The sequence below is a fragment of the Pecten maximus genome, chromosome 8 (assembly GCF_902652985.1).
Source record: "Pecten maximus chromosome 8, xPecMax1.1, whole genome shotgun sequence".
In the NCBI taxonomy this organism is placed as follows: Eukaryota; Metazoa; Mollusca; class Bivalvia; order Pectinida; family Pectinidae; genus Pecten; species Pecten maximus.
Window position 1 is genome coordinate 4823588 of NC_047022.1, and position 72089 is coordinate 4895676.

The following is a 72089-nucleotide window of genomic DNA, read 5'->3' on the forward strand; positions in this document are numbered from 1 at the left end:
CTTACAGTAAAAACCTCTATCATAATCCTCTTACAGTAACAACCTCTATCATACATCCTCTTACAGTAAAAACCTCTATCATACAGCCTCTGAGAGTAACAACCTCTATCATACATCCTCTTACATAAACAACCTCTATCATACATCCTCTTACAGTAACAACCTGTATTGTATATCCTCCTAGAGTAACAACCTCGTTCATACAGCCTCCTAAAGTAACTACCTCTATCATACCTCCTCCTACAGTAACAACCTCTATCATACATCCTCTTACAGTAAAAACTTCTATCATACATCCTATTACGTAAACAACCTCTATCATACTTCCTCCTACATTAACAACCTCTATCATACCTCCTCCTACAGTAACAGCCTCTATCATACAGCCTCTGACAGTAACAACCTCTATCATACATCCTCTTACATAAACAACCTCTATCATACAGCCTCTTACAGTAACAACCTCTATTGTATATCCTCCTAGAGTAACAACCTCTATCATACATCCTTTTACAGTAACAACCTCTATCATACATCCTCTTACATAAACAACCTCTATCATACAACCTCTTACAGTAACAACCTCTATTATATATCCTCCTACACTAACAATATACCTCTATCATACCGCATCCTACAATAACAAGCTATGTTATACATCCATCTACCCCCATAAAATACTGACCTACCCCATAAAATACTGACCTCCCCCATAAAATACTGACCTATCCCATAAAATACTGACCTACCCCCACAAAATACTGACCTACTCCCATAAAATACTGACCTACTCCCATAAAATACTGACCTTCAATTAAAATACTGACCTACCCCCACAAAAATACTGACCTACTCCATAAAATACTGACCTACCCCCACAAAATACTGACCTACTCCCATAAAATACTGACCTACTCCCATTAAATACTGACCTACCCCCATACAATACTGACCTTCTCCCATAAAATACTGACCTACCCCCACAAAATACTGACCTACTCCCATAAAATACTGACCTACTCCCATAAAATACTAACCTACTCCCATACAATACTGACCTTCTCCCATAAAAATACTGATATACCCAAATAAGATAATGACCTACCCCTATACAATACTGACCTACTCCCATAGATTACTGACCTACCCCCATAATATTCAAATCATCATTGTTTAAGTAATATCTACTGCCATAAAATACTGACCTATCCCCTTAAATACTGACCTACCCTCAATAATATACATATCATCAGCTCTTAAGTAATATCAACTGCCATAAAATACTGATTTACAACCATAAAATACTGATTTACAACCATAAAATACGTACTTACCTCTATAAAATACTGACCTACCCCCATAAAATACTTACCTCTATAAAATACTGACCTACCCCCATAAATTACATAGTTACCAATACCATTTTTAACACATATATCAACTCCCAGAATGTTTACAATCACCCTTTGTTTGGCTTACTAAGGATGTATCCATGAAATGCATATCATTGTTTGTAAAATACTTATTTATTCTTTATTTATATATTTGTATTCATTCATAAATGATGATCATGTAATTTACATTATCTTTGTTACCATGTTACACTGTGATGCCCCAAATAAAATCTTTCATTTCGCACCAAGAACTTTTAATTGCCCTGAAAGCAGGTGAAAATACTTGTCAACCTTGATGTATTACACAATATGAATATCATTAGTAATAATTTATATTAAAAAAACACGGATTCATCTAAATTGCTGTATAGTTATAAAACTTGTTTCACTGAAATAAATTGTACATAAAATGATATTTTAGTGTTGTTGTTTTTTTTTCTTTTTTTTTTCTTTGTTTTTTTTGGTGGGGGAGGGGTATATCTTTTGTAAATGGGAATTGTATAAATGTTAGCGGTATATATTAAATCTCTAGAAACTATATAATCATTATGGGTGCATTTATGTAGGTCAATGCATTGGAAAACAAATTTACCAACTTAGCAGCATGATGCTAATTTTTTAGTTTTTCAATATCAAATTAATTTTTACAGCTCACCAATTAAATCAATGAAATAATCAATGATTAATGGAATTCTATAATTTTACAACCGGTAAAAACGTATTTCACTTCCAAACCTCCTTCCAAAATTTACTTGTTTAAAAGTATAAAAATATGAAGGGGAAGTTTGCAATGTAAATATATATATATGATTAAACAGATCATAAATCACTCATCTACCCTCATAAAAATGCAGTAAATTCAAAACATAAGATATTAATGTTTATAAAAGTAAAATGTTAGTGTATAATCTTAATTTATTTCACTTCTACAATATTTGATAATTACAAGCTTTATAAGGCTTCAAATTATTTCTCTTCTCTACACCTATACTTGTGTGCTGGTCACCTGTCTGTGTCACCTGCTCATACATGCATTGTTATAACTCATGACATCCTGTTTATTACAGTTGAGTGTAAGCTATTTATTTCTCTGGATGCGCTTTCGCGCCTCTCCAAACAAAATCGATCGATTACTCATTGAATTCTGATAGAAATTGGAAACGTAAAATCATCTTAAGTATTTCACAATTTATCTAAAATCAGAGGGAAAAAAATCCATTTTTTTATGATGTGTTTTTAGGTCCATTGGTTTAGAAGAAAAGAGTTATGTCATCAGCCAACTGTGACTTTCTACCTTGCACAGTGTATAGATTGATACCTACAATGTTTTGCCTTTGGTCTAATCCTAGATGCCATTGTCTACACAGTGATAACTAGTACCGCTGACAGTGGGTACCGTTGTCTAATCAATCGTGTTACTTTAAGCGGTTTATATACCAACCATGACTAGATACTGAACAGCTGGTTACATTGTACAGTGCAGATACTCATTTCATGAAATATTCCTCAAATCAAAAATGCTACGAAGTTGCAAATAAAATAAAATAAAATCGTATCGAAGGTTTTAGTGAAAAACTGGTCCATGAACATCATTTGTTTTCATTAAATGATCGACAGCTTAAATAATCTTGGTGCTTTAGTGTTTGTTTCTTTTTTCCATTATCCGTTTTGGTTAATATTCATTATCAAAGGAAGGATATATTTGATTTCTGAGCTGAACAATAGGCTGCTCTGTTATAATCAGTACTAAGAAGCCGTCACTTACCGAAATCATATTAATATGTTTTTCGTACAATAAAGACAGTATTTCTTTTCTTTGAGAATTTGATGATTTATTAATCAACTTCATTTAATGGTTGTATTATAGGAAACTTTGGATTATGTATAACTCATTTGTCAAGCCATCTGATCCTGGTGATTTATTGAAGTTCATCATATTGATTGCTTTTAGACATTATTCAGCTGTTGACAGCCCTATCACAATCATTTCTTTTGTTTCTGGTTTCTTTAACATTTGCTATTTTGGATGTATATAATTGTTCACTCTTTTCACCTGACCCTTTCAGACTGATTTGATAAAATATCAAAATGATTGTCATAAAGTCACAAGCTTCCAAACGGCAGTCGTCCGATATACAAGGATAACATAAATAAATTGAAAAAGACCGGTTTATTGGTCATTGAAAACATGTAATCCTATTTTCATTCATTTCTGTTTTTCAGAACGCGCCCCTCTTCAGAACAACAAAACATGCAATCAGTAAATCACTTCAAATGGCTAGAGTCGACCCCTCATTACTTGAAAACGCGGACACGGGATATTTGGAAAAAATATCTTTGGTCAAGAAAAGCGAAACACAGTTAATATCCTGAAAATAGAATTGTCAAACCTGAACCGTATAGGTTGGAGACATCTACCACCAGTCATATATCAAGATCTAGACCAGAAATATTTGCTAGTAGCTCAAAAGGTGAAACATTAAGAATTCTCGGAACTCAGCCTGTGATCTTTGCCTTGACAAACGAAGCACGTGAAGCGGGAATGGTGTCATAATTGGAAATTTAGGGCAATATACGTGATACAGAAATTACCAGAGCTCATGTATCCAGGCAGCGAGCCCATTGGTTAGACACTTATGAATGCAATACATTTTTGTTCATTACATATGCGTCCCGATGTCACGTAGAGGAGACAATTCGTGCACTGTCCGTGCATACATTTGAACTGATTAGTTCTGGGGTTAGATTTAAGGATTGAATCTTGATTTGGTCGATTTCATGGGGTCATGAATTGAGTTGCTCTTGAGACAAATTGAAGCAGTTCATGTTGAACTTGTCTCAAGAGCAACTCAATTCATGACCCCATGAAATCGACCAAATCAAGATTCAATCCTTATATTTCAATTGTTGTTTTTTTTCGAATAAAAAAAGTCGGTCTAGATATTAATGTCTCGAAGCTTGTGCAAGTCCAAATGGGGAAAAGCCCGAGGAGAGTCGGATTGTGCATGTCGAGTCGGTCGAGTAAAATAGTTCGCCATTTTAGGATTAAAAAACAGCATTATTTTGTCAAAATAGAAGTATCTAGCACAAATGGTCTTTCATAAAATACAAGAATACATTATGAATTTGATAATTTTAATAATTATTCCATGTTTATAATAACAATGTAGAAAAGTTAATTCGTTCCGCGGAAGGATTTTGTCTAGGTATTCATACGCACTTATCAGTGTTAATCTGGTCAAATTTATGGGCAAATGAAATAGATTAAGTTTGGTAGTTTCATTGAGTCCAGCTTGAGTGGAAATTGAAATATATGGTGTTGAAGAAGATATATATATATATATATGTTATTTCCCGGATGTCAAGTTGAGATAGGACAATATTTACATAATGAAAATCAAATTCTCCTGCACGATATATATCATTACATAGTTTATTCAATATGCTGGCTAAATAATACAACACATTCTCTGGTTCACATAAAACCACCCTGCTATGTTTCAGACGGTGTGTGTGAAGAAAGTAAAAACAAGTACTTTTTTTTTCATGCAAACTGTAACAATGATCGGTATGCGCTAAAGTTGATTCGATTAGGGCTGGGTTAAGGTTTGGGTAGGTAGAGGTGGGTTGGGTGGGATATGGCTTGTTGAGGTCTGTTAGGGTTTGGTAGGATGGGTAGGTTGGGGTTGGGTTTGGATACAGTGGGTTTGGTTTGGTTTATTTTAATTAACGTCCTATTGAAAGCCAATGCGATTTGAGGATGTGCCAGGTTTAAGGGGTGGAGGAAACCGGATTACTCTGAGGATGACCACCAGCCTAAGGTTAGTATACCTTGCAAACGGCACCGCGTAGGTTTCGAACTCGTGACCCAGAGGTGGAGGGCTATAGTGACAAAGGGTCGGGACTCCTCAATCACTCGGCCTATAAATGGGTGGTACTGGAGGTGGTAGAGGGGTAGAGGTCGTATAGAGGGTGGTGTTATATTCTTGCATTTTTTTGTCAAACTAGCTACTAGCTATATTATACTTTAGGAGGTGTCGATTATTAACAAAATCATCAACGTGAAATAAAAAAGCACTTTTATTTTGATAGCTATACATAAATCAACAAGTAGCATAGTATAGGGAAATCGATTCCTTTGTTTTCAAAAGTCATTGTCTTACAGGTTTTAATTAAGCTTTGAACTGTTTTTGTATGGTATTTATGATCTATTTGAATGCCAGAGCTTTACAAGCAAACAACATTATGTGCATAAGCACATTATGATTTATTTGCTTGCAAAGCTCTGGCATTCAAATAGATCATAAATACCATACAAAAACAGTTCAACGCTTACATTTACATTCATTTTAATTTTTTAATTTTTTAAATGCTATATTTTATATCTAAAATCCATAACTCCCGCGATACTGACAGTCAGCAGATTTTTTGTCAGTCGTTGGAACTGCCGGAACATGGTCGCATTCTTTTTGGCAAACAAAATAGTTCATGGATAATAATAAAAAAAAAACACTCAATTTTGTTAATGATTTTATTATCAACGTAATGCGCAAATGGACAAATTTATCATAACAATCAATGTAGACAAAATAATTAGTCGTTAAACTTAATTATCCTGGATATTGTAGTTCCGGTTTATGTTGTATTAATACGCTGATAAGTGTAGCGCGTGATGGATGGCATTTAAACGTACATCAATACCAGAGCTCTCAAACAGATTATATAGTGACAATGCCAGACAAGTGTAAATATATAAAGATGAAATCCTCCACGAATATTGTCAACTATACAGCAACTGATCATAACATTTTCGCGGTATGTTATCCATTTAATCTCTTCCTGTGAGTATTATATGCAGCATAATATTAGTACGATTTGCATAATTTATCGTTTAAAAAACACTTTCTCCAAACCCATCATCGGCGCTTCGATCACCATGGAAACGATATAAGCGATGCAATATGATGACACGAGGTTCCCAAGATACATGTAGATCTGCAAGAAGAAATGAATGAATAAATCATGCAAATCAAACAAAAATCATTGTCTTCCTGTTTGTTTTCTAGCGAGTGATAATTTATCAATATATCACATTATACAGTCGTATCTATGATGTTAACTTTGTGAATGAAACGAACGATATTAGTCAGACGGTGAAAGAAGGAATTACGGGTCAAAAAGTATAGTATTATTAAATATTTTTGTATTTTCGGAATGTACGGATAGTGCTCAACTTCAGCAGTCTGTCATATGGAGATCATGACGTATTATGACGTCCATAAACCTTAAATTAGTATAAACATGTGTAGCGGAACTGGACTGGGTCGATCATTGGCGACCAAGTAGCTCAGTCCGTCTTGAGTGCGGAGGGTCCCGGGTTCGAACCCCGGTCTGGCTGCTACATTTTCTGCCACTCCTGTTTACACATGTATCTACACATATACAACTTCAGGAATATGTAATATACATACTCGTATACTTACCATAAAGCGGGAATTATTAGCTCATACATTTTATATAGTACAATAATTACAGATTACAGATAATGAACTGCAATATTTGTATGTATACTTAATAAGTATATGAAGACCAATGTTGTAAAAGAGAACAGCATTCTTACCACCGCGATATCGCCATAGAAAAATTCTGTGGGAAGGTTGAAGCCGTATGCTGTAATGACGACTGGATGGACAAGGTAGGCACAGTAGGTCAGGCGTCCGAGTGGGGCCCAGACTTTCCATGACAGGATAATATTTACTGGACCTGTTAAACAAGAAATCCCACTAACACATATTGATGCAAATTCAGGTATTAGAATATTATCTTAGTTTTAGGTCCGAAGTATTTAATCTTTATATAAATCTCTTTAATCGGAAAGATACAGCTACAAAAAATAAAAACAAACAAACAACAACAAAAAACGAAAAAAAAAGAAAAAGAAAGCAAAAACAAAAACAAACAATAAAAAAACACAAATAAAACAAAACAAAAACAAACAAACAAAAGAAGAAGTCGGGCAGATGGTGTCATGCCTTTACAATAAGTACGTTCGATCAGAGAATCGAGCCACGGTCGCTTTGGTCAAAAGTGTTATATCTAAGAGCCACCAGACCACCCTAACACTAGAGAAGTAACACATGCTGAATATTATATACAATGTATAAAGTGTAAAAACGGCCAACAAAATGATAAGTGCACAATTCCTCACTACCAAAAGAGCAGCATTTTAGTGTATAAGAACCTACGTCAGTTACAGAAGATTTTTAATATGACTATTTTACTCACCGCCATATCCGGTTGCACATGCGTATATGACCCACGCTATGGCAATAGACCATGATAGCCTGGAACAGCTGATATAAAACGCACTGACTGCTAGGTTGGCACCAGTTTGGTCGTGATAATAGTGATATAGGCCATACACTGGAAGCACCCCCATGACAATGGCTAAAGACCAACCAATCAAAACGCTTATCTAAAAATAACCAAAAATAAGTAAGGATAGGCGATGATCTTCATTATATGGATTGAATACCGCGCGCCACGGGATATGTAGCTAGCTACTGGTATTCATAGCCGCAATGAAAATTAAAAAATCTATTCAACTCATATCTTTACATAACCTTGATTCAAAAAAATGATATCGAGAAAACGTGAAATTTTATTAAAAAGAAAAATTCGTCATGCATACGACGAAACGTCAAATTATTAGAACAGCCGGGAGATCCCGCCTATGCATCACGCCATTGTTTTAATGCCGTTCCGCATTTTCCGGTCTTTTTTTGTTTAATTTTGTATAATATTTATTTATTATTTAATTCTTGAATTATGGTATAATTAATTAAAATGTATATGCTCTCTCAATATTTTTAACACTTATCTCGTACCAACGTTATCGATCCAAGGGAAGCTACTCTTCCTGTCTTACTGTCGATGGCGTATTAATATGACCGGATTAATCAGGTGATTTGCACGAGAGACAATGTTTTCATACGGTTTTCATAGTGTATTCATGGTCATATGTTTGTTGTTTTCACTTGGTATGTTCATATCAGCAAACCACATTAGGAATGTAAATATATTAAAATAGCATACAGAAAAAAATAAATGTAAGAAAGAGTTATTAATTCAGCTTAGTCCTTAGGTTGGATTTGCATTCACCGGCAATATAGCATCTAATTGACTCTTCTTAACAGGGAACAACTAACCCATTGAAAAATAGACTTTTGAAACACCCCCTGTAATAGAAAGTTGAACTACGGATAAAATGTCTGGCAGCCACTGATTGGTCAGTATATGATGAAGTAACAAAATAGATATGTAGCCTGATAGGTAACTATCCATACGAAATGCTGAAATAAATTTCGTAGGTCCGATTGAATTTTCCCCAAAGGTTCAGGTAATAATAATTGACAGGTAAACATTTCAGATTTTTGAAATTTTTTACAGCGAAATTCACCTATTTTCAAATGGCTACCCTGGAAAAAAATTGAACTGAAGGACCCAACTTTTTTTTTTTTTGGATTACGTATTATTTGAAACCCTAAACTTTTGTTATTAACCATAATTGCCATATTGAATTCAAGAGTTTAAATGATATACACCAAAACATTAACACTAAAGTCTATGGAAAATCAATTGGTTGGCTTGTCCCTATAACATTAATACCATATCCAAGGATTTCAGAAATTGAAATTATACCAGGTTTTTTACGACAAAAAAAAAAAAAAAAAAAAAAAAACTACTGGAAGGGAAAGAAATCCGTAAACACTTACCTTGTTGAGTCTGGCCTTGCAATCATTGGTATACAATAGGTACCCCAGCAATATCCCAACCATATAAGGAGCGATCCTTGTGTAAGGTCTGTTGTACGTTGGATTCGTAGCGTAGATATCATTAGTGTGTTTAGTTACCCCCTGACTGAAGTACAAAAAATATAAATATATCAACATTCGTAAATGTCTGGAAAGCACAGTAAAATCTGGTTGTTGCGACCACCAACAGAGGAATTCAATACCGGTGTCTTGTGTGGTTGGTTTAACAAGGTTTTTATTAGTTTATGTTGATGTATTAACGAACAGCAGACCATGAAATGAGGCAATTCTCCAAAAGTGTAGAGTGAGATATGTTTCCAGATTATATTGAATAGGGCATGTTAATTATTAAACTGAAACGTAACGTTATATGTACGAAACAGTTTATATAATCATGTCTATGCTGTATCAAAGTAATTAAAGAGGGTCTGGCATTAGATTCCATGAAAGTTACGAAACTAGACAAAATTCGAAAAAATAATGACGAGGTTTATAAATCTCATACACATTGAAAACGAATGCAAATTTTGGTTTATTATATTACAAAGAATGGGTAAACAACATTTTACCAGACTGATATCAAATCTAAAGTAATGATATTCTCACTACTTTCCACTGTTTTGTTGACGCCACAGATGAAAGCATTACTTTTTTTCTCCAAATTTATTTATAACAAATTTTATCAAATTTATTTATGAACTGATACCATGGTTCATTATTGTGTTCAATGAAGTACAAACGGCCTAATGTTCACGCTGGTAACGTCAGAGTATTGCAATTTCAATGTTAATTCGTTAAAAAGCAATTCATTTTTTATCTGAATGAATATATCTGTCATTGGAAAAGGAAATTTAACTTATATTTTAATTGAAATTTTCGGTGTACTATGCGCGCATTAATATATAATACCGTTTCAATTGTTAGGTTTATATTTCGTGTAAAAAATCTTACTTTGGAAGGTAAATCCCGTATTCAACTGCCGTCATTAAACGAATAAAGACGCATGCTATGATCATCGCTACGCATGCGCCTACACCGGCTTTCCGGTAACTGAAATAAATAAAAAGACAAACTAATTAATCTGCATGTTCAAAGTAAACTGAACAAAAATCATCACTCCAATGTTATAGGAAGTTTCAATAACATGTATTTTGACATTAGTTAAACTTCAATCTCAAGAATGTCATTATCAATCATTTTGTAAATTAAAACATTTTGTAGATAACCAGTGTATCTCAATATAATCATATAATGAAATATATGTTAATGGACAGTATAACTGATTCAATAATCCAGGATATCTGGTAATAGACCAAACTACGAGCAAGGAAAGATGAATTTGAAATATTTGGAAAACAGAATAGTTTGTCTTATCGATTTTAGGATATGATCTAAAAGCCCATTTCGTTGATATTTATTTACTGCCACTAATTAATTCAGAATAAATTATTTATCAAGTAATGTCAAAATGGCTCTTAATGTTAAGATCTTATAATCTTATAAATTCCCTGAAATAAATATGAATTTTACATCAAATTCAACGATTCTTTTCGTATCTTTTTGATATATTTTCTTATTTATCAAAATGAACAACAGATTTATTGACGCGCAAGAGCATGTTCATTTTCAACCAATAAAACTGCTTCTTTAACTTTTTCGGTAAGTTCTTGAAATATTTACTTACCGCAAAAGTAGGATAATGAAAATCGGACTGATGATGTAAAACTGCATATCGTTAGATAGATACCAAGTCCAGGGCATACACTAAAACAACAAATCAGTAGATTTAATTTTAATACTACTATCTATTAATCATATTGTAAATTTAATTATTGATCATTTGTAGCCTAGTGGTGGTATACTGGGCTGTTGACCGAATGGTCGTTAGTTCGAACCCTATACGGGAACTGTGCCGTATACTTGAACAAGGTATTTTGCTCTATTTTGTTCTAGTTGACTCAGCTGTAAATGATATTGTGATGCGAGGAATGTAAGCTGTTCGCGACGGAATGGCAGCTCCGGCTTTGCTCCCCAGGAAATTGGGAAAGACGTTACACTTTAATCTCGAATATCTTACGTTGTATGGCACTGCCACTATGTAACCCTACCAATTCAGTTGCGAGTTCACCAGCTTATGAACTGCCAACTTCAAATTTCAAAAAAAAAAAAAAAAAAAAAAATCGCGCGACAAATAAAAAATCACAGATGGTAAATATAAGCATTGAACGGCTTTCAGTTGGCATTCATATTGACTATGAAAAAATAGGGGAATAGCTGAACTTAAACCTCAGATTTAGCAAAGAGATAGTTAAGTTTAACGTATCTTAATGTAAATATAACAATTAAACACTTGTCTGATTGTATTTATTGTCAATATCAATGCAATCTGGGTGACATATACATATCCATGACGCCCGAACGGGCGTAATTCTATTTATCTGTCACCCAGATTGCATTGATTTTGCCAATAAATACAATCTACCAAGCGTTTAATTTTTAAATAAATGTTGGGGTTTTTTTTTTGTTTTTTTTTTTTGTACTTTTTACATTCAAGTCCTTGTCGAGATGTAAAATGCACGCATACCTTTAGAAAATAAAATGTACTACTCTATGAAATTGTCACTATCAAAACATACAATGACATAAAAGACATGTAATGACAATAACTGTCAAAGTCAGGTTTGTTTCCAGATCGGTTTATAAGGCGAGATTAAATAACCACAAGTTGTAACCGTACTTATCGACCACAGGGACTTGGCAACATTTTCATACCATGGTCCGTATAATATATTTACATGTATGTGTATGGACCGTGGTTTGGAATTTGTTCCAAGCCCTTGTGATACCAGCCTTTTTGTTCCTAATAGTTTTATCATCTGCTCAATGGTAAATGTATTACATATATATTTATATATAAGATGAACACGTATATACCAGGTGATGCGATGTAAACCAGCCAGATCATATGCATCAAATTTTTCACAGTCGTGAAATTGCCAAGATTCTTTCATCGTAGACCCGTGACTTATATTATTTGGTTTGTTTTTGTTTAACGTCCTATTAACAACTAGGATCATTTAAGGACGTGCCAGGTTTTTGAAGGTGGAGGAAAGCCGGAGTACCCGGAGAAAAACCACCGGCCTACGGTCAGTACCTGGCAACTGCCCAACGTAGGTTTCGAACTCACAGCCCAGAGGTGGAGGGCTAGTGATAAAGTGTCGGGACACCTTAACCCCTCGGCCACCGCGGCCCGACTCCTAATATAATTGATAGACTGTGAATATGTCAATTTTAAGCACGACCTCTATCAAGTTTTATTTGTTTGTATGTTAAACTGTTTGGAAAGTTTCATACTGAATCTTCAGGGTATGAACTAAGACATATGTGCTATATTCTAACTATATTATACAAATGTATATGTTGGTATGGACTAAGACATACAAATATTCTGTATGTTGGTATGGACTTAGACATACATATATTCTGTATGTTGGTATGGACTAAGACATACAAATATTCTGTATGTTTGTATGGACTAAGACATACATATATTCTGTATGTTTGTATGGACTAAGACATACATATATTCTGTATGTTTGTATGGACTTAGACATACATATATTCTGTATGTTTGTATGGACTAAGACATACATATATTATGTATGTTTGTATGGACTTAAACATACATATTTTCTGTATATTTGTATGAACTTAGAGATACATATATTCCGTATGTTGGTATGGACTAAGACATACATATATTATGCATGTTTGTATGGACTAAGACATACATATATTCTGTATGTTGGTATGGACTAAGACATACATATATTATGTATGTTTGTATGGACTAAGACATACATATATTCTGTATGTTTGTATGGAATAAGACATACATATATTCTGTATGTTGGTATGGACTAAGACATACATATATTCAGTATGTTGGTATGGACTAAGACATACATATATTCAGTATGTTGGTATGGACTAAGACATACATATATTCTGTATGTTTGTATGGAATAAGACATACATATATTCTGTATGTTTGTATGGAATAAGACATACATATATTCTGTATGTTTGTATGGAATAAGACATACATATATTCTGTATGTTGGTATGGAATAAGACATACATATATTCTGTATGTTGGTATGGAATAAGACATACATACTTCATTATGTGTGAACTTAGGGGCCGTGGTGGCCGACTGATTAAAGTGTCCTGACACTTTATCACTAGCCTTCCACCTCTGGGTTAATTTTTGCGAGTTCGAAACCTACGTGGGGCAGTTGCCTGGTACTGACCGTAGGTCGGTGGTTTTTCTCCGGGTACTCCGGTGTTCCTCCACCTCCAAAACCTGGCACGTCCTTAAATGATCCTGGCTGTTAATAGGACGTTAAACAAAAACAAACTAAAAACTGTATGAACTACATGTATATAGCATACTTACTATTTTTTGTAGATTTCCACTACTGGGATAAAAGTTGCTTATGTACAGCAGACTTGCCCACCACGAGGACGAACAAGGGTCAGGTTGATAGTCCATCATGATGTTGTAGACAATAGCATAAGGTCCGTTTACAATGTGTTTGGTCAGTGTAGCATACAACATCAGGCAAAAGGCAAACGCTGGAGTCAGTCTAGAAGTACAAAGTTCAATCAAGTACATGTACAGTTATGATCGAGCTCCATATATCAGGCCTACTCATTATCCAGCAAAAAGAAGCGGTTCATTATCAGAACATGTACATGTATATTTTTCTGGATTCTTCTTCTGATTCTTTCTGTAAACTTTATAGGTATTGTACAAGAAAATCTACCAAATTTAAAAAAAAAATGTATTGCTGCTGCTTGTATCTATTATAGCTAATCTTGATTTTTCGGCATAGAATTTTCTTTTGGCGCCGGATATGACGCGAAAGGTGGCGTTACTGGTCAAGATGAAGAATGTGATTGGTCAATGTAGCGGTAAATGCAAAATGCAGATATGCAGTTAAAGACGAAACAAAATTAAGATTGAATGCAAGCTGAATAAGTGGATGTATCTATTCAAATGACACATTATTAAAAAAAATACAGTCCTGATTCAAATGCAGTATTATTATCACCAAAAATGATTCAAACTTATATAATTTTGTTATCCTTGCTGAAACGCATTTATTGATTAGTTCGTTAATTTATTTCACCAGCAGTTTTACATTATAACCACAAGTATTAAAACTATGCCGTTTATCTTTTTTAAAGATATTTCTTGTTTCTTCTATCTGCGGTCTCATGACAAGTCTGTTTACCCTTCAGCAGTCCTACAGAACTCTTGGTATGTACCATTTGTAACATCCTACTCGAAAATTCCGTCCTTGCTATTTTACAACAAAAGCCTTGATAGGAATATTTTATATAAACCCCATAATGCTGTGGCCTTATAACCATGTATACTTATTTCAACTCCGACAAACGACCAGGAAGGGAACACACATTAAGTTATCTAATAAAACTTATAGAATATATATGACTGTAACAGAGCGCAGGATTAATTAAATGTAAATCACTGCCTCCGCTAGGGATCGAACCCGGGACCTCTGGCTTACTAGTCTTACGCTCACCCGATCGAGCTAAAAAGATCTCTCTAGCCGAGCGGTATATTGCGGCTAGTATTTACCAGGGTTACATAACATCTTGTACATTATAAAGTTTTAATTTTAGAGATATATAAAAACAACTGTAAACTCTGTATTATTACCTCCAAAATCTATGAAAGTAAAACATTCCCCATCGTGTCCGGCCATGGTTATTAGATATGTCTTTTAGGCACAGATAGGTCACTAGTACTCCACTGAAAAAAATAAACAATAAATAACTAAAAGATGCTGTAAAATTATATATTTTCGCGAAGCTAAAATTTCGTGGTTTAAATTACTGTTGCCGGGGAACTTGTCTTCGGGATTAAACCACGGTATCATCTACTATAAGAAAGTTTATACAAAAAATGGACATCCTTGTTGGTTGATTACAAAAGAAAGTAATGGAAGTTAGAAGCTATAAAAAGGTATGAAAATTGTAAAAAAAAAATTGAATTAATGAACGAAGCGTAATGGTGATTTAGGAGGCATAAACAACTGATGTTGTTGTTTTGCAATGTTGGTGGCCGGTTTATCTATTGTTTTTATTTATTGATATACATATCTATTTATCTTAAATACCTCATAAAGAAAAAAGTGTCAACAGAGAAAGTTCCGTTTACAACTGCCTGGAAGGAAAATCGTTGACCAATTTTCATAGCTTGAACAGGGTTTTCTGAAGAAAAAAAACAACATCACGCTTAATGCACCAGCACAAATTAGGATATTTTTATAAATCACAATATAGTTAATAAGTAATTTATTACAGAATGTTCGCCCAGAGAATGTAAACAAAATACTCGAAAAATGTAAATAAATTCAAGATATCTTTTTAATTAGACTTTCTTACAGTATTTAATCTTTCACTGTTTCCTTAAGAAAAAGTGAGTTCCTTCTCAGATTTAAAGTTCTTTTCATGTTTTATTTAACAAGAACAATAACACAAAAGTGTATCTTTGTTTCTATAATTTACTCAGGTTCTACTTTTGTTTAAAAACTGAATGTAAGAATAAAAATCAATGGTGATATGTCTAGTATATAATAGCTTGTATTTCACCAAATACACTTGTATAACATACGGCAATAATGGCAATTATCTTTATTTTCCTTTACCAAAAGTGAAAAAAATTGACAATTGCAAGATAAAGAAGAAAATTTGAATCATTTGAAAAAATGCCTAACTCTAGCATGCACAAACAGCATGTAATGTTAAGAAAGTCGTTTGAATCAATCATCGTTTTAGTTTAAAGATATTCTTTTGTATCATAAACATACAAACGGATCGGGCACAAGTTTTCCAACTTATATCAAGCCCTTTCCCAAAATCAGTATACAACACAAATATTTACACAATATGACATTAGAATTGACATAAAGTGATTCTATTTTTGAATATATGAGTAGAGATAGGGTGATAATAAGAGGGAAACGGAGGAAGGGAATTTGAAAGTCTCCTTCATTTACAATTTAATTTACATTTTTTGAAGAAGAATTAGAACATTTTTTAACAAGAAAGCTTTAAAATATTATTTTTAGACAGGTTGAGTGATCTTTCTCGACTCAGCTGACATTTGTTGACATTTGTTGACATTTGTTGACATATGTTGACATTTGTTGATATTTGTTGACATGTGTTGACATTTGTTGATATTTGTTGACATTTGTTGACATTTGTTGACATTTTTGACAATGTCTATTAATTTTCTATGATGTATACTTACGGACTGTTGAGTTCGTTAATGGTATTTCGAAGTTATGTCCGAGGATGACCCACCACATGCTCAGCACGCGCATGCCGTTGAGGGAAGACAGAGGGCTAGACGCCGTGGAAGTAGACATGAGCTTTTCTGTGTTTTTCACAAAGGAAAATGACGTCATGAATGACGGCATCCTCCTTTTCGGAACTGCAACACAAATTGTAAATTAAATGATTGATGACCCATTAATATTTCTGAACTGTAATTGAAACAAAAATTGTAAATGAAATGATGATCAATCGCAGGATTACTAGCGAATGAACGGCCAGCTAACATTTCTCTTCTTTAAGCGTATGTGTAATGGAAGAGAATAATCATATGTAAAGGGAGATAACCAAGCAAGTACAAGTAGTGTCAGTGTAAAATCATGGCTCTATCTATACGACATCTGTACCTCCGCCTTCCATTAAAAACTGTTTGGAAATTATTCCGTGAGTTTAATCATCAATATCAATAACAAATTAGCCATTTTTTTCTGAGAATAATGCTATATACATTGTATATTGACTATGTTGTTTGTGAAAATGTTTCACATACTCATTTTCCTGAATAAATGGTAGAACGCTGACAAGTAGAAAAGAGCATGATTCCTGTATTTTCAATAACATCGAATGCATCAAGATGACTTCCGTATCTAACAATAACACTAGTTATGTGACAATAATAGAACCACGGATCAACGGAGACCAACACTTTGCCATATTACAATGTGTATATATGTTAGACACAATGCTTTGTCCGTGCATTTGATATTCAAATGAACTGACAAAGCATTGTGTCTAACCATTATAATCTTATTGCAAAAGGCACAAGCTAGAGACCTTGTATGTTAGATCATTTGTCTAAGTGGAGACTAAAGATGACGTTTGGTTTGGATTGTTTTGTTTAACATCCTATTAACAGCCATGGTAATTTAAAGACGTGCCAGGTTTTGGAGGTGGAGGAAAGCCGGAGTACCCGGAGAAAAACCACCGTCAGTACCTGGCAACTGCCCCACATAGGTTTCGAACTCGCAACCCAGAGGTGGAGGGCTAGTGATAAAGTGTCGGGACACCTTAACCAGTCGGCCACCATGGCCCCTAAAGATGACGCAGAGGAGTATGTATTTAACACTATTTTAAAATAATAATGGCTGAAAGTTGTAGACCATGGAAAATTACGTAAGTTGAAATTGCACAAAATAGGAAAAACATATACCGAACAGTGTTTAGTTGATAAAAGACAAAAAACATGAATTCAAGGAACCTCCATTGTTGTAAGTAATTACCATTGTTAGCCGGATGAATCAAGGGTGCCTCCTCGAGGGATACGGATGTGCTGGACAGAAGTCCCGTCCGTTCATTAGTTTGAATGACTACTCCGTTGCTTTGCCTGTATCCGTCCTTCCGATGTCCGCTAACGTCCGTATACCTCTGGTAAATATCTGTTATTGTACCAGCACATACCAGCACCCCAAGTATACCGCTAACCACCCTGGCGTAGAATAAAGTCACGTGACGTAATATTAGTGTTATCAAGAATTTGTCATACAAACAAAAAGGACACTTGTTTTTAAATATCAAAAATATTAAATATGTTGGTCTACACAGGCAAAATGTCTTCATGTCAATTCAGGTCAAAATCAGGTCAATTTCAGGTCAAGATTTTCAGGTGAAATTGACATATGTTGTCAATTCATGTCAAGAAATTGACCTGAATTTGACCTGAATTTGACCTGAAATTGACCTAAAATTTCTTCATGTGAAATTGACCTCAATTTCAGGTCATTTTCAGGTCAAATTCAGGTCAATTTCAGTTCAATATTTGTTCAGGCCGAATTGACATGTAAACATTTTGCCTGTGATATAGGTTTCAATATTGTCTATGAAAACAAATGAACATTTCTAAAATTAAGGACAACTTCCACGAATGACTCTCCAGAAACAACAATAAATACGCGTTAACTACTTTCTTATTCCATCTTTTGATTATTTAGGTCTAGCTGTGAACTCCTTTTAACCTAAGTTTAAAAATATGGATGTTATGTATGTGGTTTTATGACCTATAAATACTGAAAAATTGTGGTGCGTAGAATTTTCATATGTCATAACCATATTTACATCCAAAGCATGATTTTTTTAAGTTATGGGAAGGAGTCGGGGAGAAAGGATCCTTGAAGAGTTAGGGAGAGAGAATAGTAAGGACGTCAGAGGAGGGGGACTACATAAAGACGTCAGAGGAGGGGGACTACTTAAGACACCAGAGGAGGGGGACTACTTAAGACGTCAGAGGAGGGGACTACTTAAGTAGTCCCCCCATCAGAGGAGGGGGACTACTTAAGACATCAGAGGGAGGGGGACTACTTAAAACATCAGAGGAGAGGGACTACTTAAGACATTACAGGATGGGGACTACTGAAGACACCAGAGGAGGGGGACTACTTGAGATATCTGGGGAGGGGGGAATACTTAAGACACCAGAGGAGGGGGACTACTTAAGACACCAGAGGAGGGGGGACTACTTAAGACACCAGAGGAGGGGGACTACTTAAGACACCAGAGGAGGGGGACTACTTAAGGCACCAGAGGAGGGGGACTACTTAAGACATTAAAGGAGGGGGACTACTTAAGACACCAGAGGAGGGGAACTACTTAAGACACCAGAGGAGGGGGACTACTTAAGACATCAGGGGAGGGGACTACTTAAGACATCAGGGGAGGGGGACTACTTAAGACACCAGAGGAGGGGGATTACTTAAGACACCAGAGGAGGGGGACTACTTAAGACATCAGGGGAGGGGGACTACTTAAGACACCAGAGGAGGGGGACTACTTAAGACACCAGAGGAGGGGGACTACTTAAGACATCAGAGGAGGGGGACTACTTAAGTCATCAGAGGAGGGGGACTACTAAAGACATCAGGAGAGGGGGATTACTTAAGACATCAGAGGAGTGGGACTACTTAAGACATCAGAGGAGGGGGACTACTTAAGAATTGAGAGGAGGAGGACTACATAAGACATCAGAGGAGGGGGGTTACTTAAGACATCAGGGGAAGGAGACTACTTAAGTCGTCGGAGAAGGGGGACCTCTTAAGACATCAGAGGAAGGGGATTACTTAAGACATTTGAAGAGGAGGATTACTTAAGACATCAGAGGGGGGGGGGGGTTCCTTAAGACATCAGGGGAGGGGATTACTTAAGACGTCAGAGGAGAGGGATTACTTAAGACATCAGGGGAGGGGGATTACTTAAGACATCAGGGGAGGGGGATTACTTAAGACATCAGAGGAGGGGGACTACTTAAGATGTCAGACGAGGGGGACTACTTAAGACATCAGGGGAGGGGGATTACTTAAGACATCAGAGGAGGGGGACTACTTAAGACATCAGAGGAGGGGGATTACTTAAGGCATCAGGGGAGGAGAATTACTTAAGACATCAGAGGAGGGGGACTACTTAAGATGTCAGACGAGGGGGATTACTTAAGACGTCAGAGGAGGGGGACTACTTAAGACATCAAGGGAGGGGGCAACTTAAGATGTCATAGGAGGGAAGCTACTTAAAGTGTCAGAGGAGGTGGGACTACTTAAGATGTCAGAGGAGGGGGACTACTTTAGATGTCAGAGGAGGGAGACTACTTAAGACATTAAAGGAGGGGGATTACTTAAGACATCAGAGGAGGGGGACTACTTAAGATGCTAGAAGAGGGGGACTGCTTAAGACATGAGAGGAGGGGGACTACTTATGATGTCAGAGCAGGGGGACTACTTAAGACATCAGAGGAAGGGGATCACTGAAGGCATCAAGGGAGGGGATTACTTAAGACGTCAGAGGAGGGGGATTACTTAAGACATCAGGGGAGGGGGACTACTTAAGATGTCAGAGGAGTGGGACTAATTAAGACATCAGAGGAAGGGGATTACTGAAGGCATCAGGGGAGGGATTACTTAAGACATCAGAGGAGGGGGGCTACTTAAGACATCAGAGGAGGGGGATTACTTCAGACATCAAAGGAGGGGGACTACTTAAGACATCAGGGGAGGGGGATTACTTAAGACATCAGGGGAGGGGGATTACTTATGTCATCAGGGGAGGGGGACTACTTACGACATCAGGGGAGGGGGATTACTTACGACATCAGGGGAGGGGGATTACTTATGTCATCAGGGGAGGGGGATTACTTAAGACATCAGAGGAGGGGGATTACTTATGTCATGAGGGGAGGGGGACTACTTAAGACATCAGGGGAGGGGGATTACTTAAGACATCACATGAGGGGGGTTACTTAAGATGTCAGAGGAGGGGGATTACTTAAGACATCAGGGGAGGGGGATTACTTAAGACATCAGAGGAGGGGGACTACTTAAGACATCAGGGGAGGGGGATTACTTAAGATATCAGAGGAGGGGGATTACTTAAGACATCAGAGGAGGGGGATTATTAAGACATCAGAGGAGGGGGACTTCTTAAGACATCAAAGGGGGGGGAATACTTAAGACATCAGAGGAGGGGGATTACTTAAGATGTCAGAGGAGGGGGGCTACTTAAGACATCAGAGGAGGAGGACAACTTAAGATGTCAGACGAGAGGGACTACTTAAGACATCAGAGGAGGGGGATTACTTAAGGCATCAGGGGAGGAGAATTACTTAAGACATCAGAGGAGGGGGACTACTTAAGACATCAAGGGAGGGGGCAACTTAAGATGTCAGAGGAGGGGAGCTACTTAAAGTGTCAGAGGAGGGGGGACTACTTAAGATGTCAGAGGAGGGGGACTACTTAAGATGTCAGAGGAGGGGGACTACTTAAGATGTCAGAGGAGGGGGACTACTTAAGACATTAAAGGAGGGGGATTACTTAAGACATCAGAGGAGGGGGACTACTTTAGATGTCAGAGGTGGGGGGCTACTTAAGATGTCAGAGGAGGGGACTACTTAATGTGTCAGAGGAGGGGGACTACTTAAGGTGTCAGAGGAGGGGACTACTTAAGATATCAGAGGAGGAGGACTACTTAAGACATCAGAGGAGGAGGACTACTTAAGAGGTCAGAGGAGGGGGATTACTTAAGACATCAAAGGAGGGGGACTACTTAAGACATCAGAGGAGGGGGATTACTTAAGATGTCAGATGAGGGGAACTAGGTAAAGTGTCAGAGGAGGGGGACTACTTAGGATGTCAGAGGAGGGGGGCTACTTAAGACATCAAAGGAAGGGGATCACTGAAGGCATCAGGGGAGGGGGATTACTTAAGACATCAGGGGAGGGGGACTACTTAAGATTTCAGAGGAGAGGGATTGCTTAAGACATTAAAGGAGGGGGACTACTTAAGACATCAGAGGGGGAGTACTTTAGATGTCAGAGGAGGGGGACTACTTAAGATGTCAGAAGAGGGGGACTACTTAAGACATCAGAGGAGGGGGACTACTTAAGACATCAGAGGAGGGGGACTACTTATGATGTCAGAGGAGGGGGACTACTTAAGACATCAGAGGAGGGGGATTACTTAAGATGTCAGATGAGGGGGATTACTTAAGACATCAGGGGAGGGGGACTACTTAAGACATCAGAGGAGGGGGACTACTTAAGATGTCTGAGGAGGGGGCTACTAAAGACATCAGAGGAGGAGGACTACTTAAGATGTCAGAGGAGGGGACTACTTAAGATTTCAGAGGAGAGGGATTGCTTAAGACATTAAAGGAGGGGGACTACTTAAGACATCAGAGGAGGGGGACTACTTTAGATGTCAGAGGAGGGGGACTACTTAAGATGTCAGAAGAGGGGGACTGCTTAAGACATGAGAGGAGGGGGACTACTTATGATGTCAGAGGAGGGGGACTACTTAAGACATCAGAGAAAGGTGATCACTGAAGGCATCAAGGGAGGGGATTACTTAAGACGTCAGAGGAGGGGGATTACTTAAGACATCAGGGGAGGGGGACTACTTAAGATGTCAGAGGAGTGGGACTACTTAAGACATCAGAGGAAGGGGATTACTGAAGGCATCAGAGGAGGGGATTACTTAAGACATCAGAGGAGGGGGGCTACTTAAGACATCAGAGGAGGGGGATTACTTAAGACATCAAAGGAGGGGGACTACTTAAGACATCAGGGGAGGGGGATTACTTAAGACATCAGGGGAGGGGGATTACTTATGTCATCAGGGGAGGGGGACTACTTACGACATCAGGGGAGGGGGATTACTTAAGACATCAGGGGAGGGGGATTACTTATGTCATCAGGTGAGGGAGATTACTTAAGACATCAGAGGAGGGGGATTACTTATGTCATCAGGGGAGGGGGACTACTTAAGACATCAGGGGAGGGGGATTCCTTAAGACATCATAGGAGGGGGGTTACTTAAGATGTCAGAGGAGGGGGATTACTTAAGACATCAGGGGAGGGGGATTACTTAAGACATCAGAGGAGGGGGACTACTTAGGACATCAGGGGAGAGGGACTACTTACGACATCAGGGGAGGGGGATTACTTAAGACATCAGGGGAGGGGGATTACTTATGTCATCAGGTGAGGGGGATTACTTAAGACATCAGAGGAGGGGGATTACTTATGTCATCAGGGGAGGGGGACTACTTAAGACATCAGGGGAGGGGGATTCCTTAAGACATCATAGGAGGGGGGTTACTTAAGATGTCAGAGGAGGGGGATTACTTAAGACATCAGGGGAGGGGGATTACTTAAGACATCAGAGGAGGGGGACTACTTAGGACATCAGGGGAGGGGGATTACTTAAGACATCAGAGGAGGGGGATTACTTATGTCATCAGGGGAGGGGGACTACTTAAGACATCAGGGGAGGGGGATTACTTAAGACATCAGAGGAGGGGGATTACTTAAGACATCAGAGGAGGGGGATTACTTAAGACATCAGAGGAGGGGGACTTCTTAAGACATCAAAGGAGGGGGAATACTTAAGACATCAGAGGAGGGGGACTACTTAAGATGTCAGAGGAGGGGGGCTACTTAAGACATCAGAGGAGGAGGACAACTTAAGATGTCAGAGGAGGGGACTACTTAAGATTTCAGAGGTGAGGGATTACTTAAGACATCAGAGGAGGGGGACTACTTCAGACATCAGAGGAGAGGGACTACTTAAGACATCAGAAAAGGGGACTACTTAAGATGTCAGAGGAGGGGAACTACGTAAGGTGTCAGAGGAGGGGGACTACTTAAGATGTTAGAGGAGGGGGGCTACTTAAGACATCAGAGGAGGGGGACTACTTAAGATGTCAGAGGAGGGGGACTACTTAAGATTCCAGAGGAGAGGGATTACTTAAGACATTAAAGGAGGGGGACTACTTAAGACATCCGAGAAGGGGGACTACTTTAGATGTCAGAGGAGGGGACTACTTAAGATTTCAAAGGAGAGGGATTACTTAAGACATCAGAGGAGGGGGACTACTTCAGACATCAGAGGAGAGGGACTACTTAAGCCATCAGAAAAGGGGACTACTTAAGATGTCAGAGGAGGGGAACTACGTAAGGTGTCAGAGGAGGGGGACTACTTAAGATGTTAGAGGAGGGGGGCTACTTAAGACATCAGAGGAGGGGACTACTTAAGATGTCAGAGGAGGGGGAATACTTAAGATTTCAGAGGAGAGGGATTACTTAAGACATTAAAGGAGGGGGACTACTTAAGACATCAGAGGAAGGGGACTACTTTAGATGTCAGAGGAGGGGGACTACTTAAGATGTAAGAAGAGGGGAATTTCTTAAGACATCAGAGGAGGGGGATTACTTAAGACATCAGAGGAGGAGGACTACTTAAGACATCAGAGGAGGGGACTACTTAAGAAGTCAGAGTAGGAGGACTACATAAGACATCAGAGGAGGGGGGCTACTTAAGACGTCAGAGGAGGGGGACTACATAAGACATCAGAGGAGGGGGACTACTTAAGACATCATAAAAGGGGGAATACATAAGACATCAGAGGAGGGGGGCTACTTAAGACGTCAGAGGAGGGGGACTATTTAAGACATCAGAGGAGGAGGACTACTTAGGCCTCAAAGGAGGGTGATTACTTAAGACATCAGAGGAGGGGGACTACTTAAGACATCAGGGGAGGGGGATTACTTAAGGCATCAGAGGAGGGGGATTACTTGAGACATCAGGGGAGGGGGACTACTTAAGGCATCAGGGGAGGGGGATTACTTAAGTCATCAGGGGAGGGGGACTACTTAAGACGTCAGAGGAGGTGGACTACATAAGACGTCAGAGGAGGGGGATTACTTAAGAAATCAGAGGAAGGGGACTACTTAAGACATCAGAGGAGGGGGATTACTTAAGACACCAGAGGAGGGGGACTACTTAAGAAACCAGGGGAGGGGGGCTACTTAAGACATCAGGGGAGGGGGACTACTTAAGACATCAGGGGAGGGGGGGGGGGCTACTTAAGACGTAAGAAGAGGAGACTACTTAATGAGTCGGGGAGGGGGATTGAATGTTATAAGAGGAATGTTGAAGAATTTGTGGAAGGGAACTTCAAATAAGGATCGAGCTATTGGAAAGAAACTACTTAAGAAGTGTAGGACCAGTGAGCATCTAAACCATTACAACATTCCATGCAGATGAATTTATATTATATTTACGCTCAACATCAGTCATCCGATGTTTGAATGATCGAATGTTATTTTTGCAACTTCCAATTGTTACCATGAATTACAATTTGCAGTGTATTTTTTTTCTATTATGCGATGCTTACAATGCTACGATAGCTCCCGTAGAATATTTTGCTTTCTCTGCACAGACAGCTTCGACAGGTTTGGGAGGACCTGACCCATCATCGATCACTGTAAAATTATAGAATCGCACATTGATAACTATAATCATAAATATATATACTTATTTTTACTCTTAATTAATACAAAAAGGGCAAAATTGGAGACCCTTGGTACAAGGAAAGGCAAAATATGACCAGGTGTTTCGGAAGTGAAAGAGTCACCTGCTTCATTAACAAATATATGTCAAATGTCACGTTCTTGAAAGGAGTACCAGGGTAGTGGCAATTGAACACGAAATTTCTAAACGAGCATCTTAAACTCACACATGAATATCTCCTAATGGTGCGATAGGATTGCGAATATAGCATCTGATAGGTTTGAAAAGTATCAATTAAGTTTTGAAAATATATTTTGAACTTAATTGAAGACAGTCACCATGGTAACGGCCTTACATATATTATAATTATACATATGTTGGGACGTAATTTTAAATATATTGCACATTTCATTATTTTACAAATTGATGGACTCGTCCCATGCAGTGAAGATCATTGAGTTCACAGTCAGAAACGACCTTACCTTGCAATAAAGTAAGTGGATCTCATTAAACCTACTTAAATGTACAAGTATCCGTATCTAAATAAGGGCCGAGAAGCCTTTGACAACATTTTATTTGTGGCGATATAATCATTAGATTATTAAGCCTTTATCATAAACTTAATAAAAGTCATTTGAATAGCTCTAATGTTCTTAACTTCAAAAAGATCTTCTTTTGTTTTGCAGAAAAAAAATCCACAGGAAATAAAATCGCTATATCAGTTTGACTTTCGGATATATACCGAGCTTAGAGTTACAACGAAATACTTATATATAACTTTGTCTGCGTTGTGTTATGTAACACAATGGACTTGATGACGTAATATTATTACGTAATTTATTTTGATAAATGATGTTAATTATAATTATTAATTAGGATTGCGGATATTATAGTTTCAGATATTTAATTATATGTATATTACAGGCTGGTCAAAGGTGGTCAGAATGGCGTGGCCGGCCACGATAATAGGTACACGTAGTGTTAGGTCAAGATGGCCATCTGCTTTAATTCATGTGTTGAAAAACGTGATACTTTCATAAGCAACCTTCTATAAAAAGGACCCTGACCACGACTGCAGAGAGAGCGGACTTGGACAGCAAACAGACCACACCACCGAGGTCGTATTTGGTACTTGTACATGGATGCGGGCGCCTGGTCATTCTTGGTCATACTATAATCTGTGACTAATTATACACCTCATTAAAGGAATCGAACTTGAACAATCTGTGTTGACTTTTGAAATCTCTGTGTGTGTTACAGTTACTTACAACTTCGAATAAGACCTCTCACGTCGCTGTCGCTGCAACTACTCGGTACACATGTACCAAGCATTATGGGTTTATAACCTAATGCCTGGAACAGAAATATACATGATGATGATGGTGATGTACTTGTCTTTTGTATAGAAGTTGGTGATACAATTGTCATAAATGATTGATCCCATTACTACTTGGCGTATATATTAAAACCAAAGACGTAATTAATACTTATGCCCATTATCACATATCCTTGCTGTAGAAGTTGGAAATGCAAATGAATTGGCTGACTATCAATAGAATGTACCCGGTGATATTTGAAACAAATTTTTTAAAATATCTCACCAACTAATGTGGATTATTTTATATCTATCAGTCTAAAAAAAAAAAAAAAAAACCCAAAAAACCCCAGTAAGTTTGTTTAACATCGTGTTAAATTCATATTGTGATTCTTATGTAAATAGGAGCCATCATCTATCTGTATACAATGAGTAAAACAACAAACATAAATAGGCGTGCAGTCATCCAAAATAAACTACATCTCTCCGAATCACTAAGATAATTAGAATGATTTTATATTACATCTCCTTTCGTTACAAAGCAAATTCGATATTATATATCTCAGTGTCACGAAGATATTTTACTGATTTGTATTACATTTATTAGTGTCACGAATATATTCGGTTGGTATTTCTAACATTTCGTAATACCACGAACATATTCGACCGATATATATATACAGTGAAACCTGTCTAATCCGACGGATTAGACAGGGTGTCGAAAAAGTCAGGCGACTACACTTTGTATCACGGAAATACGATACAGTGTCGGTTTGACAGGATGTCGGAAAAGTCAGGTGTCGGATTAGACAGGTTTCACTGTATATATATATATATAAGTAAAATAAAAAAAAAAAATCTCCGTTAGCGCTTTCGTCGCGTCATGGCGGCTCTTCACTCTTTTGAAGAGTCGCCATGACGCGACGAAAGCGCTAACGGAGAGTTGTTTTTTTTATTTTACTTTTATAATTCGTCCGTAAGGATAAAAACAATTTATTATCTATATATATATATATTTTACATTTTTAGTGTTACGAATGTATTCGAATGATTTTTATTACATTTCGTAGTATCATGAACATATTCGACCGATTTTTAATACATTCATTTTTGTGACTAAAGATATTCGACTGTGGTAATTTTGCATTTCCCAGTGTAACTTGGCTACGTCGATTGAAATGGAAAAAAAAAACTCTTGTCAGGAAATGACACTGACGCAACTAAACACAGACATTGTTAAAATGTGTATCCAAATGTATTACAAAATCTTCAAGCGGCTTAAACGATCCTGTTTGAATGTGTTTGCGCAATACGTTTAGTCATTTATCCTATGCAAATAATTTCTCCATGGTACACATTCTATCTGTAGTTTTCATGGTATGATTTTTCAAGTGATTCACAAAACCCTTCACAACAGCTCCCATTCAATAATACGATCGCTAATAATGTTAAGTATCATTTGAAGCAAAATATTTCGGATAATTACTGGATTTGATTTGATTTTTTTTTTAAATTTTGATAATAATTATAAGTTTGCTCTATTCATCTCCCGTTGAACTAACAGTATAACACGGTATAGAGGCTACACCAATGGTTTGGTTTGTTTTTGTTTAACGTCTTATTAACAGCCAGGGTCATTTAAGGACGTGCCAGGTTTTGGAGGTGGAGGAGAGCCGGAGTACCCGGAGAAAAAACCACCGGCCTACGGTCAGTACCTGGCAACTGCCCCAGGTAGGTTTCGAACTCGCAACCCAGAGATGGAGGGCTTGTGATAAAGTGTCGGGACACCTTAACCACTCGGCCACCGCGGCACTTCTACACCAATACCTTTCAATAATAAACAGTAGAACCTTTATATGAATTTCAGGACATTTGCTCACCTTAATGTTATTCAACGTTGATGCTAAACAATATTGTCCAGAAATGTGACGACCAGAGGGTAGTTCGGGCGATTCGACACCCTTACATTCGTCATAGCTTCCGAACCATAGCCAATGCCCCTGTAATATACCACTAGGGATCTTTGTGTCGGCGTCCAACACTAAAATCAACAAGCATAACAAACGTCAACAACGTAGTCTGTTTTGATAACACTAACTATTTAAAATTATATTTTAGAATATTACCCTTAAATTGTCAAAGAAGTTATAAAGAGTCCAACACTACATGAATAAAATACATTGTCCCTGTTTTGAAGCTAAATAACTATTCACAAATCAATATTTACATATAGTGTTACTGATATTGACAAATTACACATTTAATCAGTTTGGACATATTACATTATAATCCGTATTGACATATTACACATACAACCCGTATTGACATATTACACATATAATTTGTATTGACATATTACACATATAATCCATATTGACATATTACACATATAATCCGTTTGGACAGACACGCGCAATACTTACTACCGAGAGCGTAGGGTTGCCTTCCTAAGATATCCAGCATGACTTGCTTCGTGTCATTGAGACAAGAAAATGACACATCATATCGACTGTCTGTTAATTTTTCTGCAGAAAACACATTAGTTAACTTGCTATTATCTGACTGTCTCAAGTAACTTTCAGTTCCCCTACTTTTGATCTTCTGCGTCTCCTCGAAATTTCGAAGGAGGGTGCCGATCATACCATCGCGAAGAAAGGATCTACTTAGATTTAAAAAGTCTTCTTCTTTGTGTTCATTTGTCCTGATTGGAAATTCCTTCCCTGCGATGTAAAATTTATTTCTAAAGTCGGTTAATTCCCAGTCGATCTGTGTGCCCTCATTGTTAGTAACACAGCTGACAGGGTGTGAGAGGAGAGTCACCAAAGTTAAAACACAACTCAAATAATACGCCGACCTGGCCACTGCTGTCATCTTCGTTAGGTAGTAGGGACTCCAGAGCTCCTCGGATACCTCTTCATTAAATACTACTGCATGCAGCTGTCGGTTATACACATGAATCCAGTTTGGTATCACCCGTTCATACAGTGATAATTACAGGACTACCCGTATACCGAATGTTTCTCTCGGTATAGTCAGCTTAAAACCTGAAACGAAAAATGTAAATGAAATAGTGTAACAATTCATAATAACACCATTCGAAAAATCTGTTCTAAAATGGCGATAATTAGAAATAGTTCCTCTCGGGTATCCACACAATGTATGTATTCAAAAGCTGTGTACGTGGTGTAGGGTTTAAACGTAAGCTGACTATTGTCCACCATACAATGTTGAAAGGTCAGGGTCGAGTTTGTTATCGTGTGTCCCGTATAAAGTGTACACAGTAGTAGTACAAACATAGCGTGCTATTTACGTCAAACCTCAATATAGATCAAGTCACATGTGAATGAGTCACGGTATTATTTTGAATTTTAGAGGGAATTGTCGTTATTTCAGTTATTTAATGTTTCTATGATAGCGATATTGTTATATTACAATACACCGGTATCCTGTCCTGCAGGTAGGGCGTAAGAATTGTACCTGCATTGCATGATCGTAAGACGCGACGAAATTTGGGATATTATCTTTTCTCTTCTTTCTTAACAACTTTCTTCTTCCTAACGTCTCCCTTGACATTGCCTCACTTTCGGCCTTTAGTTGAGCGTTCGCCCCTGTGAGGAAGGTTTTAGGTTCTGTCCCCTGGCCGAGACATACCAGAGTCTTTAAAAATGGTAGTTGCTGCTCCTACTTAGCGCTCAGCATACACGGAGTAGGACGACTAGTTCACCCGTTGTCAGTATAATGTGACCGGGTGGGGTGTGATGCTGGGTGTCTTCGGCAGTATACTTCAGTGTGATAGCACTATAAATCGGCAAAGGTTCCGGCCTATCACAAGGAGACTTAACACGAACATACCGCAGCCTCCAAAAACACACATACGCCAAACAAAATAAACCAAACCAAACCAAACAACGGTATCTTATTGCAATCGGTTTACAATGTTAATGCAATTAAAACATTTATTTTGAAGTACATGTAGTCTACCTACGTTGTTACTATTCCGGTATTGTTTTATTGATTTAGAATGGTTCTTTCTTTCTTCTATGCGATACGTAGGGAGTTGTATGTTCTGGCCTGGGGACACAAGAAACTAAGTTCCGCGTAGAGTAGATCGCAGGACAGATTATAAACTCTGTCTGGAGATCTGTTGGAAGAACAAGAATGTTTAAACAAGAAATATCTTTAAAAAAGATACACGGCATAGTTTTAATGTCGGTGGTTATAATATAAAACTGCTGGTGAAATAAATGAACGAACTATATCATAGTCTAATGTGTTTCAGCACAGATAACAAAATTATATCAGTTTGAATCATTTTTGGTGATAATAGGACTGCATTTGAATCAGGAATATAATTTTATTAATGTGTCATTTGAAAAGATACATCCACTTATTCAGCTTGCATTCAATCTTAACTTTGTTTCGTTTTTAACTGTATATCTGCAATTTGCATTGACCAATCACATACTTTATTTTGACCAGTAACGCCACCTGTCGCGTCATATCCGGGCCAAAAGAATATACGGCTATGCCGAAAAAATAGAAAACATTCATAAAATCTCTTGATGATTTAGTGAGATTATACGGAACAACTTAATGTGTTTATACGGAATGATTTAATAAGTTTATAAAGAAGAATTAAATCGGTTCAAACGGAATAATTTAATAAGATTATACGGAACAATTTAATGAGTTCAAATGGAACAATTTAATGTGTTTATATGGAATAATTGAATGTGTATGTAATTAACAATTTAACGAAAATGGATAATCATGATCAGAATAACATGTATATAGATATATCATATGCGTGTTAACAATGATGTGTGTATGTTTACATTGATGTGTGTATGTTTACATTGATGTGTGTATGTTTACACTGATGTGTGTATGTTTACATTGTTGTGTGTATGTTTACATTGATGTGTATGTTTACATTGATGTGTGTATGTTTACATTGATGTGTGTATGTTTATATTGTTGTGTATGTTTACATTGTTGTGTGTATGTTTACATTGTTGTGTATGTTTACATTGATGTGTATGTTTACATTGATGTGTGTATGTTTATATTGATGTGTGTATGTTTACATTGATGTGTATGTTTACATTGATATGTGTATGTTTACATTGATGTGTGTATGTTTACATTGATGTGTATATGTTTACATTGATATGTGTATGTTTACATCGATGTGTATGTTTACATTGATGTGTATGTTTACATTGATGTGTATGTTTACATTGATGTGTATGTTTACATTGATGTGTATGTTTACATTGATGTGTGTATGTTTACATTGATGTGTGTATGTTACATTGATGTGTGTATGTTTACATTGATGTGTGTATGTTTACATTGATGTGTATGTTTACATTGATATGTGTATGTTTACATTGATGTGTATGTTTACATTGATGTGTATGTTTACATTGATGTGTGTATGTTTACATTGATGTGTGTATGTTTACATTGATGTGTGTATGTTTACATTTGATGTGTGTATGTTTACATTGATGTGTGTATGTTTACATTGATGTGTGTATGTTTACATTGATGTATGTATGTTTACATTGATGTGTATGTTTACATTGATATGTGTATGTTTACATTGATGTGTGTATGTTTACATTGATGTGTGTATGTTTACATTGATGTGTATATGTTTACATTGATGTGTGTATGTTTACATTGATGTGTGTATGTTTACATTGATGTGTATGTTTACATTGATGTGTGTATGTTTACATTGATGTGTGTATGTTTACATTGATGTGTGTATGTTTACATTGATGTGTGTATGTTTACATTGATGTGTATGTTTACATTGATGTGTATGTTTACATTGATGTTTGTATGTTTACATTGATGTGTGTATGTTTACATTGATGTGTGTATGTTTACATTGATGTGTGTATGTTTACATTGATGTGTGTATGTTTACATTGATGTGTGTATGTTTACATTGATGTGTGTATGTTTACATTGATGTGTGTATGTTTACATTGATGTGTGTATGTTTACATTGATGTGTGTATGTTTACATTGATGTGTATGTTTACATTGATGTGTGTATGTTTACATTGATGTGTATGTTTACATTGATGTGTGTATGTTTACATTGATGTGTGTATGTTTACATTGATGTGTGTATGTTTACATTGATGTGTATGTTTACATTGATGTGTGTATGTTTACATTGATATGTGTATGTTTACATTGATGTGTGTATGTTTACATTGATGTGTGTATGTTTACATTGATGTGTGTATGTTTACATTGATGTGTGTATGTTTACATTGATGTGTGTATGTTTACATTGATGTGTGTATGTTTACATTGATGTGTGTATGTTTACATTGATGTGTGTATGTTTACATTGATGTGTATGTTTACATTGATGTGTATGTTTACATTGATGTGTGTATGTTTACATTGTTGTGTATGTTTACATTGATGTGTGTATGTTTACATTGATGTGTATGTTTACATTGATGTGTGTATGTTTACATTGTTGTGTATGTTTACATTGATGTGTGTATGTTTACATTGATGTGTATGTTTACATTGATGTGTATGTTTACATTGATGTGTGTATGTTTACATTGATGTGTGTATGTTTACATTGATGTGTGTATGTTTACATTGATGTGTATGTTTACATTGTTGTGTATGTTTACATTGATGTGTGTATGTTTACATTGATGTGTATGTTTACATTGATGTGTGTATGTTTACATTGATGTGTGTATGTTTACATTGATGTGTATGTTTACATTGATGTGTGTATGTTTACATTGATGTGTATGTTTACATTGATGTGTATGTTTACATTTGATGTGTGTATGTTTACATTGATGTGTGTGTGTTACATTGATGTGTGTGTGTTTACATTGATGTGTATGTTTACATTGATGTGTGTATGTTTACATTGATGTGTATGTTTACATTGATGTGTGTATGTTTACATTGATGTGTGTATGTTTACATTGTTGTGTATGTTTACATTGATGTGTGTATGTTTACATTGATGTGTGTGTTTACATTGATGTGTGTATGTTTACATTGATGTGTGTATGTTTACATTGATGTGTGTATGTTTACATTGATGTGTGTATGTTTACATTGATGTGTATGTTTACATTGATGTGTATGTTTACACTGATGTGTATAGTTTACATTGATGTGTGTATGTTTACATTGATGTGTGTATGTTTACATTGATGTGTATGTTTACATTGATGTGTGTATGTTTACATTGATGTGTATGTTTACATTGATGTGTGTATGTTTACATTGATGTGTATGTTTACATTGATGTGTGTATGTTTACATTGTTGTGTATGTTTACATTGATGTATTTCTTTACATTGATGTGTGTATGTTTACATTGATGTGTATGTTTACATTGTGTGTATGTTTACATTGATGTGTATGTTTACATTGATGTGTGTATGTTTACATTGATGTGTATGTTTACATTGATGTGTATGTTTACATTGATGTGTATGTTTACATTGATGTGTGTATGTTTACATTGTTGTATGTATGTTTACATTGATATGTGTATGTTTACATTGATGTGTATGTTTACATTGATATGTATGTTTACATTGATGTGTATGTTTACATTGATGTGTATGTTTACATTGATGTATGTATGTTTACATTGATGTGTATATGTTTACATTGATGTGTATGTTTACATTGATGTGTGTATGTTTACATTGTTGTGTATGTTTACATTGATGTATTTCTTTACATTGATGTGTGTATGTTTACATTGATGTGTATGTTTACATTGATGTGTGTATGTTTACATTGATGTGTGTATGTTTACATTGATGTGTGTATGTTTACATTGATGTGTATGTTTACATTGATGTGTATGTTTACATTGATGTGTGTATGTTTACATTGATGTGTGTATGTTTACATTGATGTGTATGTTTACATTGATGTGTGTATGTTTACATTGATGTGTATGTTTACATTGATGTGTGTATGTTTACATTGATGTGTGTATGTTTACATTGATGTGTGTATGTTTACATTGATGTGTGTATGTTTACATTGATGTGTATGTTTACATTGATGTGTGTATGTTTACATTGATGTGTGTATGTTTACATTGATGTGTGTATGTTTACATTGTTGTGTATGTTTACATTGATGTGTGTATGTTTACATTGATGTGTGTATGTTTACATTGATGTGTATGTTTACATTGATGTGTGTATGTTTACATTGATGTGTGTATGTTTACATTGATGTGTGTATGTTTACATTGATGTGTGTATGTTTACATTGATGTGTGTATGTTTACATTGATGTGTGTATGTTTACATTGATGTGTGTATGTTACATTGATATGTGTATGTTTACATTGATGTGTGTATGTTTACATTGATGTGTATGTTTACATTGATGTGTGTATGTTTACATTGTTGTGTATGTTTACATTGATGTGTGTATGTTACATTGATGTGTATATGTTTACATTGATGTGTATGTTTACATTGATGTGTGTATGTTTACATTGATGTGTGTATGTTTACATTGTTGTGTATGTTTACATTGATGTGTGTATGTTTACAATGATGTGTATGTTTACATTGATGTGTGTATGTTTACATTGATGTGTATGTTTACATTGTGTGTATGTTTACATTGATGTGTGTATGTTTACATTGATGTGTATGTTTACATTGATGTGTGTATGTTTACATTGATGTGTGTATGTTACATTGATGTGTGTATGTTTACATTGATGTGTGTATGTTTACATTGATGTGTGTATGTTTACATTGATGTGTTGTATGTTTACATTGATGTGTGGTGTTATGTTTACACTTGCATGGTAATTTTCTTTACATTATGTTGTGTATGTTTACATTGATGCTGTGTATGTTTACATTGATGTGTGTATGGTTTACATTGATGTGTATGTTTACATTGATGTGTGTTGTTTACATTGATGTGTATGTTTACATTGAGTGTGTATGTTACATTGATTTGTTGTATGTGTACATTGATGTGTTTCTGTTTACATTGATGCTATGTATGGTTAGCATTGATATGTGTTATGTTTTACATTGATGTGTATGTTGACATTGATAGTGTATGTTTACATTGATGTGTGATCGTTACATTGATGTGTATGTTTACATTTGATGTAGTTATGATTTACATTTGATGTGGTATGTTTCCAATTGATGTGTGTATGTTTACATTGATGTATGTATGGTTTACATTGATACGTGTATGTTTACATTGAGGTATTTCTTTTACATTGATGTGTATGTTTACATTGATGTGTAGTTTTACATTGATGTGTATGTTTACATTGATGTATGTATGTTTACATTGATGTGATGTTAATGATTGTTGTTACATTGATGTGTATGTTTACATTGATGTGTTAATGTTTACAGATGTGTTGTTATGTGTTACATGATGTTGTTTTTACATTGATGTGTGTTGTTTACATTGATGTGTATGTTTACATTGATGTGTATGTTTACTTTGATGTGTGTTTATGTTTACATTGATGGTATGTTTAATTGTGTGTATGTTTACATTGATGGTGTATGTTTACATTGAGTATGGTGTTATGTTTACATGTTGTGTTGTTTACTTTGATGTGTAGTTTACATTGATGTGTTGTTATTTTGTTTTACATTGATGGTGTATGTTTACATTGATGTGTATTTTTAAATTTGGTTGTTTTACATTGATGTGTGTATGTTTACTTTGATGTGTATGTTTACATGATGGGGTTTTACATGATTGTGTATGTTTACATTGATGTGTAGTTTTACATTGATGTGTGTATGTTTACATTGATGTGGATGTTTACATTGATAGTGTGTATGTTTACATTTATGTGTATGTTTACATTGATGGGTGTATGTTTACATTGATGTGGTATATGTTTACAATTGATGTGTGTATGTTTATCATTGATGATGTGTATGTTGACATTGATGTGTATATGTGTACATTGATGTGTGTATGTTTACATTGATGTGTGTATGTGTACATTGATGTGTCTGTTTACCTTGATGTGTGTATGTTTTACATTGATGTGTATGTTTTACATTGTGTGTATGTTTACATTGATAGTGGGTATGTTTACATTGATGTGTGTATGTTTACATTGAATGGATGTACTGTTTACATTGATGTGTATGTTTACATTGATGTGTGTATGTTTACATTGATGTTGATATGTTTAGCATTGATGTGTATGTTTACATTGATGTGGTCGTATGTTTACAGTGATATGTTGTATGTTTACATTGATTGTTGTATGTTTACATTGATGTGTGTATGTTTACATTGATGTGTGTATGTTTACATTGATGTGTGTATGTTTACATTGATGTGTGTATGTTTACATTGATGTGTGTATGTTTACATTGATGTGTGTATGTTTACATTGATGTGTGTATGTTTACATTGATGTGTGTATGTTTACATTGATGTGTGTATGTTTACATTGATGTGTGTATGTTTACATTGATGTGTGTATGTTTACATTGATGTGTATGTTTACATTGATGTGTGTATGTTTACATTGATGTATGTATGTTACATTGATGTGTGTATGTTTACATTGATGTGTATGTTTACATTGATATGTGTATGTTTACATTGATGTGTGTATGTTACATTGATGTGTGTATGTTTACATTGATGTGTGTATGTTTACATTGATGTGTGTATGTTTACATTGATGTGTATGTTTACATTGATGTGTGTATGTTTACATTGATGTGTGTATGTTTACATTGATGTGTATGTTTACATTGATGTGTGTATGTTTACATTGATATGTGTATGTTTACATTGATGTGTATGTTTACATTGATGTGTGTATGTTTACATTGATGTTTGTATGTTTACATTGATGTGTATGTTTACATTAATGTGTATGTTTACATTGATGTGTGTATGTTTACATTGATGTGTGTATGTTTACATTGATGTGTGTATGTTTACATTGATGTGTGTATGTTTACATTGATGTGTGTATGTTTACATTGATGTGTGTATGTTTACATTGATGTGTGTATGTTTACATTGATGTGTGTATGTTTACATTAATGTGTATGTTTACATTGATGTGTGTATGTTTACATTGATGTGTGTATGTTTACATTGATGTGTATGTTTACATTGATGTGTGTATGTTTACATTGATGTCTGTATGTTTACATTGATGTGTGTATGTTTACATTAATGTGTGTATGTTTACATTGATGTGTGTATGTTTACATTAATGTGTGTATGTTTACATTGATGTGTATGTTTACATTGATGTGTGTATGTTTACATTGATGTGTGTATGTTTATATTAATGTGTGTATGTTTACATTGATGTGTGTATGTTTACATTAATGTGTGTATGTTTACATGGATGTGTATGTTTACATTGATGTGTTTATGTTTACATTGATGTGTGTATGTTTACATTGATGTGTGTATGTTTACAATGATGCGTATATGTTTACATTGATGTGTGTATGTTTACATTGATGTGTATATGTTTACATTGATGTGTATGTTTATATTGATGTGTGTATGTTTACATTAATGTGTATGTTTACATTGATGTGTGTGTTTACATTGATGTGTATGTTTACATTGATGTGTGTATGTTTACATTAATGTGTATGTTTATATTGATGTGTGTATGTTTACATTAATGTGTATGTTTACATTGATATGTATGTTTATATTGATGTGTATGTTTACATTGATGTGTATGTTTATATTGATGTGTATGTTTACATTGATGTGTGTATGCTTACATTGATGTGTATGTTTACATTGATGTGTTATGTTTACATTGATGTGTGTATGTTTACATTGATGTGTATATGTTACATGATATGTGTATGCTTTATATGATGTGTATGTTACATTGATGTGTGTATGTTTACATTGATGTGCTATGTTTACATTGATGTGTATGTTTACATTGATGTGTGTATGTTTACATTGATGTGTATATGTTTACATTGATGTGTATATGTTACATTGATGTTTGCATGTTTACATTGATGTGTATATGTTTACATTGATGTGTATGTTTACATTGATGTGTATGTTTACATTGATGTGTGTGTTTACATTGATGTATTTCTTTACATTGATGTGTTTATGTTTACAATGATGTGTATGTTTACATTGATGTGTATATGTTTACATTGATGTGGTATTGTTACATTGATGTGTATGTTTACATTGATGTGTATATGTTTACATTGATGTGTATATGTTTACATTGATGTGTATATGTTTACATTGATGTGTATATGTTTACATTGATGTGTATGTTTACACTGATGTGTGTATGTTTACATTGATGTGTGTATGTTTACATTGATGTGTATGTTTACATTGATGTGTGTATGTTTATATTGATGTGTATATGTTTACATTGATGTGTATGTTTACATTGATGTGTATGTTTACATTGATGTGTATGTTTACATTGATGTGTGTATGTTTACATTGATGTGTATATGTTTACATTGATGTGTATGTTTACATTGATGTGTATATGTTTACATTGATGTGTATGTTTACATTGATGTGTATATGTTTACATTGATGTATATGTTTACATTGATGTGTATGTTTACATTGATGTGTATGTTTACATTGATGTGTATGTTTACATTGATGTATGTATGTTTACATTGATGTGTATGTTTACATTGATGTGTATGTTTACATTGATGTGTATGTTTACATTGATGTGTATGTTTACAATGATGCGTACGTTTACATTGATGTGTGTATGTTTACATTGATGTGTATGTTTACATTGATGTGTATATGTTTACATTGATGTGTATGTTTACATTGATGTGTATATGTTTACATTGATGTGTGTGTTTACATTGATGTGTATGTTTACATTGATGTATGTATGTTTACATTGATGTGTATGTTTACATTGATGTGTATGTTTACATTGATGTGTATGTTTACATTGATGTGTATGTTTACAATGATGCGTACGTTTACATTGATGTGTGTATGTTTACATTGATGTGTGTATGTTTACATTGATGTGTGTATGTTTACATTGATGTGTGTATGTTTACATTGATGTGTGTATGTTTACATTGATGTGTGTATGTTTACATTGATGTGTGTATGTTTACATTAATGTGTATGTTTACATTGATGTGTGTATGTTTACATTGATGTGTGTATGTTTACATTGATGTGTATGTTTACATTGATGTGTGTATGTTTACATTGATGTCTGTATGTTTACATTGATGTGTGTATGTTTACATTAATGTGTGTATGTTTACATTGATGTGTGTATGTTTACATTAATGTGTGTATGTTTACATTGATGTGTATGTTTACATTGATGTGTGTATGTTTACATTGATGTGTGTATGTTTATATTAATGTGTGTATGTTTACATTGATGTGTGTATGTTTACATTAATGTGTGTATGTTTACATGGATGTGTATGTTTACATTGATGTGTTTATGTTTACATTGATGTGTGTATGTTTACATTGATGTGTGTATGTTTACAATGATGCGTATATGTTTACATTGATGTGTGTATGTTTACATTGATGTGTATATGTTTACATTGATGTGTATGTTTATATTGATGTGTGTATGTTTACATTAATGTGTATGTTTACATTGATGTGTGTGTTTACATTGATGTGTATGTTTACATTGATGTGTGTATGTTTACATTAATGTGTATGTTTATATTGATGTGTGTATGTTTACATTAATGTGTATGTTTACATTGATATGTATGTTTATATTGATGTGTATGTTTACATTGATGTGTATGTTTATATTGATGTGTATGTTTACATTGATGTGTGTATGCTTACATTGATGTGTATATGTTTACATTGATGTGTATATGTTTACATTGATGTGTGTATGCTTACATTGATGTGTATATGTTTACATTGATATGTGTATGTTTATATTGATGTGTATGTTTACATTGATGTGTGTATGTTTACATTGATGTGCATGTTTACATTGATGTGTATATGTTTACATTGATGTGTGTATGTTTACATTGATGTGTATATGTTTACATTGATGTGTATATGTTTACATTGATGTTTGCATGTTTACATTGATGTGTATATGTTTACATTGATGTGTATGTTTACATTGATGTGTATGTTTACATTGATGTGTGTGTTTACATTGATGTGTGTATGTTTACACTGATGTGTATGTTTACATTGATGTGTATATGTTTACATTGATGTGTGTATGTTTACATTGATGTGTATGTTTACATTGATGTGTATATGTTTACATTGATGTGTATATGTTTACATTGATGTGTATATGTTTACATTGATGTGTATGTTTACACTGATGTGTGTATGTTTACATTGATGTGTGTATGTTTACATTGATGTGTATGTTTACATTGATGTGTGTATGTTTATATTGATGTGTATATGTTTACATTGATGTGTATGTTTACATTGATGTGTATGTTTACATTGATGTGTATGTTTACATTGATGTGTGTATGTTTACATTGATGTGTATGTTTACATTGATGTGTATGTTTACATTGATGTGTATATGTTTACATTGATGTGTATGTTTACATTGATGTGTATATGTTTACATTGATGTATATGTTTACATTGATGTGTATGTTTACATTGATGTGTATGTTTACATTGATGTGTATGTTTACATTGATGTGTATGTTTACATTGATGTGTATATGTTTACATTGATGTGTATGTTTACATTGATGTGTATATGTTTACATTGATGTGTGTGTTTACATTGATGTGTATGTTTACATTGATGTATGTATGTTTACATTGATGTGTATGTTTACATTGATGTGTATGTTTACATTGATGTGTATGTTTACATTGATGTGTATGTTTACATTGATGTGTATATGTTTACATTGATGTGTATGTTTACATTGATGTGTATATGTTTACATTGATGTGTATATGTTTACATTGATGTGTGTGTTTACATTGATGTGTGATGTTTACAATGATGTGTATGTTTACATTGATGTGTATATGTTTACATTGATGTGTATGTTTACATTGATGTGTATGTTTACATTGATGTGTATGTTTACATTGATGTGTATATGTTTACATTGATGTGTATGTTTACATTGATGTGTATATGTTTACATTGATGTGTGTGTTTACATTGATGTGTGATGTTTACAATGATGTGTATGTTTACATTGATGTGTGTATGTTTACATTGATGTGTATGTTTACATTGATGTGTATGTTTACATTGATGTGTATGTTTACAATGATGCGTACGTTTACATTGATATGTGTATGTTTACATTGATGTGTATATGTTTACATTGATGTGTATATGTTTACATTGATGTGTGTATGTTTACATTGATGTGTGTATGTTTACATTGATGTGTGTATGTTTGCATTGATGTGTGTATGTTTACATTGATGTGTATATGTTTACATTGATGTGTGTATGTTTACATTGATGTGTGTATGTTTGCATTGATGTATGTATGTTTACATTGATGTGTATATGTTTACATTGATGTGTGTATGTTTGCATTGATGTGTGTATGTTTACATTGATGTTTGTATGTTTACATTGATGTGTGTATGTTTACATTGATGTTTGTATGTTTACATTGATGTGTGTATGTTTGCATTGATGTGTGTATGTTTACATTGATGTTTGTATGTTTACATTGATGTGTGTATGTTTACATTGATGTTTGTATGTTTACATTGATGTGTGTATGTTTACATTGGTGTGTGTATGTTTACATTGATGTGTATGTTTACATTGATGTTTGTATGTTTACATTGATGTATGTATGTTTACATTGATGTTTGTATGTTTACATTGATGTATGTATGTTTACATTGATGTATGTATGTTTACATTGATGTTTGTATGTTTACATTGATGTGTGTATGTTTACATTGATGTATGTATGTTTACATTGATGTGTGTATGTTTACATTGATGTTTGTATGTTTACATTGATGTTTGTATGTTTACATTGATGTGTGTATGTTTACATTGATATGTGTATGTTTACATTGATGTGTGTATGTTTACATTAATGTGTGTATGTTTACATTAATGTGTATGTTTACATTGATGTGTATGTTTACATTGATGTGTGTATGTTTACACATCTTGATAATGTGTTTGATTCAATTGGTGAATCACATGCACAATTCTTTTCTACTCTTGACTTAGCTTCAAGATTCTGGCAAATTTCAATGGACCCTGACACAGCACACAAATCTGCTTTTGTCAGTCCATCAGGCGTTTACCAATGGAAACGCATGCCGTTTGGTTTAGTAAATGCCCCAGCCAGCTTTCAGGCCCTCATGACAAAAATCCTTATAGGGACTTGAACTGGAAAATCTGTCTCGTCTATGTCGATGACATTCTTGTGTATTCCCGCACATTCGAAGATCACATACGACACTTGCAAGAAATGGTATCTATTCATACCTATTAAGTTTAGGAGATCTACCAGCTGATAAGAAAGCTGCTAACAGAATTCTGTATCTTTCCAACCAGTATGTTTTACTTGATGGTGTTCTATTTCACATGTACCAGTCCCGTGCCAAACGAGCACAGAATTACATCCGACAACCTGCAGTACCAAGATGTCTGCGAGAGGATGTTCTTTTGTCTTATCACGACTGCCAAGCAGGCGGAGCCCACCTAGGCCTTGACAGAACTTATCGAGCAATTCAGCTGAAATATTACTGGCCAAAAATGTATCAGAATGTAGCAGATTACATCAGGTCATGTGACATATGTCAACGAATCAAAAAGCCGACAAACCTTCGTCATGCCCAACTTACACGAATACCTGTCACTGATACTTTTCAGCGGCTCCATATGGATATTCTAGGTCCGGTTACGACATCAAACGAAGTCTACAAATACATTTTACTCATTGTAGACTCATTTAGCAAATAGCCCGGACCATTTCCATTAAAATCGCAGGAATCACACGAGATTGCAAATGTTCTCTATAAAGAGATATTTAGCAGATACGGAGCACCACAAGTGATTGTCAGTGATAGAGGTCAAAACTTTCGTAGCAAGTAAGTCACTGCGGTATGTGAAATCTTTCAGGTCACTCGTCATCTTACGAGTTCATATCACCCCCAAACAAATTCTACTTGTGACAGAATGAATAACACTTTAGCACAATGCTTAAGAGCTTATGTTGACAAGAACCAACAAAATTGGTCCGAGTTTCTAGCAGGTATACTTGTGTCTTTTCGTATGAGTCCCTCTACTCAGTCCTCGGATCACTCTCCATATAATATTCTCTATGGTAAAGAGATGAACCTGCCTTTCGATACTTCTCTCATTCCTAAGGATGGTTTGAACAAGGAGGCAAAGAGCCATGTCTTACAGTTACTTAATCACCTGAAGTATGTAAAGGCTATAGCCGACATATCAAACATCCTCCGCAAGCAAAGCAAAAAGAGCAACATGACAAGAAAGCTTCTGTCCCCCAGTTTAGAATGAATGATCTGGTAATGTTACATACAACAAGAGGACCCCAAGGGTTGTCACCAAAGCTTCACAACCCCTTGATGGCCCATTTCACATTGTCGACATGGGACCGAATCACACGTACAAACTACGCAGATGTGATAACCACAGGGAATTAAAATCTCTAATCAATGCTAATAGGCTGAAGCCGTATACAAGTTCTAATTTAAAACCAAAGTTTGATCAACCTGTTGCACCACATGTGGTTCCACCTGTAGCACAACATGTGGCTCCTAGGGTGCCACCTGCAGGGCCAACTGTAGCAGACGATATCTCGGACAAATAGTCGACAAGAGAAAGATGCTGATAAGGCAAGTCAGCAAGACAGCAATGATACTACAACTTACAATGTTGAAAGGTTACTTTGTTGCCGAACACGAAATGGACAAAAGGAGTATAAAGTAAAATGGCTCGGATACAGAGACCGGACATGGGAACCGTCGAAACCTCAAGAGTTAGTTAGGATGTTTCATATAAAGCGTACACAGTCAGGAAAAGCTAGAAAACGAGGCAAACAGTCAAAATTGACTTATTTCTCACAATAACAGTTCATTATAGGAGGATTTTCTTTAGACAACTATAGCGGTACCACATCTTTCTTTAATTTCTCTCTATGTCTATCGAACAGTGTGTTATGATTTTGTCAGATCTCTGTCAATTTAGTGCTTGAGGATAGTCGACGATTCTTTACCGACATATTAAACGATTAATCTTTATTTCCCCCTCTCTGTCTTCTGTAGGTGTCTTTGGTCTTCCTCAAATGTAGAATATGATTGTGATGGCCCTCCTGTGCGTACCTGTAGTGATTAGTACGACGTCAGTACAAAGGTTGAACTACGGTATTCTGTTTCAACCAGGACAGAAGCTGCATCTTGGCCAGGAATATTGGTCGTATACCTTAAAGATACAGCTACCAACAAATTTGAACCTCCCAGATATCGTCCTATGCAGGAGAAGAACATGGGAGTCTGCTAACTCTGTAGTCAGAACACTAAACAATCTCAGAACTCAGTGGATGGCAGATGTTAATGAGACGGTAAAAGAAATACATCGGTTGATTCCAAACCGACACTGGTTTTGGCATCTTTGTACATAATTATCCCAAGGTGACTAACTGCTTTTAACGTAAGCGTGTTATGTAATGTATAAGGGCCCGTCCACCCGGGTTCAGGGATTTGTTTGTTTGACTATTTAATTATCCATGCGATTGCGCATGTTCACCTGTCCGGAGACGCTGTTTTGGTCAACTGTCTTGGTCACTTTGATTCGGACCAATAAAGAAGACAGACCTCTAAAAGCAGTTGTCTCTACATTCTGTTTTACAGGTGAGCACAATATTTTCATATTTTGTAAGTTCAATTTGTTATAATTTGCTATGTTTCAAATGTTGAATTAATGTAAAAATTATTATTAATGATATCCAAAGCTATGATTTTTAATATTTCTAGTAAAAGTCTCTATTTTCCCCTTTGATTCTCAATCTTCTTCCAGTCCGTAAGAAGAGGTCATCCCCGCTTTACCCTCCGTGTCTGTCCACGATTTACCTTTAGCCACAGGTGCCTGAATCGTTTTATGAAATATTAACTTATAAGAGTACATATAAATGTGAGTATTTCATAAAACCAGTCAGGCACTTGTACATGTGCTAAATAGCACTGGAATGGGGCCTACAACGCGTCATAATCGACGTCATCAGTGGATCAAAACTTAAAATGTCAATATAATATTATCACCGACATACACTTTTATAGGCGCTTTCTAACCGGGATTCCAAAGCAATGGAACGGACACAAGCATATTATTATTTCCGGTAATACTTTCTTGATAATACCGCAATATATTTTTCAGGTCGGGAACTTTCAATTTACGCATATGCTTTCGATATCGGTGTCAAGAAGTTGCAATTCAACCCCAGTCTCAGCGTCAACAGTTTTGCCGTCGTTAATGTCAACACCGAACGCCTCGTTTTCGAATTGGAACTCTCCTGTACTCTCGTTTAGAACGGCGGTGGGAAACTAGCGTATTAATATTTCAAATAGTTTGTTTCCTGTAGATCTTGTCTAAATATTATGAAGACTTGTGTGTATTATTTGTTAAATCCTAAACTGGAAGCATGTTTGTTATTTAAATATGAATCTACTATCTTTGGATCATATTCCCAGTAGTTACTTATTATTGCAAACTTGGCCACTTTGTAATATTACTGGAATACAGCCAAATAACTTAGGCGGGTGACGCGAGTTGTTCCCATTTGTTGTTCAGCGCGTTTCCTGCGTTCAAGATACAAATGTAACTGACAATCTGGGAAAGGAAATCTCAAGTGTTTTCTAAATAGACATGCTGAAGGTTGGATATATGTTTTATAATTTATCAGGTAACTGTTGTTATAAATGTCAATATTGTAAACTTGATTAATACAGTTCTTTCCATTGTCGCTGAGAGCACAAGAGGCATCACTGGCTATAGTTTGCACTGTTAATCAAAGTGTATTGTTCAGGTTTATTATCTGCTTATATACTTTAAATTTTGTTAATCTACTGATGTTATATACGATATGAAATGTATCGAGCATTTAGATTTTGTCTCTGAGGGCAAACATCTCTGTGGATACTATATAACTAGATTATTAATTGATAATATCTAATTATGGATAATGAGACAGCTCCTCTGTTAAGAAAAATAAATTAAAGTTGTCTCCCCTGTCATAGAAAATAGATACTTCCAGATAGTTGAATGATTAATATTTATCAGAGATATCTCTGTAGAAAAGGCCTGATTTGGAAATATGGCTACTATTATTATTTGATAGATAACATACTGATTGATCTATAATTTAAATTACCACATATTGAAATAAACAGGTTAACTTACTATAGAATACTCCAATTTGTAAATTTTCCTTAGGCGAATTAATTATTTGCTTAACATTTGATTACAACTTTTACGAATAACTATCTTCACTCAACTATTTTATTCGGTTAACAAATTACCAATTTCTCCTCTGTAATTTCAGTTATTTTCTTATTCATCAATTTTTAGATTAATAGCGCAATACATTTGTTTTAAAACTTATTAATTACCAAATGTTTTATAATTCAAGTCTCTATTATTCTGTGATAACACTTAGTATGCTACATATATTATTGTTCCTATTAAATGTGTTAAAAGGAATTAAAACTTTATAAACCGGAAGTTATTTTTATAAACCGGACGTTACTTTCATAAACCGGAAGTTACTTTCATAAACCGGAAGTTGCTTTCATAAACCGGAAATAACTTTTTTTTAACCGGAAGTTTTCTTGTTTATTGTAATGAAACTTAATCAACTTCAGATAAGAACCTTTTAATGAAATATAGTAATAAGTGACAATATTCAGCAAGGTTAAATGTTTAAAATATTTCAAAACACAGAAACAGATTATACTTGTAAGTTAAGTAATCATTTTTAAAAGTGAAAATATCCTTCATTATCCCTCTTACTGTCAAACGAGTTCTACTATATATTTGAATGTTTTGCTAATTTTCCCCAAATTGTGAAAGTCAGTTGTGTGTAATCATTCTTATTTCGAATAGTTGTGTAGGTTATTATGTCTGTTGTTTCCCTTCGAATTTGTAAAAATCAATTGAAGCTCATTAGATGTTGGATCTTTATTCTAATTTTCTTATTTTCAATTTAAGACGTACCCTGTGTGCAAATACAAGTTTCATATTGCAAAAATATGTGTTTGTCTTCAACAAGGCGAAATGAATGTGGGAAGATACATGTATCCTGCCCGCGCTGGGGCTCGAATTTAAGCGACCTGTCTCATCCAAAGCGGACATCCTTCGCACCAGTCAGCCGTCATAAAGTGACATTACACTCTTAACAAATAATTGAAAGTTATACAAGCTACCATATAAAACAATGACTACTATTTATCAGACTAACGATTAATACAATGGCGTATGTAGCTGACAATGTGTGGACACTTTACATTAAAATTGAAATAAAAACGTCATTTCCCGCTGAGCTTTTTCGTTATGGTTTTCACAGCGCATAATTCCTTAAATGGTCCATTTTCAGAGAATGAATGGTCAAGAGCGTCAATCAAATTTATAAAGAAGAACACGCACATCAGGATAATTAGGCCAATGAAAATCCCAACTGCCATAAAAAAGCACTCCCGTTGACCGACCTGGAAAAAAAAAAGTTACCTCATTAAATATTTCTGATATTTCTTTCACAACCATCCACAGGCAAAATGTCTCCAGGTCAAATTCAGGTGAAATGCAGGTCAATTTCATATAAAAAAAAATTCAGGTAAATTCGACCTGAAATTGACCTGAAATTTCCTATTGTCAAACTGACCTCATTTTCAGGTAAATTTCAGGTCAAATTTACCTTAAGACATTACCTCATTTTCAGGTAAATGTCAGGTCAAATTTACCTGAAGACATTTTGTCTGTGTAGACTATGAGATATCCGTGTTTTGAACACTTGACTACCGCACATCTATAAGCTAACGACTGTGCTTCCTCGAAGAGAACAATCTGATACAATTTAAAGTGAGACAGTTCAGTTAATAGTGGGACAGTATGTTACTTAACACTAACTTGATGAGCATATAATCAATCAATAAATCAATAAATGAAAATGTATAGGTTTTAAATGCTGGTAGACATAATTTGAAATAAGTACAATATTGTAATACATTGATAGCAATGTTATTCTGTGTAGCATTACCTGACGCTGCTCCCAATCCGCTCCAAACCTCCGACGTCGATAATTCTCTACAAATCCATTCCATCCCTGTTAATCAATAAAAACAGATGTCAAGATCTTGTCAAGGAAATATGCCATTCACGAAAGAGATTTATGTTTCTTCATATTTAAGGTCCGCCCTCGTATTTTACCATGTCCTCCAAAGGAAATCACCCTGACATTAATCAACAAGAGTGCCGGGCGGCACTATATATTATACGTCCTCCAATGCCCTTCCAATTTACATTTATTGGTTTGGTTTAATTTGTGGTGAGTGCGCGTTAAGCTGTATATGCTGACTTTATAGCGCTACCCCACTGAACCAAACTTCCAAAGCCACCATACAGGACACCTCACACAGTTACATTATACCGACAACGCAAGAACCGTCGTCAAACTCTCTAAAATGCTGATCATGAGCGATAAGCAAGTGTAGAAACCACAATTTTAGAGAATGGTGTATTTTGGTCTGGGGACAGATCATCGAATTGGATCTGCGTAGAAAACGAAACCAGCACTCATTCAGCACACTTTTAGCAATAGTATACCACGAAGAGTTTCAAGTGCATTTAAACATACTGACATATAGACATACCGGACACGAAATATGTTTATAATGACGTTACAGGATTTTATATTCATTATTTTAGCACAAAGATTAGGTCATTTCCTTTAAAGCCACATACTCCCAAACAACCTTAAATTCTGGTTGTACACATGTATTAAAGGCAATCCAAGACGCTTATTCACGCTCTCAGATCATTGAAATGACTACTGGCCTGCACGCTTGACAGGGGGAGTCCTCGAGACATCATTTAATGTATAAAAATAACTCGCCGCATTTATGTTTACCGCGAGATTTGTCACGGAGCCGAGAACGAGGCTATAACAAGATGCACTAAACATAAACTACACACATGGCAATTGTTTACATATCGAGCATACGTGAACTTTGCCTAATAATGCTTTCATTTAAACATATTAACATAATATTCACGTAATAACTGCACAAAATAAACAAACAAATATATAGTTTCAATTTAAATAATTAATTTTAAAATGTAGCAATATGTATACGACAAAACATCGATAAAATGTTAGATCGGTGAAGTTGACAGTGTTCAAAAGCTAACCAGCAATACAATAGACAGTTTAACGTCCGGTAAAATCGGAATTTGAGTCTATTCCCTTTTCTATTCTCGCTCAATTCCATCGAATCATTTCCTTTCCGAAGGAAATACTTCGGTTTTGCCGATTCCACTCACTTTTGCGTGTTATTTTGGCAAAATCTGTCTGCGTTTTCTGATCAGGTCCATGCTTTCGGCGTTCCGCCATTTTGTATAGACTGTAAAACCCGCCATTGCATTGTGGGAAACTTTTTTTTTTCGGAATTCCCTGTTTAATTTCAAAAACACACAATGTCTTTCGATTTCTAATTAATGATAGTCTGTTAGGTATGAATCTCGTCCGAAAACTGTAAAAACTTCAAAATGTAAACATTTATATATGTTTCTTCGGGAGTATGTGGCTTTAAAGGTTGATCAACTGCAGTCGTAATTGTGCAATATGTCTCCATCCTTGATAATCAAAGGGTCACCTTCACTCTCAATATTACAGAGGTCACCTTCACCCTCAATATTACAGAGGTCACCTTCACCCTCAATATTACAGGGGTCACATTCTTCTTTGGTATTCCCGGGGTCACCTTCATGAAAGAGAATTCCAGGGTCACCTTCACCTTGTATATTAGAGGAATCATCTTCACCTTGGGTATTCCAGGGTCACCTTCACCTTGGGTATTCCAGGGTCACCTTCACCCTGGATATTCGAGGGATCATCTTCACCTTGGGTATTCCAGGGTCACCTTCACCTTGGGTATTCCAGGGTCACCTTCACCTTGGGTATCCCAGGGTCACCTTCACCTTGGATGTTCGAGGGATCATCTTCACCTTGGGTATTCCAGGGTCACCTTCACCTTGGGTATTCCAGGGTCACCTTCACCTTGGGTATTCCAGGGTCACCATCACCCTGGATATTCGAGGGATCATCTTCACCTTGGGTATTCCAGGGTCACCTTCACCTTGGGTATTCCAGGGTCACCTTCACCTTGGGTATTCCAGGGTCACCTTCACCTTGGGTATTCCAGGGTCACCTTCACCCTGGATATTCCAGGGTCACCTTCACCTTGGGTATTCCAGGGTCACCTTCACCTTGGGTATTCCAGGGTCACCTTCACCATGGGTATTCCAGGGTCACCTTCACCTTGGGTATTCCAGGGTCACCTTCACCTTGGGTATTCCAGGGTCACCTTCACCTTGGGTATTCCAGGGTCACCTTCACCCTGGATATTCGAGGGATCATCTTCACCTTGGGTATTCCAGGGTCACCTTCACCTTGGGTATTCCAGGGTCACCTTCACCTTGGGTATCCCAGGGTCACCTTCACCTTGGGTATTCCAGGGTCACCTTCACCTTGGATGTTCGAGGGATCATCTTCACCTTGGGTATTCCAGGGTCACCTTCACCTTGGGTATTCCAGGGTCACCTTCACCTTGGGTATTCCAGGGTCACCTTCACCTTGGGTATTCCAGGGTCACCTTCACCCTGGATATTCCAGGGTCACCTTCACCTTGGGTATTCCAGGGTCACCTTCACCTTGGGTATTCCAGGGTCACCTTCACCATGGGTATTCCAGGGTCACCTTCACCTTGGGTATTCCAGGATCACCTTCACCTTGGGTATACCAGGGTCACCTTCACCCTGGATATTCGAAGGATCATCTTCACCTTGGGTATTCCAGGGTCACATTCACCTTTGGTATTTCAGGGTCACCTTCACCTTGGGTATTCCAGGGTCACCTTCACCTTGGGTATTCCATGGTCACCTTCACCCTGGATATTCGAGGGATCATCTTTACCTTGGGTATTCCAGGGTCACCTTCACCTTGGGTATTTCAGGGTCACCTTTACCCTGGATATTCGAGGGATCATCTTTACCTTGGGCATTCCAGGGTCATCTTCACCTTGGGTATTCCAGGGTCACCTTCACCTTGGGTATTCCAGGGTCACCTTCACCTTGGGTATTCCAGGGTCACCTTCACCTTGGGTATTCCAGGGTCACCTTCACCATGGGTATTCCAGGGTCACCTTCACCTTGGGTATTCCAGGGTCACCTTCACCTTGGGTATTTCAGGGTCACCTTCACCCTGGATATTCGAGGGATCATCTTTACCTTGGGCATTCCAGGGATCATCTTTACCTTGGGTATTCCAGGGTCACCTTCACCTTGGGTATTCCAGGGTCACCTTCACCTTGGATATTCATGAGGTCTCCTTCACTCTGGATATTCCAGGATCACATTCACCCTGGATATTCTATGGATCATCTTTACCCTGAATACCCTCCTCCCGGATATTCAAGAGGTCAAGTTCACTCTGGATATTCAAGGGATCGCCTTCACCTTGAGTATTCAAGGGTTAACCTCCATCCTGGATATTCAACAGATCATCTATACTCTGGATATTCAAGGGTTTGCCTTCAACTTGGATAATCCGGGTCACCATCACCTTGGGTATTCAATGGGTAACCTTCAACCTGGTTATTCCAGGGGTCACCTTCACCTTTATTCTGGATATGCCATATTACTTTTATCCTGAATTTTCCATGGGTCAGCGTTCCAGGGGTAAACTTTACCCAGGATATTCCATTGGTCAACTTTACCCAGACTAGTCTAGGGTCAACTTTACTCCAGTTCAAGTTCAAGTTCAAGTTCTTTATTGACTTTGAGTCTTCCGACTCATCAGTATCATAACACATGTACATGCATTGTAATATACAAATTTTACATAACATTGACAACATCAGACAAAACACACAAAAACATAAATTCGTGCCAGAGACAATATACTCCGGATATTCAAGGGGTCACTTTCACCCTGGTAGCACACCACAGTAAGACAGCCTGGCCATGGGCGATTTTTTTGTTAAGCAAATAATTCCTGTATTATGATATGCATAAAAAATGAAAAAAAATAAATGTAAACTATAATTGGTATATTCAGTATGAAGTAGTACATACAGGCTTCACATTTATTAAAACAAAAATCAATAAATTGGTTCCGGATTTTAAATATCCGGATATTCCGAACATGTGTTTACACAAGGAATTTAGTTTTGACTACAGCGCAAAATGGAAGCCCACAGAAAAGGTAAGATAGTGGAAAAACTTAATTTACAACATATGTCCAAACAAGATTAATTCTGTCTTTGGGAAAGAGATATTTAATTTTAAATAGGTTTCAGAAAAAAAATTGTGTAGAGAATTGTGCTATTTTGGGTCAAATATCATAATATTTTGCAATTTTTGAGAATTTTTTAAGCTGTTACCATGGTATTCACAGCTCTAAAAATCACAGAAAATATCAGTTTACTTATCCTTCAGAGCTCTATTAAAATTGCAAATGTTGTACAGATTTCAAATATATATACTTTATTAGAGGTTATATGTAAGGTTAACTGGCAATGTTTACATATCTAAAACATGTGCCATATTTTTCAGAATTTGGCATTTTTACTGTACACTGCTACCCCTGGATATTCCAGGGGTCACTTTCACCCTGGATATTCCACGGGTCGCGTATGTCCTAGAAAATCGAGTTGCATTGTTTTCTATTCTGGGCAAACTTCCATTCACTAACTAGTCCTTGGTATACGATGAAATATTATCATGTATGCGAATACTGAATTGTTGACACTGTGGTTCTTAAGGTTCATGACCAGACTTCCAGAAAATATTATTTGCTATTGAAATTATTTGTACAAACACCAGGGGGTTTGCAAGATTATGGTTTTACCTGTGTTTCTTTTGTAAAATGAACACTTCGTATTCACAAAGGCCTACCAACTCGTCCTAATAAACCAAATTGTTGGTTCGTTTACAGCGAGAATAAGTAGAAAATTAAAAAAAAAAAAAAAAAAAAACATCTCAAAACAGGTAACAGGTGCGAAATTATACTTTTCCATGGATAACCATATGACATTTACAAAGGTACTCCTATGCTTGAATTCTAAAAATATATTTTAAGTTTTAACTTTCAGTGTTGCAAACTCCCCTACCCTATGTAACAACAGAGCACACTTCAGAGGGGATAGGTACATGTGTCAATGACTTTTTTTTTATAATCAATAATCAGATAAATATTGATAGCTGTATATTTCAGACAAATGGATAAACAACTTGTTTCAATTTTATAATGATGCTAGTTCAAGAAATGGCTTTGGATTTTTTTGAAAGGAAATAATTTTTGCCATTGGATTTGCTAATATTGGGCAATGTATAGGTGAAATACACAGATGGTATGGCCTTGGATTGTAAAAGTGCAAGGTAACCTGGGGTCTACTGCGGGTACAGTATATAGTTTGAATGAATGCCATCTCAGTGGCATAGGAAGTCGTCAAAAAGTGTGTGTGTGGGGTGGGGGGGGGGGGGGGGGGGGGGGCAAATTTTTTGTTAACCTTAAATTTTATGCACTAAACAAATCGTATGCCATCTCCGCAAAATTAGCCAATAATTATCATTTCAACATCCCATGATAATTTTGATAATTTATGTAGTACAAAATAAGTTATTTACGCAAATCAGGATATATTATTTATGGCAAAACATGAATCACCAGGCCCGGCCAGGATTTTCGAAAGGGCAGGGGGGGGGGGGGGGGGGTCCAGTAATTTAGTATGAGTAATAATGCGAGCGCAGTAGACTATTTTTTTTAACAAGGGGTCTGAGGGGCCGCCCAGAGGGTCCAGGGCAGCGCCCTGATAGGGGGTTCAAGGGGGTCTAAGCCCTCCGCGGAAAATTAATATAGCACATTTCCAATAATTCGGGATCAGGCACGGATCCAGGAGTTTTCGAAAGGGGGGTCCAGTAATTAAGTGATAATGCGAGCGACATAGGCGCGAGCCGATTTTTTTCCCCTTTTTGCGAGAGGTCTTGGGGACGCCTAGCGGGTCCCAGGGTGGCGAAGCCCCCCTGTGGATCTGCAATCGAAAGGGGGGGGGGGGGGGGGGGAGGCAGTGATTTAGTGATAATGCGAGCGCCGTAGGCGCGAGCCAAATTGTTTTTGTGTTTCCTCGTACCTGTCGGTAATTACATGTAGTATCACTCTATTCACGTTAAAACCGCGCATTTTTATTCATGTTGTGTTTCTGTCTTGTTCTCATTATGAACTCAATTAACTTGACAAATTATCATCAACTTATCGAATCTATGTGATGAAGTTAAGCAAAATTTCGTATTAAGATATAAATATTTACTTACCAGGTTAGTGCAGACGACCGACACACAGGTCTGAGGATTGATATACTAGTATAAAAGTCGGAATGTTCCAGATGTACAGGATAAAGTTTTTTATCGTTACCTTCAAGAAAACATTATCGGTTCGAACATTTACAGATATTTATCGAAATGAATACACACTGTATATAAATTAGTGTTTTTCCCCTTTTTCAGATTTTGGATGTCAAAAAGGGGGGGGGGGGGGGGGGGGGGAACAGATATGTTTGCACAAGATTTTTTTACACATGACAGATTGTACGAATTGTTGGAATTGTTGAGTTTTTCATTTTATTTTCCTTATAAAACGCTGAAAAGTGATATTAAACCTCATTTTGTAAATATTATTTATCTAATCGCAACCCTGCAATAGGTCCCCGCTATAAAGTGGAGTCTAATTTGATTGACACATCAAAGAAACAATTAAAAAAGCATGTGCACAGTGCCGCACAGTGATAACTTCAAAGGCAGCGGCGATTTACAAAGAAGATTTGCCGTTATATTCAATACATTTCCCTCTCAGGTTGAGTTTTAAAACGTCTTTTAAATACATATTCTGTAATTGTTCAATAAGAAATAAAGTCGGAAAGCCTCTAATTTTGTCACATGGAAACGTGTACTGAAGTTTATTTAGTGATCGGAGATGTGCCGTTTACCGGTCCGTCTGCGGGTAAGCCTCTTTCAATAACCTGTTTGGAAGCCAGTAAGGTTTCTGCGGTCAAGCATGACGGTGTTACAATAGGATTCAATTAGCGTGTGGTCTCTCGTAAGAAGCCCTGGGTTTACAGGTAAAATAAACCTGAACGGGGATTTTATGTCAGAAGTGTGAACATGTACCTAACTGATGTTTTAATATTACTGAGAATCTCGAACCCGAGTCCATGTCGGTACATGGATACACTCCCAACAGTAATACAACTTATCAATACAGTATTACATACAAAATGTACATCGGCACATATGTGTTTACCCTATACACATCCGTAACTATACACACCTGTCGTATCCGTCCAGCAGCAAAATCGACGTATAAGTCTTTGAAACTGTGTTGTAAATCTCCTCTATTGTCTGCCGGCATGACGAATCATTCGTTTCCTATTCAATTTTAGTCATGTTTGATCAGATGACAAGTTAGTATTGGGTCACAAGCGGGTAGGTGCCTGAAAAACATGTAAGTGCTATTTTTAAACCAATGATTAATATATTAGAGTGCTCTCCCTTACATCGCGTCATATGGTTGGTTTTAGTATTGAGTAAGATAATCATTGTGTGGTCTCTATGGTACGGAAGCGTATTAGGGCCTCATTTAAACTTTTTTATTTTTTATTTACACACTTTAATGTGTGAATTTTAAGCTTTAATCTGTAAATTTTACACTTAAATGTGTAGATTTTACACTTTAATCTGTAAATTTAACGCTTTAATCTGTAAAATTTACACTTAAATCTGCAAATTGTACGCTTTAATCTGTAAATCTCAATTTGAATGTTTTATCACCGATTGGTTTCTTCTCCACAATCTTTAATGCACCGGGATTACTTGATAGGAAATAATTTCAAGCTTGGATTTAAGTACAGTGAAATAATCAAATGTTTGGATGGGTCTGGTATAGGAATTCGTACACTAAAAAGAGTTACGAAGATATTCTACAGGTAGCATTATTCATACTTAAACAATGTGAAATGTACGGTAAAATGCATGGGCACCGTTGGTTGCACTTAAAATATCTTGAAAGAGGCTTAGTTGTTGACCAACAGACAGTCCGTAGTGTACTGCATATTATTTATTCGGAAGGAATTGAGTTAAGAAAAAAGAACAGACTCAGAAGACGAGTATACTCTATAAAAGATCCAAACTCAGTCTGGCGTCTGTGTGTTCCTTCTTATTTTCGTTAAATGGTGTAGCTGTATTTGTTTCGTTTCAATGATTTCTTCATCGTAAATACATGTTCTTTATATCGCCATTACAGTTCTTTACATCGCCATTACAGTTCTTTACATCGCCATTACAGTTCTTTACATCACCATTACAGTTCTTTACATCGCCATTACAGTTCTTTATATCGCCATCACAGTTCTTTATATCGCCATTACAGTTCTTTATATCGCCATCACAGTTCTTTACATCGCCATTACAGATTACAGTTTTTTACATCACCATTACAGTTCTTTACATCGCCATTAGAGTTCTTTACATCGCCATTACAGTTCTTTATATCGCCATTACAGTTCTTTACATCACCATTACAGTTCTTTATATCGTCATTACAGTTCTTTATATCGCCATTACAGTTCTTTACATCGCCATTACAGTTCTTAATATCGCCATCACAGTTCTTTACATCGCCATTACAGATTACAGTTTTTACATCGCTATTACAGTTCTTTATATCGCCATTACAGATCTTTACATCACCATTACAGTTCTTTATATCGCCATTACAGTTCTTTATATCGCCATTACAGTTCTTTATATCGCCATTACAGTTCTTTACATCGCCATTGCAGTTCTTTATATCGCCATTACAGATTACAGTTCTTTATATCGCCATTACAGTTCTTTACATCGCCATTACAGTTCTTTATATCGCCATTACAGTTCTTTATATCGCCATTACAGTTCTTTACATCGCCATTACAGTTCTTTATATCGCCATTACAGTTCTTTATATCGCCATTACAGTTCTTTATATCGCCATTACAGTTCTTTATATCGCCATTACAGTTCTTTATATCGCCATTACAGTTCTTTATATCGCCATTACAGTTCTTTACATCGCCATTACAGTTCTTTATATCGCCATTACAGTTCTTTACTATCGCCATTACAGTTCTTTACATCGCCATTACAGTTCTTTATATCACCATTACAGTTCTTTCTATCGCCATTACAGTTCTTTATATCGCCATTACAGTTCTTTACATCGCCATTACAGTTCTTTACATCGCCATTACAGTTCTTTACATCGCCATTTCAGTTCTTTATATCGCCATTACAGATTGCAGTTCTTTATATCGCCATAACAGTTCTTTATATCGCCATTACAGTTCTTTATATCGCCATTACAGTTCTTGATATCGCCATTACAGTTCTTTACATCGCCATTACAGTTCTTAATATCGCCATCACAGTTCTTTACATCGCCATTACAGATTACAGTTTTTACATCGCTATTACAGTTCTTTATATCGCCATTACAGATCTTTACATCACCATTACAGTTCTTTATATCGCCATTACAGTTCTTTATATCGCCATTACAGTTCTTTATATCGCCATCACAGTTCATTACATCGCCATTACAGTTCTTTATATCGCCATTACAGATTACAGTTCTTTATATCGCCATTACAGTTCTTTACATCGCCATTACAGTTCTTTACATCGCCATTACAGTTCTTTATATCGCCATTACAGTTCTTTACATCACCATTAAAGTTCTTTACATCGCCATTACAGTTCTTTATATCGCCATTACAGTTCTTTACATCGCCATAACAGTTCTTTACATCGCCATTACAGTTCTTTACATCGCCATTACAGTTCTTTACATCGCCATTTCAGTTCTTTATATCGCCATTGCAGTTCTTTATATCGCCATAACAGTTCTTTATATCGCCATTACAGTTCTTTATATCACCATTACAGTTCTTTACATCGCCATTACAGTTCTTTATATCGCCCATACAGTTCTTTATATCGCCATTACAGTTCTTTATATCGCCATTACAGTTCTTTACATCGCCATTACAGATTACAGTTCTTTACATCGCCATTACAGTTCTTTACATCACCATTACAGATTACAGTTTTTTACATCGCCATTACAGTTCTTTACATCACCATTACAGTTCTTTATATCGCCATTACAGTTCTTTATATCGCCATTACAGTTCTTTACATCGCCATTACAGTTCTTTACATCACCATTACAGATTACAGTTTTTTACATCGCCATTACAGTTCTTTATATCCCATACAGTTCTTTATATCGCCATTACAGTTCTTTATATCGCCATTACAGTTCTTTACATCGCCATTACAGATTACAGTTCTTTACATCGCCATTACAGTTCTTTACATCACCATTACAGATTACAGTTCTTTACATCGCCATAACAGTTCTTTATATCGCCATTACAGTTCTTTACATCGCCATTACAGTTCTTTATATCGCCATTACAGTTCTTTACATCGTCATTACAGATTACAGTTCTTTACATCGCCATTACAGATTACAGTTTTTTACATCGCCATTACAGTTCTTTACATCACCATTAAAGTTCTTTATATCGCCATTACAGTTCTTTATATCGCCATTACAGTTCTTTACATCACCATTACAGTTCTTTACATCGCCATTAGAGTTCTTTATATCGCCATTACAGTTCTTTACATCACCATTACAGTTCTTTATATCGCCTTTATATCGCCATTACAGTTCTTTATATCGCCATTACAGTTCTTTATATCGCCATCACAGTTCATTACATCGCCATTACAGTTCTTTATATCGCCATTACAGATTACAGTTCTTTATATCGCCATTACAGTTCTTTACATCGCCATTACAGTTCTTTACATCGCCATTACAGTTCTTTATATCGCCATTACAGTTCTTTACATCACCATTAAAGTTCTTTATATCGCCATTACAGTTCTTTATATCGCCATTACAGTTTTTATATCGTCATTACAGTTCTTTATATCGCCATTACAGTTCTTTAAATCGCCATTACAGATTACAGTTTTTTACATCGCCATTACAGTTCTTTACATTGCCATCACAGTTCTTTATATCGTCATTACAGTTCTACACATCGCCATTACAGTTCTTTATATCGCCATTACAGTTCTTTATATCGCCATTACAGTTCTTTACATCGCCATTACAGTTCTTTAAATCGCCATTACAGATTACAGTTTTTTACATCGCCATTACAGTTCTTTACATTGCCATCACAGTTCTTTACATCGCCATTACAGTTCTTTATATCGCCATTACAGTTCTTTATATCGCCATTACAGTTCTTTATATCGCCGTTACAGTTCTTTACATCGCCATTAAAGTTCTTTACATCACCATTACAGTTCTTTACATCGTCATTACAGATTACAATTCTTTACATCGCCATTACAGTTCTTTATATCGCCATTACAGTTCTTTATATCGCCATTACAGTTCTTTATATCGCCATTACAATTCTTTACATCGCCATTACAGTTCTTTATATCGCCATTACAGTTCTTTATATCGCCATTACAGTTCTTTATATCGCCGTTACAGTTCTTTACATCGCCATTAAAGTTCTTTACATCACCATTACAGTTCTTTACATCGTCATTACAGATTACAATTCTTTACATCACCATTACAGTTCTTTATATCGCCATTACAGTTCTTTATATCGCCGTTACAGTTCTTTATATCGCCGTTACAGTTCTTTACATCGCCATTAAAGTTCTTTACATCACCATTGCAGTTCTTTACATCGTCATTACAGATTACAATTCTTTACATCGCCATTACAGTTCTTTACATCGTCATTACAGATTACAGTTCTTTACATCGCCATTACAGTTCTTTACATCGCCATTACAGTTCTTTACATCGCCATTACAGTTCTTTACATCACCATTACAGTTCTTTACATCACCATTACAGTTCTTTACATCGCCATTACAGTTCTTTACATCGTCATTACAGTTCTTTACATCGCCATTACAGATTACAGTTTTTTACATCGCCATTACAGTTCTTTACATCGCCATTACAGTTCTTTATATCGCCATTACAGTTCTTTATATCGCCATTACAGTTCTTTACATCGCCATTACAGATTACAGTTTTTTACATCGCTATTACAGTTCTTTATATCGCCATTACAGTTCTTTATATCGCCATTACAGTTCTTTACATCGCCATTACAGTTCTTTACATCGCCATTACAGATTACAGTTCTTTACATCGCCATTACAGTTCTTTACATCGCCATTACAGTTCTTTACATCACCATTACAGTTCTTTATATCGCCATTACAGTTCTTTATATCGCCATTACAGTTCTTTATATCGCCATTACAGTTCTTTACATCGCCATTACAGTTCTTTATATCGCCATTACAGTTCTTTACATCGCCATTACAGTTCTTTATATCGCCATTACAGTTCTTTACATCGCCATTACAGTTCTTTATATCGCCATTACAGTTCTTTATATCGCCATTACAGTTCTTAACATCGCCATTACAGTTCTTTATATCACCATTACAGTTCTTTACATCGCCATTACAGTTCTTTATATCGCCATTACAGTTCTTTACATCGCCATTACAGTTCTTTACATCGCCATTACAGATTACAGTTCTTTACATCGCCATTACAGTTCTTTACATCGCCATTACAGTTCTTTATATCGCCATTACAGTTCTTTAATCACCATTACAGTTCTTTACATCGCCATTACAGTTCTTTATATCGCCATTACAGTTCTTTATATCGCCATTACAGTTCTTTATATCGCCATTACAGTTCTTTATATCGCCATTACAGTTCTTTACATCGCCATTACAGTTCTTTATATCGCCATTACAGTTCTTTACATCACCATTACAGTTCTTTATATCGCCATTACAGTTCTTTACATCACCATTACAGTTCTTTACATCACCATTACAGTTCTTTACATCGCCATTACAGTTCTTTATATCGCCATTACAGTTCTTTACATCGCTATTACAGTTCTTTATATCGCCATTACAGTTCTTTACATCGCCATTACAGTTCTTTATATCGTCATTACAGTTCTTTATATCGCCATTACAGTTCTTTACATCACCATTGCAGTTCTTTACATCGCCATTACAGTTCTTTACATCGTCATTACAGTTCTTTATATCGCCATTTCAGTTCTTTATATCGCCATTACAGTTCTTTACATCGCCATTACAGGGGAATTAGTGTTTAAGGTTCCAGTGAAGAGAACAAATTCAATTATGAATTGTAGGACAGTAAATATTTTTACATGGGCAGTTTATCAAATTTTTGGCCGCCACTTTCACTTATTTTCTACTATCAGCAAGATCAACGTGCCTCTTTCTGTAACTCCCCTATTCCCCCTACGCAGAAGACACAGTATCAACCCTGTACTAGTAGGGGGTCTAATCATTACTCGCCATATCCGCTCAGCGACATAGTAACTGGCTGTGATGCCGACTTTCAAGAATATTACGATAACGTATAGCGTTTTCTAACTTTCATTTATTAACCAATGCATTTTTTTTACATAAAATAGACATGAGCTGATTTATTATCGATTACTGCTATCGTAAACTTTATATAAATGGTAATAGAATCATTGGTCGTAGCATAACATAAAACAGCCGGTCCTTGATATAACTATGCAGAAACCATAAGATATGTTTTTTTGTTGTCAGTATAAAGAAAACAAATAACAATAGTGGCGAAAATGTTCTCCAGACCACCGGCGTACTCTGGAGGAAATACGTTGTACATCTGCATGACTTTCGAACCCCCTGTCTGGGTGGGGACAACAAAGTTTCACGATTCCATTAAGATAAACATTTATTGCTGAAGAGTATCACAGGTCCCTTTACACGGCACCACAACCTCTTTCGGTCATTCGTTCATTACGATTTTTATGGATTTTACATTCTCAGGTTTTCTCTGGCTGTTTTTAATTTTTATTTTGGACAGTTATGATCCCGTCAAGCTACAAATGTAAATATGCTTGCAATTCATTGTGACGATGTTAGTGGTAAGTTTAACCATTTTAAACCGTACGATTTTGACGTAAGATACGAAAAAATTACGATCACCCTTGTGAAAAGGACTTACGAACTTCGTACGTTTTGCGTTACTTTTTCGTAAATATTTACAAACGTTCGTAAGTTACGAAGCTTTGTGAAACGATACCCAAGGTCTTAAAACCACACGTTCTTCCTCTTATCCAGCAACGTAACCTTACGTTGCAGCAGGACAACACGAGGCCCCATGTTGCTAGGGTTCCTCCTGACTTTCTGGCTCAAAGCAACATTCCAGTTCTTGTGTTGCCCCACAGTCCAGTTATTTCCAAAATCGAGCATTTGTGGGATGAGCTAGACAGGAGGGATAGGAAGCGCGTCAACGTCCTAAACAACGTCGCTCAACTCACACAGGCCCTTATTCAGGAGTGGAATAATATCCCTCAAAGGGCAATAAACACCTTGATGGGGTCAATGTTAGGGAGAGTAAAAGCAGCGACTGATGTCAGGGGTGGGCATACACACTACTGATTTGGATCAGGTAACGGCGTAGGGGCTACCCTTGTTTTAACGGTATTCAACCATCATTTGTGATAGGACAACAAAAACACTCAAAATGTATTCCGTAATGATGAAATAATCGAGAAACCAACATCATGAACATATCATCAAAGAATCGTGTAAAATAATAACTATCGAAAACAAATTTCAACAGGAAAGCTTATTTTGATATTTATTAAATCAAAAGCTGGTTGTCAGATGACAGAATGGTTACACGCTTGCCTTTCACCTAGGCAGTCGATGTTCGATTCCCCGACTAGACATGAACGGTATTAATTGGGTCACCTACCTGTCCACGTGAGTAAACCGGAAACCCTGGTTTACCCCCAAAGTAAGACCAGTGGCGCGCTTCCATCCAGACCAACATTAGTGATTAATAGAAGTTGATATAACAAAGGTTATAGAATAAATAAAATGTATCGATTTGATACTTGTAGTGGTGCTGTACTAACATTATCAATAACAGTGCAAAGACAATGTGTCCCTTCTTTGTCACAAATAGATAAACTTGATTTTAATATGCAAGATTCGATCGGCTGCCTCCCGCGGTTGCCGACGAAAACCTTGCGATATCACTGCCTGTTCAATCTGTTAAATGCTTACAATGAATATTAACAAAGTCTGTGTATAAAAGCTTGTGTCTATCAAACGTTTTTCTTTAAAGTCTATACATACTTCTGTTTAAAATGATTCATTATTAAAGCACTTATAATGCAACTTATCCTTAACCTATTCCTCGCCGTCTCTCTGAAGTAGTCCTGCCATTACCTATCAAATTGGTGTTTTGTACCGTTATAATAGAACTCATTGTTATCGAACTACGTCATCAGACAAACTCGCATTGTTTCCGCTAATGTTTATGTATGGACATTTTTGTGATATAAAACACAAAATATGAGAGGAAAAAATGTTTGATTTTTTAGCTATTGTTTACATTATTGCGTCCCAAGTTTGTATTTTGAAAGGATCGTGCGACAACGTAACAATACCTGTTCAGTTAGCCAATGTCATATGTGAGTTATCTAACTTAACTCAACATCCGTTCTCTTCCTCTTAATTCATCCTGCGACAAACCGAAGGCCAGTGGCATTATTCATATATATTCAATGGAAAGCTGGAAACATTCTTTTGTTATTTGAATCATTGATTCGATTTAGAATTTAGATTTTAATAGCGTTTCTGAAGGTCAGGCAAAATCTATGTTGATCTAGAAACAGTTATAAAGTCTCGACACAACAACCGGCATTGTACCACATCCTTAGAGTCTAGTGGAACATACAACAGCCATACTGGTCGAGTGAGTCATACCACAGTCATACTGGTCGGGTGAGCCATACCACAGTCATACTGGTCGAGTGAGTCATACCACAGTCATACTGGTCGAGTGAGTCATACCACATTCATACTGGTCGAGTGTGTCATACCACAGTCATACTGGTCGAGTGAGCCATACCACAGTCATACTGGTCGAGTGAGCCATACCACAGTCATACTGGTCGAGTGTGTCATACCACAGTCATACTGGTCGAGTGAGCCATACCACAGTCATACTGGTCGAGAGAGCCATACCACAGTCATACTGGTCGAGTGTGTCACACCACAGTCATACTGGTCGAGTGTGTCACACCACAGTTATACTGGTCGAGTGAGTCATACCACAGTCATACCGGTCGAGTGAGTCATACCACATTCATAACGGTCGAGTGTGTCATACCACAGTCATACTGGTCGAGTGAGCCATACCACAGTCATACTGGTCGAGTGAGTCATACCACAGTCATACCGGTCGAGTGAGTCATACCACATTCATAACGGTCGAGTGTGTCATACCACAGTCATACTGGTCGAGTGAGCCATACCACAGTCATACTGGTCGAGTGAGCCATACCACAGTCATACTGGTCGAGTGTGTCATACCACAGTCATACTGGTCGGGTGAGCCATACCACAGTCATACTGGTCGAGAGAGCCATACCACAGTCATACTGGTCGAGTGAGTCATACCACAGTCATGCCGGTCGAGTGAGTCATACCACATTCATAACGGTCGAGTGTGTCATACCACAGTCATACTGGTCGAGTGAGCCATACCACAGTCATACTGGTCGAGTGAGCCATACCACAGTCATACTGGTCGAGTGTGTCATACCACAGTCATACTGGTCGGGTGAGCCATACCACAGTCATACTGGTCGAGAGAGCCATACCACAGTCATACTGGTCGAGTGTGTCACACCACAGCCATACTGGTCGAGTGTGTCACACCACAGTTATACCGGTCGAGTGAGTCATACCACAGTCATACCGGTCGAGTGAGTCATACCACATTCATAACGGTCGAGTGTGTCATACCACAGTCATACTGGTCGAGTGAGCCATACCACAGTCATACTGGTCGAGTGAGTCATACCACAGTCATACCGGTCGAGTGAGTCATACCACATTCATAACGGTCGAGTGTGTCATACCACAGTCATACTGGTCGAGTGAGCCATACCACAGTCATACTGGTCGAGTGAGCCATACCACAGTCATACTGGTCGAGTGTGTCATACCACAGTCATACTGGTCGGGTGAGCCATACCACAGTCATACTGGTCGAGAGAGCCATACCACAGTCATACTGGTCGAGTGAGTCATACCACAGTCATACCGGTCGAGTGAGTCATACCACATTCATAACGGTCGAGTGTGTCATACCACAGTCATACTGGTCGAGTGAGCCATACCACAGTCATACTGGTCGAGTGAGCCATACCACAGTCATACTGGTCGAGTGTGTCATACCACAGTCATACTGGTCGGGTGAGCCATACCACAGTCATACTGGTCGAGAGAGCCATACCACAGTCATACTGGTCGAGTGTGTCACACCACAGCCATACTGGTCGAGTGTGTCACACCACAGTTATACCGGTCGAGTGAGTCATACCACAGTCATACTGGTCGAGTGAGCCATACCACAGTCATACTGGTCGAGTGAGCCATACCACAGCCATACCGGTCGAGTGAGCCATACCACAGTCATACTGGTCGAGTGTGTCATACCACAGTCATACTGGTCGAGTGAGCCATACCACAGTCATACTGGTCGAGTGAGTCATACCACAGTCATACTGGTCGAGTGAGCCATACCACAGTCATACTGGTCGGGTGAGCCATACAACAGTCATACTGGTCGAGTGAGTCATACCACAGTCATACCGGTCTAGTGAGCAACACCACAGTCATACTGGTCGAGTGTGTCATACCACAGTCATACTGGTCGGGTGAGCCATACCACGGTCATACTGGTCGAGTGTGTCATACCACAGTCATAATGGTCTGGTGTGTCATACCACAGTCATACTGGTCGAGTGTGTCACACCACAGTTATACTGGTCGAGTGTGTCATACCACAGTCATACTGGTCGAGTGTGTCATACCACAGTCATACTGGTCGGGTGAGCCATACCACAGTCATACTGGTCGAGTGTGTCATACCACAGTCATACTGGTCGAGTGTGTCATACCACAGTCATACTGGTCGAGTGTGTCATACCACAGTCATACTGGTCGAGTGTGTCATACCACAGTCATACTGGTCGAGTGAGTCATACCACAGTCATACTGGTTGGGTGAGCCATACAACAGTCATACCGGTCGGGTGAGCCATACCACAGTCATACTGGTCGAGTGTGTCATACCTCAGTCATACTGGTCGAGTGTGTCATACCACAGTCATACTGGTCGAGTGTGTCATACCACAGTCATACCGGTCGGGTGAGCCATACAACAGTCATACCGGTCGAGTGAGCCATACCACAGTCATACTGGTCGGGTGAGCCATACCACAGTCATACTGGTCGAGTGTGTCATACCACAGTCATACTGGTCGAGTGAGTCATACCACAGTCATACTGGTCGAGTGTGTCATACCACAGTTACTGGTCGAGTGTGCCATACCACAGTTATACTGGTCGAGTGAGTCATACCACAGTCATACTGGTCGAGTGAGTCATACCACAGTCATACTGGTCGAGTGAGCCATACCACAGTCATACTGGTCGAGTGAGCCATACCACAGTCATACCGGTCGAGTGAGCCATACCACAGTCATAATGGTCGAGTGAGCAACACCACAGTCATACTGGTCGAGCGAACCATACCACATACTCACCTTGGTAAGTTTCCTAAGTAATATTCTAACCTAGTGAAGTGTGTCTTGCTATGCTTTAAGCTTGTCAACTGTGTTAGCATAAGTAATTTTAAAAAGCGTGTGTTTTTTCAGGTTTCCTCGAAGGTCGGATAATGCATTTCCTATCTAGGTAAATTTCGATATAAATTCTAAGCTTAATTGTTTTCTAAGTTAATGCCCTCCGCATTTGATAGATAGTCTGAGTTGTAGATTAATCGTTATACTTGATATAAACAGTTAACTGTATATTTGTTTATCCTCCCGATCGGAGATGTAGATTAATCGTTATACTTGATATAAACAGTTAACTGTATTTGTATCCTCCCGATCGGAGATCGGAAGAGAATGATGCCATCACACTCGTCAGGATACCAATCACTCTGCCACGCCTTCCAATTCATATTCCAGAATAAAACTGCTTAGAACAGCTTTTATGTTTGAATACCAAAGATCGCTAAAATCAACACCACACAACGATAGATTAGTTATTGTTGAACATGCAAAACATGATTGAAACTAAATAAGTCATATTAGTCGATATCTCTCTCGCAAAGTTCATGCTCGTATTTCTCGCCATATTCACCCTTCGCCCTCCCTCCGAGTGCGTCGCCACGCCACCTAATACAAGGGGATGTTAGTCATGCGCCCTCCAAGTCCGTCAACCTTCTCCACGGTGTTGAGGTCTTCAAATAATAATGATCAATCAGTTTCCTCATGATATTTCAAGCTCATTTCAAACAAATTTAGCCAGACAATACTTGTGAAAGTGCTTAGTTTAATTTTTTTGCGAAAACTGTTTTAAAATTGAATTCCACTGAATCATAAAAAATCATCATGAAAATATTTACTGATCGTGTTTGAAATGATGCATGATTGATGTCACCAAATAAAGAGACAGTATTACTTTTAATGTGAATAGCAACTGGTAGGCAGTATATCTTGTTACATATGTATTTGGAATAAAGTGTTTTTGTAATATATTTTCAACATTAGATCCTATTCTTCAAAATGCTTCTTTACTAATATTCTTTGATCCTCTCTCAATTCTTCAGGAAACAAAAATTTAAAATGTTCCATTTCGCTTTACAGATAATTGTGTTCCAGTTTACATCATGGCTGTAGTGAGAATTGGACTGTTTTTGCTACTTCTACTCAGTACTGGAACGACTGTTCTCGGAGAAGGAGGGGGGATAGACGAATGGATTAGGTTGACCAACTCGCTGTTTTCTAACTACACAAATGAGATATACCCTCTGTACAACTTCAGGGACACACTAGACATTGATATATCCATGTTTCTTCTGTCCATAATCGACTTCGACGAACTATCCGGTATCATAACACTTAGCGCAGGAGTTACACTAACATGGCGAGACTATCGGTTGCAATGGACACCAAACGAATACGGAGGGATTAAGAAAATAAGAGTTAATTCGAAGAGAGTTTGGAAACCAAAGGTATACGTAATCACAGCTGCCGATGACTTAAGACAATTTGGTAGTGATGAATATGACCTTGACATTTCGTATACTGGTGAATGTGTGTTTATTCCAGGAAAACTTTTGAAATCCACGTGTACAGTGGATATGTCGAGATTTCCCGTCGACACTCAAATATGCGGTATACAAATGATGCTTTGGAGATCACCTAACAATGTGCAGCTATCCTTTAGAAAGTCTCATGTTTTGATGACGTGGTATTCGACAAACGGAGAATGGAATATTGACAAAACGAATGTCTCCTATTATATGGGGTATGGCTCACCATCCAAGACTCTGGAGTTTGCGATTCAAATATCTCGAAGATATCTTTATTTTATCGTATCAATGACTGTACCTGTCATGTTGTTGTGCTTTCTCAATCCGTTCGTGTTTCTCCTGCCCTCCTCTTCGGGAGAAAGGATTTCTTACACTATCACCATGTTCCTGTCTCTAGCTGTCTACATGACACTCATTGGAGACATCCTCCCGAAAGCGTCGGAAAACATGGCTGGGATGTCCTACTTTCTACTGGCAGTCTTATTCTACAGCGGCCTCCTGATCATACTGACGATATTTACACTACGATGTGAATCAATCGCAGATGTTTCTGAGTTTCCGAGGTGGTTAAGACACCTTGCTCGCTGTAGTTGTAAACTCAAGAAAACCAAGATTGTCAGCAGGACAAAGTCGGCCAAGGTTTTCACGGTAAGAGAGCTGGGGGAAAATGAAGATGATACGGCGATTGACGATGACCCGGAGTGTTTGTGTATTCAACACAAAGACGTGATGGGAGTCATTGATAGATCCCTGTTTGTTTCCTCATTACTGGTTATCTCTGTAATCACTGCGTGGTTTCTGCTTACGTATCACTCATAGTATAATAATTCATTTTCAATTGTTTGTAGGCAGAATGCGGCTTTCTGATTGGTTGAATTTTTTTTTACCTTTATGAAAAACATCCGAAATTGGCGCAAAAATGTGACGTTACAATACGGCCTTTGATGTTGCGTATTGATTTGTAAAAAAGGATAAGTTAAATTGTACATAAAACATTTATTTTGAAAATCAATTTAAAGAATCAATGATAAGCGTTAATGTCAATTATTTCTTAGTTACATTGGTATGAAAGAAATGTAATTGCAAACTTTTGTAATAATCCGCTACGTGGATTCTTACAGTTTGCTAACATTTATTTTCATTCCGTAATGAAGCGTGAAAAAACGACATCTTGAGGGAATTTGTTCACAAGTATCTTGATTTATGAGAGACAATCACTGCCTTGATGTCGGGGAAGCTCTGTCATTTCTAATCACCACGACAAGACACTCCATGTTGCATGTTTATGTACATAGTTATCCAATATAGTTATTTTGGCTAAAACGTTTTCATAATAAAATAGATATACATTGTATATAAATACATATATGTATATATTAAAGGGTGTCTTTCTTAAAAACTGATGTGAAACATTTCATTTACATTAGCATCGATATGCAGATTAACAGAACCTTACACTCGTGACTATGCCATATTACAATTCAACATTATTCTGCTGTGTAGATACCCTTAATGATATTGTTATAATAATGATAGTAATAATGCTCAACAAGATAGTACGTAACCACCATTGAAACACGGATTATCATATACCGCATAGTAAATACTGTTTGGTTACCTCCCTTTCATCATAATTATTTTTATAAAATTTATATCAAATTAAAGATTGAAGATTCCCCTATCAGAAAAATGATGTTATTGGATATGTTTAATAACAGATAATAGCGCACCGGTACTTGGAAGACAGTAAACCTGATATTTACAGTGGACAGGGGAACCCCCACCTGGGGAACTCCTGCCTTTTACTCCTGGATTCCTACATCTTTCTATTCATTCCAGGAGAGTATATATACAAATGTACATTAAAAAAAAAAATTACAATCTTAAGAACCTACTCTTTATTTTCGTATATAGAAAGTACCCATTGAACGTGTTATTTACTACAGGAAATAGCTACAAACCCAAGAAACACATTTTCTTCGGGGACGTGGTTCGTGTGAAACACCAGCTGATTAGCTTAATTAGTTGTGTTATACCTTTAATAAAATAGAGAAGTAAGCGTTTTAAATACACTGATTCGTCTATATTAAAAAGCAAGTGGTCCAATAGAAAGTAGCATATCAGTGAAGAATACAAGCCAGGAGGAAAAAGTGTTCACTATATTTTAGATAAGGGTCGGGATGATTCAAGTTATAGATAAAAGCAGTTTCCGACCGTGATATTTTACAGTAACGGGAGAAACAGTGTTGGTCAAGTTTTGGAAACAGTTCAGTGACACCATGGATGTCAGATTCCACGTGACTATGTTCGAACGTACGTAATGTATGTAAGTAAGTGGAGGTTCATCTATAAAGACATGAAGAAAATAGGTTCAACAGTAACATATTGATGTTTGATTTGTAGTAAACTAGAACAGTTACATATTGATGTTTGATTTGTAATAAACTAGAACAGTAACATATTGATATCTGATTTGTAATAAACTAGAACAGTAACATATTGATTTCTCATTTGTAATAAACTAGAACAGTAACATATTAATGTTTGATTTGTAATAAACTAGAACAGTAACATATTGATTTCTCATTTGTAATAAACTAGAACAGTAACATATTGATATCTGATTTGTAATAAACTAGAACAGTAACATATTGATTTCTC

General features: G+C 36.5%; 3 protein-coding genes across 3 annotated transcripts; 1 reads left to right on the forward strand and 2 right to left on the reverse strand.

The window, feature by feature from the left end:
* Positions 1 to 6272: 6272 nt before the first annotated feature.
* LOC117333113 (nose resistant to fluoxetine protein 6-like) lies at positions 6273 to 29884 on the reverse strand. The gene is made up of 15 exons (XM_033892244.1): positions 29146 to 29884; positions 28603 to 28763; positions 26676 to 26760; positions 25292 to 25379; positions 17860 to 18065; positions 16557 to 16739; positions 15418 to 15511; positions 14958 to 15050; positions 13668 to 13857; positions 10893 to 10972; positions 10160 to 10258; positions 9170 to 9314; positions 7680 to 7869; positions 7015 to 7157; positions 6273 to 6389 (listed from the first exon to the last, which is right to left on the reverse strand). The coding sequence occupies exons 1-15, from the start codon at positions 29591 to 29593 to the stop codon at positions 6279 to 6281; spliced, it is 2316 nt and encodes a 771-aa protein (XP_033748135.1). The 5' UTR covers positions 29594 to 29884; the 3' UTR covers positions 6273 to 6278.
* An 18067-nt stretch (positions 29885 to 47951) lies between these two features.
* Positions 47952 to 56589, reverse strand: LOC117333114. Its single transcript, XM_033892245.1, has 3 exons — positions 56386 to 56589; positions 49042 to 49107; positions 47952 to 48493 (listed from the first exon to the last, which is right to left on the reverse strand). The coding sequence occupies exons 1-3, from the start codon at positions 56464 to 56466 to the stop codon at positions 48314 to 48316; spliced, it is 327 nt and encodes a 108-aa protein (XP_033748136.1). The 5' UTR covers positions 56467 to 56589; the 3' UTR covers positions 47952 to 48313.
* Positions 56590 to 69002: 12413 nt separating this feature from the next.
* On the forward strand, positions 69003 to 70247 carry LOC117332905 (neuronal acetylcholine receptor subunit alpha-7-like). The gene has a single exon (XM_033891970.1). It carries the CDS (start codon positions 69003 to 69005, stop codon positions 70245 to 70247), a length of 1245 nt encoding a protein of 414 aa, XP_033747861.1.
* The last annotated feature ends 1842 nt before the right edge of the window (positions 70248 to 72089 follow it).

Excerpts from the sequence above, each read along its gene's own strand:
- LOC117333113 (XM_033892244.1), bottom strand. The coding sequence starts at position 29,593 with ATGACAGCAGTGGCCAGGTCGGCGTATTATTTGAGTTGTGTTTTAACT. Across the intron at positions 16,740-17,859 it reads GATTCATCCGGCTAACAATG|TTCCGAAAAGGAGGATGCCG; the intron begins GTAATTACTTAC and ends TTTGTGTTGCAG. Across the intron at positions 6,390-7,014 it reads TCTATGGCGATATCGCGGTG|ATCTACATGTATCTTGGGAA; the intron begins GTAAGAATGCTG and ends TTCTTCTTGCAG.
- LOC117333114 (XM_033892245.1), bottom strand. The coding sequence starts at position 56,466 with ATGCCGGCAGACAATAGAGGAGATTTACAACACAGTTTCAAAGACTTA. Across the intron at positions 49,108-56,385 it reads CTGCTGGACGGATACGACAG|GGATGGAATGGATTTGTAGA; the intron begins GTGTGTATAGTT and ends ATTGATTAACAG. Across the intron at positions 48,494-49,041 it reads CGGATTGGGAGCAGCGTCAG|GTCGGTCAACGGGAGTGCTT; the intron begins GTAATGCTACAC and ends TTTTTTTTCCAG.
- LOC117332905 (XM_033891970.1), top strand. The coding sequence starts at position 69,003 with ATGGCTGTAGTGAGAATTGGACTGTTTTTGCTACTTCTACTCAGTACT.